The sequence below is a fragment of the Artibeus jamaicensis genome, unplaced genomic scaffold (genome assembly GCF_021234435.1).
Source record: "Artibeus jamaicensis isolate MK-2021 breed Jamaican fruit bat unplaced genomic scaffold, CSHL_Jam_final scaffold_754, whole genome shotgun sequence".
NCBI lineage: Eukaryota > Metazoa > Chordata > Mammalia > Chiroptera > Phyllostomidae > Artibeus > Artibeus jamaicensis.
This window is the reverse complement of record NW_026522054.1, coordinates 77,569-148,820: the sequence shown is the minus strand read 5'-3', so window position 1 is coordinate 148,820 and position 71,252 is coordinate 77,569. Positions and strand designations below refer to the sequence as shown.

The 71,252-nt window shown below is 47.2% G+C and overlaps 1 protein-coding gene and 1 long non-coding RNA gene across 3 annotated transcripts; one reads left to right on the top strand and one right to left on the bottom strand.

Annotated features, from left to right (window-relative positions):
- Positions 1–12,883: 12,883 nt before the first annotated feature.
- On the top strand, positions 12,884–48,409 carry DUSP10 (dual specificity phosphatase 10). 2 transcript variants are annotated; one of them, XM_037128322.2, is made up of 4 exons: positions 12,884–13,003; positions 15,063–15,916; positions 43,605–43,976; positions 47,167–48,408. In XM_037128322.2, exons 1-4 carry the CDS (start codon positions 12,999–13,001, stop codon positions 47,430–47,432), a joined length of 1,497 nt encoding a protein of 498 aa, XP_036984217.2. In that variant the 5' UTR covers positions 12,884–12,998; the 3' UTR covers positions 47,433–48,408. The 2 variants fall into 2 exon arrangements, with proteins under 2 accessions (XP_036984217.2, XP_036984218.2); XM_037128323.2 differs by lacking the exon at positions 12,884–13,003 and adding an exon at positions 13,113–13,213 and having other exon boundaries at positions 47,167–48,409.
- LOC119036514 (uncharacterized) lies at positions 40,824–44,960 on the bottom strand. The gene is made up of 3 exons (XR_005080009.2): positions 44,444–44,960; positions 44,095–44,315; positions 40,824–42,902 (listed from the first exon to the last, which is right to left on the bottom strand). It is a non-coding gene; the product is annotated as an uncharacterized LOC119036514 (long non-coding RNA).
- Positions 48,410–71,252: the final 22,843 nt, after the last annotated feature.

Genomic DNA, 71,252 nt, shown 5'->3' with positions numbered 1-71,252 from the left:
GAGCACCGAACAACTGATTTTATAGATTAGAGACATCACTCACCTGGGAGATTTTTTTTTTTCTTTTCCCCCTGGTCACAAGTTGTCCGAGACCAGGCATGTAAATGCTTCGGGTGCTTTAAGAGCAGCTGCACCTGCATGCAGCCCGTTGGAAAACGAGGTGCTCTGCCTGAGTGAATTCCCAGAACACCCCAGCTTACTTCTGCACTCCTTTGACTGGCATCTGACCGATTTTCCCAGTGTGGTCTGACCCCAGCTCCCTGGGCACATTTAACATGTAACTTCTGTTTTCTCATTCTTCCTTTCCCCCTCCCTCCCTCCCTCCTTCCCTTCCCTTCCTCCCTTCCTTCTTTCCCTCCTTCTTCCTTCCCTCCTTCCTCTCTTTCTTCCCCTGCCATCTACTCTCTCATTGCTTTTTTGTTTCCCACCTGCTTGTCTGTTCTGCACATCACTGCCTAGCCGAGGGCCTGAAAGCTGCCCCACGCTTCCCCCAAACCTGTCACCTGAGCTTTTTAACAGCTCGTTTACCCAGAATGAGCTTTTGGAACTTTCTATCGGGGCAACAGGGCTACAAGGATGATCTTCATGTGACTGGTTGTGTGTGAAAATCTGTATTTAGAAATAGAGAATTAATTCATGAAGTAGATGGTTGTTTGCTTGAATGAAACTCCTATTTGAGATAGGCAGGCTCTGGACACTGTGAGTGAACACTGGACGGAAAATCAGATATTGTCCATCAGGACAGGTTCTTGCTCTATGAAATATGACAGACTACTTCCCTCCCTGAACTTCATGCTTCCTTATCAGCAAAATGAGAATAGGAACATATACTGCACCACAGCTGTGAAGTTCAAATGCAACGAACTTATGAAAGCATTTTGTAAAGGACGATGTAAAACAGAATGGAAACCATTAGTAGGATACAGCATTGCACTATAGTTTCATGGGGGCTTATCTCAACCTCTAACCTACGAGCTATTTTAAGACAGAAAGTTTGCCTTATATCCAAGAGTGATACTCACAATATTTCACAAGTGGCAGGGCATCAGCCAATCAAGTTGGTCTAATCAAAGCAGATGCTGGCTTCTGAATGGCCAGAATGCCACAGCCAGTGCTTAGATGGGCTCTGCCCACACCATGGGATCTTCCAAAGGGACCAATCCAGTGCCCTTAGCTTAAGGGGTGCTCAGTAAATGAATTTAAGACATTACCTGCTTTGGGAAACTTTATTTTACTCACAAAACTTTTGGAGGAAATTTTGATGTAAAAATAAGCTATGTGTCTATTTCCCCAAAATTTCTTACAGTCATGTGATCTGTCCCTGCCCTACTTGACTCCCCAGTAGAATTTTTTTTTTCCAAGCTCAGTACCAGGTACTAATCCCTGAACACCTGAAGCCTCTTTTCCTTTACCTGAGTTACAGATTCATTAACCCAGACTTTTCAGAAACGTTATTATTAGAGCTTTAATCACCCATGTCCTCCTTTTAAGTTCTTTCTAAAATTAATTTCTGGCAATAATAATTATGTCAATCGGGGGGCAGCCAAATATAACTGTGGCCCTTGAGCCAAATCAAGACGGGAGTTTCCAGCTATCATCTATTATTTGTCTCCAAACGATTGTGCTAGATTTCCCCCCCACCTCCTCTCTTCTCTGTCCTACCTGTCATTCTTCTGCCGTAGAGTGACAAGGTAGTAAATGAAGTCCTGAAGACCAAGGTAGATGGACTATTGCTATGCTGGAGTCTGGGGCCAGATTTTACAAGTCATATCTTAAGGGAATGCGAAGGCAAAAAGGGAATGGTAAGTAGATAGGGTCTAAGTCAAGGGCCAAAATGGCAGTGTGGTTGGAGGGAGTTGGGAGAATACTTGGGTTAGAAGAGAAAGAAACAAGGGCAGCCTAGAAATGAAAAGTAGCTGACAGAGTCCCCAGGCGATGGGGTTTTTATTCTGAAAGATGGTCTCGGCCACAACTGCTTCAGCTAGAGCAGCCACCGTGGAAGCGTCCCAGGAATGGCCCCCTGCCTGCCTTCCAGCCCCACAGCCTCCATCTCCCTCTGGGGAGTTCTGTGACTTCATCCACAGGCTCAGCCCGGCCCCGGCACTGAGACTGACATGGCCAGAGGCAGCATTTCATGACCCCTTTCTGCCTAGACTTCATTTATTCATTCAACAACCAGGTAACAGGCGCCTATTATTTCCCAGGCGCTATGCTAGATGTTGGTCTTACACAGAGACTCTTTTCCAAGGGGTAAGGAACTGAGGTGACAGACACATAAACCAAAAATCACTTCTGAAGGGTGTGACATGCATGAATACTCGGAGGCCAAAGGAAGACCAAGTGCCAGTAGTTCAGAATGCCAGGCTGTGAGAAAGGGACCGAAAGCCATTCTGGGGTGTTCACTTGGATGGTGAGGAGCCCCTGAAGGGAGGGATTAGATTTGAGCTTCAGAGAGCTTGCTGAGGCAGCAGTGTGGAGGATGACTTGCTCCTGCCTGTGGCAATAACCAAGCAAGATTGTGGTAGCATAGATGGAACGGTGGTGATAAGGATGAAGAGGAGAGAGTGGCTTTGAGAACTCCGGTCAATGAAGGTGAAGATGTAGAATAAACTCCTCTCCCCAACCGTGTTTCTGGCTTGGAGACCTGGTCATAGAGGAAGATAGTGAAGGAGCAGAAGGAGGTTTAGGAGGGGACAGCATTGAGGTCGAACTGTAGGGGAGAGGATGTGTTACCCAAAAGCACCCGCTCTGTGCATGATGAGAAGGTAAACTCATGTGCTGTTCCTTTCACACAGAGTGAGAAAAGCCAGCTGAACCGGACAGTGTGCTTCATTCTGCAGCAAACTCCTCCCCTGTGTTCAGACCAGGAACAGTCTGTGATTGCCCACAGGTCCGTGAGATGCCCGAGTCTAGGTTAGGTTAGAAGTGTCTGGGCTGAAGTACAGCAAGTCCTCAAATAACGTTTCGTTCAAAGCATTTTGTTATAACATTAATGAGACGCCGTAGGAACTGAACTCTTGCTTAGATCAATTAGACTTATGTAGAATCAGTGTTATTATACATTGTCTTGCTTCAAGTTGCGGAACCTATCAATGACATTGAGGATTTACTGTAATCTGAAATTATTAATGAGATATTTGATCCTGTCTTTCCTACGGGAGCTTCAAAATCTGGTGTGTACTTTGTACTTAGAGTCTTCTCGACTCCCACAGTTTCAGCACTCAATAGCCACACGGGGCTGATGGCTACTATCCTCCACGGTGTGGGTCTAGATCCCCAAAGTGTGCTCCACGCACCAGGCACATCAAAGCCACTGGAAAGCGTGTTAGGAAATGTAGAACCCCCAGTCCTAGCCCTGACCTACTGGACCAGAACCAGCACTCTTCACAAGATGCCCCGGGGTGTGTCCTCAGAGTTGGAGAAGCTCTGGTCTAGATAACAGGCAGGAATCTTCCAGTCTCCTAGGAACCAGGGAGGAAGAAGCCGAGTAGGATATTCACCATCAAGCATGGCACACATTCCTGATAAGAAGCAGAAAAACTGAAAACATTAGACAGCTGCAAAAATAGAGTACATTTTTGCCTCGAATGGGGGTTTACGGACTGTGACCTCTTCATTTTGAGAATTGCACTCCTTAAGCCCTTGGGCTGAGATTGTATAATAACTCAACCATATGTCGATTAACTTGGAAAAGCAAAAGTAGCAAGAAATAAATAATGGCAACGAGATGTCCACATTAATTCTGGGATGTAAAGTGGCTTTCTTAATACACAATAGAAGATTGGGAAGGCAGTCTGTACTTACCATGAAAACCGATGGCCTCAAAATTCAGGATGTTGAGATAAAGAGTAAACGCGCATTTAGAGGAAAGCAAAAATATTCATCTCTTTTCTCCTTCAGGCTGAATGGGCACAAATCAAAGGCTCAGAAACATATCAAAGGCTCATTTTTACCTTTCCAATCTCTAGATTGCTTTGGAATTCCAAAGCCAGGAGGCTCATTTGCAATTTTCTATTTTTTCCTGATAACTTGGAGGTTAGGGGGGATTTTTTCTTTTGTATCAATAATTTTAGGTTAGATTTTAATTAAAAAATTTTGCCATCTTAAATTTATTAAGTATATGCTCATTCCCTTTTCAGAGTAGTGTCTTCAGTGACACAGGACAGGAAGAGACACGTTGATATTTCACGCAATGCTCATCTCCCAGGCTTTTCCCTGCTCTGTCCACAGAAGGCAACAAAGATGTATCATTAGTCTGTGTTCCCCAGAGAAACAGAGCCAATCTGATGTGTGCATATAAGGAGAGAAACTTAGTTTAGGAATTGATGTGATTACGGAGGCTGGCAAGTCCAAAAACCGCAGGGCGGTCAGCAGGCTGGAGAACTGGGAAGAGCCAATGCTACAACAGAAGTCTGAAGGTCAAGTGCCAGTGGGAATCTTTTCTGCTTGGGGGAATTCAGTCTTTGTTCCAGTGAGGCTTTCAACTGATTAGATGAGGCCCACCCATGATATGGAGGGTAATCTGCTTTACTCAAAGTCCATGAACTTCAACATCAATCTTATCCGAAAAACAACCCTCACTGAAATGCCCAGAATAACATTGGACCAACTGTCTGGACATCGTGGCCAAATCACCACAGATGGAAATTACAGTAGTGGAAACGTAGGAAAGGAAAATCTCTGTGTATTCACAGGAGGGAGGCCCATTCTGCTCCTTGTACTATGGGGTCAGAGAAACTTGTCCTTCAGGTTCTCCCAAGTTCAGGTTCACTGAATACAGTGACTCTGGACATGCACACAAACATTCCTACATGTTCTTCCTCTGAGTTTTCTCAGACGAACAGCGACTAGCTTTTTTCATCCTGGAGGCCCCTGGGTCCCCACACAGGAGGGCTTGATTGCTGTCAGTCCTGGTGCAACTCTGTAAGGGGCAGCTGTGATTCAGACATCTCCGGAGTGTGGCCCAGGGACTGCTGGGGACAACCACACTGAGCTTCAGTGCTTTCACATTTTTTGGCTGCAAAGCATTCAACAACCTTTTCCTGTGGCCAGATTCTGTCCCAGTCTACTTTGCTAGTGAAAACAAAAAATTGTCTAGAATTGTCTCCCTTCCCTCTCCTTGTCCACTCTTTGTCCTCTCTCTCTGCCCAAATGTACCCTTCCCAACCTGGAAGTCAAAAATACAAATGAGAGGGAAATAGGGATGGGGGAGGAAAAGGAGGGTGCGGAGGGGGATAAATGGGGATGGAAGGAGACTCGACCTGGGGTGGTGAACGCACAGTGCAGTGTAGTGAAGACGCAGTATAGAACTGTATACTTGGAGCCTATATAATTTTATTAACCAATGTCACCACAGTAAATTCAATAAAAAATTTAAACTGTATAACAAAGAAAACCATGGGCAACAAATTCAATAGGGTTAATACCTTTAAAACATAAAAAAAAAAAACAAGCAAAAATGATAAAGAAAAGCAAAAATTGTAAAGAATTCCCAGCCATCTCTGTCTCCCTTTTGCCTGCTTTTCTTCCCTCTTTTGATTTTCCTTTCTTCCGTGTACACGTAATTTTGGTGACTGGAGGATGGGAAGTGGGGAAGAAGTCTGACCTGTAGAAAGAGCAGTCACAAATGCAGGCTACAAGCCACCAGCGGGAGACTGTGCTGTGGGATCCTGCTGAGTAAAACCCGCGTCTCTAACTTTTCTAGTCTGGAAGACTCCCGTAACAGAAGGCAGAGTCTGTTGCCATTTCTGCTCTCTAAGGCGTGTAGAGAAGACACCTCATTGGCTGGTTGCTGTCATTAGTCCAGTGTAAAGTTCACAGTAGCAGTTTACCAAGTAGCATCAGTGTCCCCGGCACAAGGGTGGCTAGGGATTTCCTGTGAATTATACGTCTTCATGGATTCCTGTAGAAAGGTGACACATGTTCTCAGTCACCCTCTCATGCTATATCCCAGGCTCTGGGCATCGGCAGATGAATGAAATACAGTCCAGCACTTTGGCTGGCCCTTCTCTGATCCAATCTATTTATCTTCGTGAAATTCTAAGTGTTTGTTTATGGAGCCAGTAACATTTTCTCCTTCTACAAGATTCCTACCTGAACTAAAAATGTAGTCATCTGAAGTAGGGGTTTTTCTCTCACCCCGTGAATGACTTGACTTGACCTGGCCTGACTTGAATTCATGTGAGTACCTACTATGTGCTGGGAGGGGTCCTGTGGGCTCAGTACTCAGCACATAGTGGACACTTAATCCCCCTGGAAAAGGACTCAGCTACCCATTTGGACATTCCCGGCCCTTGCAGGCTAAAAGTTGTGGTACATGTATTCACCATGTAAATCAGGGCCAACACCGAACAGTCCCCCCAGCCCTGCCGGGTGGGATGTCTAGGAGGACCTGTGTCACCTTCACAGAACTAGGAATAGGACTTCTCAGGTCGCTGCTGCCCATCCAGCCCAGAATGGGAGGCAGCATTTCCTCTCAGAGCACATCATCAACTCCCAAGAACTTGGACTTGGTGGCTTCCAGGCACAGGTCCTTGATGAAAAGCCTCTTTCAGGGAAAAAAGCAATTTATGGGCCTCAGTCAACATTGTCCCAGCCACCTGTTTGAGGAAATGGATGCCCTGGGTCCTGTCACTGGGAAGGTGCTGGAAGGAAAACGTAAGATACCTTCATCCTACTGAAACTCAGTGAACAAGGAGGGGACACATTTCCTCAGCACCGAAGATGCAACAGGTGCTGAGACCTGCAAAGACACGAGCAGGTGTGGCTCACAAGGAGGAGGGGTGAGTGAGCAAGATGCTGATGTTCCCGCAGAAGCCAGGGAAACAGGGATCAGCAGTAAACTATAAACAAGAGAACACAGTAAAACCAAACAGCCAGAGTTGTGTGTAAACAGTAGGGTTCACCAGAGATGGACACTTGATTCATATCCGCATTTAGAATGCAGACGAGAATTGAATTTAGGGGCTTTGGAGGTCCCTCAACCATTCGCTGTTGCAGATGGCCCAAACCAACAGGTGCAAAGGTGTCGGGTGACCCAGGGTACGCAGCTAGGAGGAGACAATGTAAGGGTACGTTATAAAAATGCTGTCAGTCGATTGATTCATTGAACATGGGTCATTCGATCATTCATTCATTCAATGATTCAGCAGAAACTTACCGAGCTCCCTCTGCATGCCGGCTCCTGTGTCAGGTGCTGGGGGTGGGGTGGCAAGTGAGACAAGATCTGGGTAGAAGATGTGTGATGGGCTCTTCCCCGAATCTGTCGGTCCGGTTGGCAGCAGCCAGTGAAACACTGATGAAGTGGAGACCACTCATTGGGAGGATTCTGGAGACAAAGTAGAGGTGCTAGCACACCCCAAACAGGGGGGATGCAGTAGTGAAGAGTTGAGACCACACGAGGATGTAATGGATTCTAAGATGTTGTAGAAAAAGCAGAGGAAAAACTGCGAATTCTTCTGAAGAGGCGATTAAAAATATCCTGGCAGTCTAAAGGCTGAGGGGGATGGGATAGGGGTTTGTAAAATCCACAGAGAAAATGAATAACATACTGGGTACAATGGATAACATACTGGGTACACTCTGGCATCAGACCGTCTGGGTTCAAAGGTTGCCTATGCCGCTTTCTAGCTGTGTGACCTTGGGCAGATTACTTTAACCTGTCTGTATTTGTTTCCCCATCCTTCAAGGCTAACAAGAGCACCTCCTTATAGCTTTGAGGTGAATATGAAGATTTATGTGAGTTAATGCACGTAGATCACTTATAACAGCACTTGGCACAGAGCAAAACACTCAGTAGTGTTGCATGTTAAAATCTTTCCAAATGCTAGATCTCTAGAATCCCTTCAATGTTTAATTGTAGAGATAAACCAGGAAGATTGCAGCCCACTTGGTGAGCTGAAGGATCTCGTGATTATATCCAGAAGTGGTACCGTGTTCACCTAGGCAAATATGCTGAGAAGGTTCGATGGATTCGGAAGGACCTGAAGGGGGGTTGCCATCCCAGAACATCCTTCTGCAACACAGTCAGACACAGGGGCTGTGGGTGGGATCCCACTTCCTGATGAGAAAATGATTGCTCAGCCTTGGTTGAGTGGGAAAATGTTGTCTTGATGTCGCAACACAATCATCATGGGCCGTCGATCTCAGAGCAAGGCATGCTGGAGACCCACGGCCAGCAGTTAGCTTTTTCTTTGTTATTTTCACGGAGGAAATACGTTGGTGTCAATGATGCATGCACATGGGCCTAGCCAGCCCTCTCTTTTGACAAGGGGCAGCAGGCCTTCGGGGTGAGGAAACATAACTACTTGGAAAGGGAAAGCATTATTAGCTCCAGCTAAAACAGGGGCTTTACCAATCCCCCCAGCTGATCATCGCCTCCTCTTCCGCGTCCAGTAGTGGCCAGGCTGGACTTCCACAGTAGGTCTGAGGTCAAGCCTAGCTTTGCCCATGCCACCTCCATTATGTTGGCCTCACATTGCTGCAATTGCCTCACACTGTAAAGGAAAAAGAAAAAAAAAAAGATTGGCCAGGATGAAAAACGAAACAAAATAGAACAATAAACCAACCAGAATCCTTTCTTCAAGTGTTACTTTGGAGTCTCGGGAATTAAAAAAAAACAAGTGTGCAAGGGTGGGGTGGGAGTGAGGTCTCGAGGCTGCACCAGCTCCTGGCTGCTCCCACACTGGTCACATGGACCAGCGTCCCTACTCCCTCCGGCTCAGCCTAACACAATTTGAAAACCACTGGCCTAGATAAGCTGCAAAGTCCCTTCCAGGCCCATCGTTCTGTGGTTCTGTTGCCTTTGGCACTAGAGTGACCTCAAATCAAAGGAGCAATTATAGGTTCTAGAACAGCCTTGCCAATAAAAACATGTAAACTGTACAAGTCATTTCAAACTGCATACTAGGCATATTCTGAAAAGTAAAAATAAACTGGTAAAATTGGTTTCATGAGCACTTTATTTACACCGGCATATCCAAACAGTTGAACAGGCAACCGACATAAAAAATGATGAAGATCATTTACATTTTCTATGTTTTCAAAATCTAGCATGTATTTTTAAACTTCGAGCGCATCGCAGCTCATCTTTGCCACATTTCAAGTGTTTAATAGTTACATGTGGCAAGGGGCCACCACACTGGAAAACACAGCTATGGAACCTTTAATGGCTCCGAGCCTCTCACTGAGCTACAAGGGCAACCAGCCCATGAATTCAGAGGGCAAGACCTGGGGCCTCCTGTGTCCACACTCACAGACAGCGAGAAAGCAGATGGGCCCACTTCTATTTCCACCCCCCCCCCCCAAACACTGCAGTGGCCACCTCTTGCAGGGGTGAGGCAGGGAGGCTGCTTATCAGTCCTTCTCCAGGCCTGGAAAGTGTCACGGGTTGGCCTCAGTGACCTTGCCACCTGGCTTTCCCCTGGCCCACTTCTTGATGATTTAATATCACCTTTATTCTGGGATGTATTGTTTCTAAGTTTTCTCTAAGCCTCCTTCTGCCTTAATTCTAGAATCTCCAGGAATCCACCTTGACTTTGAAGACTATTTGGCAAACCTAATTCTTACCCAGTCCCTACCTTCAGCCATTCTCCTACACACATAATTCCTGGAGTACAATGCTGTTTAATTAGTAACCTTGTTCAACACTACCCATAGTATATCTCATATGTCAGCCTAAGTTATCTTCATCTTTTGGATTTAACACACAGTACTTTGCACTGAAACAATATTTTTTTATGATGCTTGTTTGTAGGAACAGAGATGGCTGAATATAATGTTAGAACACTAAAATACAGTGGAGATGCTTTGCTGTTTCTTTGGGACTAAAACTGAACATAAAGGCTTTGCTGGTCATTTGTATACAGTTCAGGTTCATAGCCATTGGCCGGCTGATATTACAAATTTTTTTTTTTTAATTTTATTTAGTTACTTTTCAAGTACATTTTTTTTCTCTTCCCCCCCGCCCGGTCTCCCCCTCCCTCCCACCCCCCCCAGTCCTTTGTTCCTCAAAATCCCTCCCCCTTTTTCCCCTTAAGTTCCCTTCCCTCTCCCCTCTGGTCGCTGCCCACAAATCTAAGGGCACTATTTCAAATAGCGTTTTCACGTTTATGACTCAGAACATAGGCACAACACTTCTTTTTGTAGGAAAGAAGCTTAGAGGAGTAGCAGCTGGAAAGATACCCTTTTCTAATCTGATTTTTTTACCACTTTATAATTTGAATATAAACTAGACACCTTGAGATGCCTAATTAAAACAATAATTACATCGTTGTATATGTTAATGACATATTTATTCCATGTTTCAAGTTTGAGAAATGAGAAATTTTGCCATCATTTTTCAATTTTTCAGCCTGGATGACTTACCTTTTTAGTCAACTAAGTTATAATCACTAGTTTGAAACTATTATAAAATCATCAGGTCATTCAATGCGTTACATTTCTTTTTGAAGTTACTTTCCCCTTCTGGGCCTCAGAGAAAAAGCTGCTAAGAACTCTCCTGCAATTGTCTACTTCAACTGGGCTTAGACTTTGAGGTGTTAGCAATGAATTTATAATTTAGAGCTCACAGTACCCTTACACAGAGGCACCCCACTTTCTGAAGCAAGGACAGCGATTTTTTTCTGAATACCTTTTATCAGTAATCCTTTTTTCACCTGAGCACTTGCACCAGAATGTTTTCCTTTTTGCCCTTAATTGGGGTGGTCCCATTTCACAGGTGAAGGAGTGAATGCAGTGATTCTAGATAAATGGACACAACTGATAAGAGTCAAAATCAGGGCTGACACGCAGAGCTCTCCAGCCTCCAAATCAGTGAACTGTTTTCTTCCCCATAATTATCTCTGGTGAGAGACACCTTAGCTATTGAAGCACCAGGGTAGACCCTTGGGGAAGTTTTTTTCTGATTTCTATGGAAAGTGCCCTGAATGCAACTTTCCTGGCCAGGACCTGTTGATCCCCAAGGGTGTGCAGAACCAATCGGTGTGCCCCAGCCATCGTGTGCGTGTGTGTTGGTGTGTCAGTGGAGATGGGGCTACAAGACTCCTTTCCAGTTTAAGATGATCGTATGCATTTACTTCCATTTGAAACGCTGATGTGAAAGCTAGACTGTGGGTATATGCCTATGTATCCCCCGCCGGCCCCGGATACCCAAGGGGATTTCTCTGAACAGTGCACTGAGCAGAGCTGGCCAGCAGGCCATGCTTTGGCATCTTCTGATTTCGGATCTGCACTTAAAGCAATTACATGCATATGTCGCTACCACTTAGCTGACTTATCAGGCCTGGAGCCTGAAGTATGTCTCCAAACACCTTCAAGCTGGTGAGAAAAATCATAGCCAAATATTCTATCATGCTCACAATGTCTTACTGCATCATAATCATTTCACTCGTTCACCTCCGCCTCTCTGAGCCAGGAGAGGGATAAATGAAACAGCTCTACTTCTTCAGGATTCTTTGATGCGGACTCTGCAGTCCATCTCCGCATTTCCGCTCCTGTTCCTACTGCAAGACAATTTTCCCTCAGTTTCCCTGAGATTCTTCAGACGCGTTGCAGGCAAGCCCCACTCCTCCAGGGGCACTCCTCGGCCAGCGACCCCCCGGGGTCGAAACTCTGGTGGTTTATACCGAGTTCAGGCTGCTTTCCGCCAGCCGCGACTGCTGCAGAAGCTCCAGCCTGGCAGTCCTCGGCTTGCCAGGGGCCCTGCGGAGTGGCGGGCAACTGCCCAGGCCCGCTGGGAAGGAGGGTGCAGCGCGGACACCCTACGCGCTAGGCTGGAGAAGGGGTGCAGGCGGTTGGTGTCCGTGCGGAGGGGCTTGGCGGACGCACCGGGAGCCCCAGGACGCCGGGCCTAGGCTCGGGGCGCCAGTGCAACCGCTCGCGGTGCGCCTCCTGTCGCTTCCGGCCTGAGCCTAGGCAGCCGCCTCCGAGCAGCCCTCCGCGCCGCCGCCGTGGTGCTCCGGCTCGAGCCCTGGCAAGTAAACGGGGAGGCAGGGGCACGACTAGGGCTCAGATAACCGCGAGCCAGAGGGCGCCGCGCCACCGCCGCGCGGGGTAGCAGTGGGGAAGCCAGAGGGGCAGCGACATCTGCGGGCAGGCGGCCGACGCTTCCCTGCGGCGCGAGGCCCAGCGGGGTGGCCCCCTGGACGCGGGCCGCGGCGAGCTGGCCTGGCCTCACTGCCCAGGGACGGCCGGCCCGCTGGCCAGCTGCGTCCGAGCCCAAACCCCCAGAACCAATGGCCCGGGACGCGGGCCGGAACAGAAGCGATGCCCCTGGCTGAGCGCTCGCGACCGTCCGCGGATCTTGGGTTAGGGTTTGTCAAGTCACCTCGAGCCAGTCGAGGATCCCAGTTTTCCCACTGGGGACAGTGACAGTTCTCGTTGTCTCTTGCTTTCAGAAAGTTACTCCGACACTTTTGATCATCCGCCCTGAGTAAGAAGGAATAAAAACCAGACAGTGTGGTCTGTCCCGCGTGACGGGGTTCCGTAGGATCCCGTCAAGTGGGCAGAGCCAGCTGGAGTCGGAGCGGTTAGTCCAGCCAATTGACAATTCAGCCCAGGAGAGGGTTAATTGCCTCCTGCTGGTTCGGTTTACATGTAAATAAAGAGCAGCTGCTCCGCGAGGGCCCCGGCCGGCCCTTTTTAAGTTTTTGATTGGTTGCCAATGACATCACCGCCCGTGTTCTAACACCGTGGATCCAGAGCGGCATAGGAGCTACCTTCCTTAAAGAGACGAGGTCACGCCCCTAGCTCCTCCCCCCAGGCCGCCCATTGGCCCAGGGCTGCTGTGAGGTAACGGTCAGTTCTTTCCGGATTCCTATTGGCCCAACGCGCCGTCGCTCGGCACCCGGCCCGCCCCCCCAGAACCTTACATTTACAGTCTAGCAAAAGAGAAAGTAACTATGTTGTTGCTGGAGATCAATGAAGCCAAGTGAATGGGGGCTGAATGTGCGAATCCACACTGAAGCGGAGCGCCAGATGGTGGAGGGCTACACTTATTTATGAAGTAAGTGGAAGTCACCGCGGCTACTCCTAGAGACCAGGAGTGTTAGGCGGCGTGAGTGTGAGTGTGAATGCGTGCGTGTGTGTGTGTGTTGCGACGAGCACGGGGCAACACAGCAGGTGAGGTTAATAGGGTTCCGGCTGTTGGCTCACGCCGCCCCGTGCATTCACTCTCTCTGCAGTCCGTTTGGATTTGGGCGAAGAACAAAATGAGGTTTGTCGGTATGCTTTGCGGCAGTTTTAAATGCCTGGGGCTTGTTAGATGCCTGCGCCGTGTTGCGAAGGGGGGAGTTAGGTGCTCCGGGAGTGGGGAAGGAGCGTTCTCTCGCCACTTAATTTTCTCTCCAGCCTCTCTGGGAGGCTTCCCGGGCGATATATACGCCCGACCCTCTGTCTGCTGCAGGGATGCAGAGCTCGTTATACACCCCGTGCATGTGCGAGCCGCGCTCGCCGTGGGGAGGCGGGGGTCCCAGGCTGTGTCCCCGTGAACACACTCCTGCGTCCCTCTCCGAGGAAGTGGACTGTCGTTTCTGGGACGCGCCTTACTAGGGAACACAATAGCAAAGACTTTCCCCGCTTGCTCCAGCTGGGAAACAGTTATAGCTTCTGGAATAGTACTTGCTCTTCAAAAAATACTACGCAAGGGAGAGGAGAAGGCAGCAAGGGACGGCGGGAGGGGAGACGTTGGATCCTTCGCTCCCATCCAAAGGTGGGTGAGAGAAACCTGAGTCCTAGGGACCTGCAGATGTGAAGGGTGCGTGCCCGTGTGTGTGCGCGCGCGTGTGTGGATTCTGCCTGTGACACTTGGGCTCTGTGTCAGAAAATGGTGACGGCCCGGTGTAGACGGATGATAGATGACATTTTTCCCAGACCTCTCTTAAAGTTCGTTTAGGTGAGTGACTCTTGCATGGGGTTTGGTCTCTTCGCTGTGTGCATGGCTAACAGGAGAGGAGCCAGCAGGGCCCCGTTGTAGGGCGCCCCTGTGCCTACCGTGAGGAAGGAACTGTCCCTTTCTTTACAGGCGCCCTCTCCAGACAGGAGGTGGACCCGGAGGGCAATACTTCGCGGCCTCCTTTAACAGGGACAGGCTAACTGGGAAGGCTTCTTTCTGGAATTCACCCCCTCGGAGAGGAGGATATCTGTGTAGGGTTGAAATATCACGCACAGCACCTGCCTCCTGTTGAGAGAAGCTTTAGGACCACAGCCTGTGCCTGAGGGGAAATGGAGAGGAGAGTCAACGTGGTCCTTCTCTTAAAGGCAGGGGAGGGGGTGGGGGGAGGGGCTGGCAACAGAGGGCGGAGAGGTCCCCCAGGGTTGGGGTTGCCCGACCTGGCTCCTTGGCTTGAAGCTTCATTTCAGGCAATAGCAGTCTGTCGTGAAAGGGGAAATGCAGATTAATTAATAAGAGGCTAAGAGGAAGCATGGGAGGTTTTAATATGACTGTGTGTGCTTTTCAAAGGGCTCGGTCGGATGGAAAGCAAGAATAGCTCCCAGCTAAAGACATGCACTTAGGGGGATGCTTTCATCCTGATGGGCAGAAAGTTGACGTCCGCCCGGATGTATATTTAGCTGCTGTGTATGTCTGCGAGCCCATGCCCCTGCTCTTGGTCGTTCCTCTGCCGTTGCAGTGGGTGAGGAATTACATGGGAAGTATGCAAGGCTGGACTAATGGGTCCTTCTCAGAGAGTGGCCCTTTACTTCTGCCCAGGAGATGAGGCCTAGAATAGTTACCTCTTCCGAGCCTTCCTTTCTGTCTTCAGAGTTTCCAAGTCTTTGTGCTTTTACCGTCCCCAAGGCCGAACTTTGATGTGGGTCCAAGAAAGGTGGTTCATCGCCATGTGTGCAGACTATGTACGTGGTTCACCTTAGACAACAGTGACCGAATAGATGAGGAGCCTCAGGTTGAATCCGTAAAATGAGTTCCAAGTCGTAAGAGCAGCATGAGAAAGGGCAGCAGGACGGCTCTGCCAAGAGGGGTGCAGTGGCCTCTCGTGGGCACTGGACGAGGCTGCATTTTGTGCCACATGACTTTATCCTGTCTCTCCCCCACCCCTTCTTTACAGACTGTCTTCAGTTCTTCTTGAGTTGCCAGCGTTCAGCCTCCTCATGCCTCCGTCTCCTTTAGACGACAGGGTAGTAGTGACACTGTCCAGGCCGGTCCGGCCTCAGGATCTCAACCTCTGCTTAGACTCTAGCTACCTTGGCCCTGCCGCCCCAGGCAGCAACAGCCACCCTCCTGTCCTCGCCACGGCCGTCGTGTCCCTAAAGGCTGCGAATCTGACGTATATGCCCTCATCCAGCGGCTCTGCCCGCTCCCTCAACTGTGGATGCAGCAGCACCAGCTGCTGCACTGTGGCAACCTACGACAAGGACAATCAGGCCCAGACCCAAGCCATTGCTGCTGGCTCCGCCACCACTGCCATTGGAACCTCCAGCACCTGCCCCGCCACCCAGATGGTCAACAGCAATGAGAACGCAGGCTCTCTAAGTCCATCGGGCGGGGTGGGCAGCCCCGTATCGGGGACCCCCAAGCAGCTCGCCAGCATCAAAATCATCTACCCCAATGACTTGGCAAAGAAGATGACCAAGTGCAGCAAGAGTCACCTGCCGAGCCAGGGCCCGGTCATCATTGACTGCAGGCCCTTCATGGAGTACAACAAGAGCCACATCCAAGGAGCTGTCCACATTAACTGTGCCGACAAGATCAGCCGGCGGAGGCTGCAGCAGGGCAAAATCACTGTCTTAGACTTGATTTCCTGTAGGGAAGGCAAGGACTCCTTCAAGAGGATCTTTTCCAAAGAAATTATAGTTTATGATGAGAATACCAATGAGCCGAGCCGAGTGATGCCTTCACAGCCGCTTCACATAGTCCTCGAGTCCCTGAAGAGAGAAGGCAAAGAACCTCTGGTGTTGAAAGGTAATGCCCCCTTCCCCAGCACACTTGCTCGGGGTTTTCTCTTAGAAGTACCGGCGTTCTCCTGACCCCTACCTACAGAAGATGGAATAGACCTTCTTCTTCTTGTCTGTCTTCCCGTGCCCTTCCTTAATTATTTTGGCTCAGAGAAAGAAACCCAGCAGAAGATTTGGGTTCTGGTCTTGCTTCACCTTCTAATTTGCATGGTGCAAGTCATTTCACCTTTCTGAGGCTTTTTTCGTTGTTTGAAAAGGGGGCTTTTATATCACCAGATGGTGTCTGTAGTCATGCCTGGGCTGGTAGCTCTATTTCAATCAATCACTACTTGGAAAGTTATTGTTGCTCAGGCTTAACCCAAGTTGACAGAACTGAGGAAGCAGCCACCGTGTGGGCTACAGGTAAACTTGCAGGTACCCATTCTTGTTGTGGGAGAATTTCCCTCTTTCTCACTTCTCTGGCCAGCTTGGGTGTCATGTGACTTATAAAGTGACGGGTAGAGGGACAGAGATCCTTACTGTAATGCCCCACAGTGTATCTGTTCTTCTGCCACAGCTCTAAGGGGACAGAGTCATTCTTCTGTCATCATCCCCAACACACTGTGGCTGCACCTGACAACTGCTGGCATCATGGCTCCTCCCAAGGTGGGGCAGGGAGTCACTTCCCTTAGGACACTCCATGCAGAGCGACTCTGAGCTCGTGGTTGCGGAGCCCTGGCAGGAGGAATGAATTACCCACTGTTCTCTGCGCCCCTTCCTGCCCTTACCAGCAGGGCAGCCCTTGTCCTGCGTCTATCCCCAGTTTTGCCTCTTTGCCCTCAAATACCAGCCCTTGGGGGCACCATACCCCGTTCTTCCTCTTTGGTGTCTTCTGTCCGGTGGTGGTGGCCCTGAGAGATAGTCATCTTTCTTCTCTTCCATTCGTTTGAGCCAAGGTGCACAACCTGGGCCACATCACCTCCGCTCTCCTGAACAGCGTGGACCAGAGGCTTCCTTTGAGCATCTTACATACTTAAACTGCAACAGGCGTTGAGGTGAGCAAGGGACTTGTTTCGTCTTCGTGAGGACAGCTCTGCCCCTCTCCCTCTGGTCTTCCCAAAGGTGCATCTGCCTTTTGTTAAGTAGCATTCTTGGAAATATGGTTCTGAATTCCTTTGCTCTAAGCCCTCTGCCCCACCCTCCACCACCCTTGAACTTGCTCTCATTGGACCCAGCTACCACAAAGGCACAACTTTCCTTAGGGCTGGTGGGTTCTGATGGGAAGAATGGCCTCAGGGAGGTTGTATCCAGAGAGTTCCAGCAGCTTCTGGTTATGACTTTGTTGCTGTTCCTGGGTTTCCTTTTGTTGACAGGTATGTTCAGATTTCTTCTGTGTAGCTCTGTATTTTACTGCTATTCAGTTGACTTTGCATGATTCCTAGTACGTTTACCCAGCTAGTGTTTTCTTACCATGATCTTGGCTTGGCTTTCTTTGGATGAGAAAGTACAACCTACACATTTCCCGTTGGTGGTAGTTTGTATGGGGGGGCAGACAGAGGAGTAGCCAATGGTCTTAATTGTTATCTCCCTGCTCCCGCAGAGGAGATGCTATTGAGGAAAAGCAGTCCTTTTGTGCCTGTGTGATCTGAGGGTAGGCGTCAAACAATCTACTCCAAGATGACCCTGGACTTGAACACATGGGTGGTTAGGAGGAGCTGTAGATCTTACCTTCGTTTGGCAGCGGGCATTGTTGTGTATGGGGGCGACTTGTCAATCACTGAGAAATGAGTCTCCTGGCTGCTACTGGCAACAGCGGGGTTCCTCCCCACTTTCCTGCGGGGCAGCTGAGACTGCAGGACGCCCGGGCCTGTTCCTCAGCGTCAGGGGGTGAGGTGGACTCAGTGGGGCGGGGCCGGACGTGCTGCTGACCTCACCGCTGGGCGCCCGGGGCAGCCACTGGGAGGGCTCGTCATTTTCGGGTCGGTGAGACACAGCGGCGGTCGGCCTGGAGGACGCCTGGTCGTAGAGGTTGGATTATTTGTAGCTTTGGGGTTTTTTTCTTCAAGTATTTGAGAGTTTGGTTAAAAATATGTATTTTAGAGGCAAAGGGTCTACAGTCTACTTTATTTATTATTATCGTCCTTACAATTTTGGACTCTGGGGGGAATGGCCTAGAACTGGGACCATGATGGGAAAGAAGAGAGAGCAATGCCAGGATGCCCCAGCTACCCTTTCACCTGGGCAAACCCAAGGTCACACCATAGCACCATTGACTGGGGAATGAGGGGGCATCTCTCAGAAGGCACGGCCAGCACTTCTTTTGGGCTCTTGAGTAGGGCAAGTGACCACTCTGGTCTGGCTTCTCTGCTGAGGTCTGTTACTCACCCCAACCCCTATGATGTAAGATTTTATTTGAACAAGAGTGGCAGTGGTACCATCTTGGAATGAGTGATTTTTGTCAGGCGGACATGGTGGTGGGGCTAGTGAGGATCTGCTGAGGCAGAAACTTTGAAGGCCTCATTGATTTATTTTCAGAGATTTCAGTACAATCTTGGGTAATTTATGGCTGGCCCACCTGCTGCCCTCGTGTGTGTTTGTAAACACTGGTTGCTACCCTCCCTGTCCAAGTTTAATGTCCCCTGTTTCAATGCCACGTTCTCCATTTTTGGTGCTGCCTGTCAAGGAGAACGGCTGCTCAGTTGCCGTTTTAGCAATGCTGTGTCAGGTCGGGAAGAGGGTGAGCAGAGGTGCAGGAGCCCCTGAGATTAAGTTACTGCTCTAATGGACAGTCCCCTCCCCTTGGTGACCTGTGTCTGAAGCCATGTGTCAGTCTCAGCTTCCGAGGACAAAAATGGCATCAGACCTGCGCTCCTACCCAACTTGGAGAAATGAATAAATATGCAGGGACTTGCAGAAGCTCTGAAAGCATTAGAATTTGTTTTATCGAAACTCAAATCTTCATAGGATTCCCAACCACACTGAATAAGAAGGCTGGACAATGCTAGGCGTTCCAGAAGGAAAGGTACCTTCTTTGCTATGATGTTTATAAGGCTCCCACGGTTGGGTTCAGGGGAGTAATTTATCACGTACCTGAGTAAGAAAGGATAAGCCACTGTCACCCCCTTCTTAAAGACAGTCTATGCCTTTACAGATTTTATTATAAAAATTTTCAAATATACAGACAAGGAGGAAACAGTATAGTGAGCACCCACATACCTGTTGCCAGATTAAACAATTATCGCTCTTTTCCCTATCTTCCTGTTTTAGTTGAAAAATTCTATAGAGTAGACAATATTTTAATGTGTTTAAATAGGTTTTGTGCTTACACATAATGTTTTAAAATTAATGAAGCTGGGGAGATCTTACAGTACAGTATGGACAATGTCACGTGCCCATGTTTGAGACTTCTGCAGACTTCGAGTTCTGCTGTGACTCACAGGTGGTCAGGTCTGCGGAGAAGCAGCCCTTCCTCCAGGTGGCAGCTGGGGTCCCTAGCCCTTGTTCTGCACAGGTATGTCAGGGCACCTGTGCATGGGCACCTACTTGCTGTGTGCTGTCACCAGACAGAGCCTGACAGTCCTGCTTCTGTACCAGAGGCGTTCGTTTGGAGCAGGGGGAGGAGAAAGAATCCCTTCAGGAGGCTGATACATAGAGAAGGTTGAATAATGTGGGGAGCTAGACTTCAATACCATAAAACTTTCCATTGTAACTCCTGAGAAATGAGCAACGTAGACGGCACATTCTTCCATAGTTAACAAGGATTGGGAAGTAAACACAGGCAGTACTGAGTCTGATCACAAAATGAATGGCTACGCTCAGAAATCAGAGACCCTGTGAAAATATTCTTTCTCTTTCTGCTTTGTCTTGTGGGAGGCACACATTTGCCTCTTGTCCCTCAGGGGTGTTGTGAGTACATGTCTATATTCACAACTTAACTATTGTCATTCTGAACCTCTGCTGAACGTCCAAACATACCAAACATTAGCTCTATAGCAAACAGTGGACTTGGGATTCAGTCTGAGTACTAATTTTGGTTGCCCCCGCTCTCCTTACTTGAGGGACACATTACATAATCCCTCACTTTCTTAGTTCCCTCATTTCTAAAAAGAGGACCTAACAGGAGCTGTCTCGTGGTGTTGGTTTAGGAATACAAAGAACTAATGTGTGCGGAGTAGCTAAACAGTTCTTCATGTGTGGTAATCACTCAGAAATGCAGCTCATCTTGTGATGACTGAGCAGGACTCATGGTGCTGGTTAAAGAGGCAGTTTGGTTGCCTTTTCCAAAGGAGCACAAATAACAAGCTAGGTACAGCTGTGTGTGCGCGTGCACGCGTGCGTGCGTGTTGCCATAGTCTAAAAATAACTCGGTGACCGCTCCGTAATTTAAGTACCATACAGTCAGAGCACCAAGTAATTACAAAAACATGTTGGGTCAAGAGGCCAGAGTCATTTGGGCCTATCCTAGAATTATTCATTTGTAGGGGAATTTGTGAAAATGTGATGATAAATTTATCCAACGAATGTTCCATAACTCAGTAGTGAAAGCATAAAACTATTAAGCTTTGCTTTTCCTGGCCTCTTATCAGGCTGATTTATTTTTGGACCAGGGATTGTCGTCTGACTATAAAAGGGGAGGCGCCAGGAGGGGGCCCGTGCGCTTCGTGTTGAAAAGTTCTCGAAGCTTTGAGTTGGGATGAGATCGTGTATGGAGGGAAAAGGAGGGAAGTCATTGAGAAGCCTGCTGGTTTCTTCCAGCGCGTCCTGAACCTTCTCCCCGAACTAGTGCACAGTCGCCTGCACCCTCTCTGAGCCCTCAGACACACTACCCTCCTCCCTAATTAAAATGTAAGTGAAAAGAGATAAGGGAGCCCTCTCTCCATCTCCCCTTGACTCTGTCTGCCCCTCGGTCACTGTGTGCTCGGCAGAGTGGCGCTGAGTTCATGTATACCTGGCTCCAAATCTAGGCGTTTCCATGTGCAACCGTAGGTGTCCTCAGGCCGCTCAGGTTACCTCTCGGATCCCTGGGTTTTTTCCATTGTAAAATAGGAATAATTTCAACATCGCAGGACAAACTGAGATGAGGTAAATAAAGAGCCTGGCACATAGACAGCTCTCCGTAAGTCAGGCTCCTGGGGCTCTGCTTCCCAACCCCCATGCCCTTTCAAAACCTCTTACATTAGACATTGAGTGTGGGTTTTGGGGGGTTTTTTTTGGCGGCGGCGGGGGAGGGGATGTTGACAACTTGTTCTAAGTACAATACTGTGGGAGCGTGTTAAGGATGATCCATGTGGCCTTACCATGTGGCTTGTCAAGGACAAGTTCAAGAAACTCCTCTGCTGGCAGGGGTAGCTAATGACTGTCAGACTGGATAAAGCAGGGTCAAGGGAGGGAGACTGGACCAAATCACAGGAGCAGAAAAACGTCTTGCCACAGTCTTGTGGCTCACGCACCCAAAGGAGCTAGCTGGGGGCTTTCCGCCAGGAGCCACCCTGCTTCCTAAGACTCAGTGTCACCAGCAGCCAGAGTCCCCCTGTTCCAGCATTGCTGGGGAGTGGACTGGGCATGAAAATGTGTAGATTTGCAGGACATAGGCGGTTTAATTCAAGTGAGCCAATAAGAACACACTATTCACTAAGGGCGGAAAGTCTAATCCCAAGGGGCGTGGGGATCATCTCACCTTTTGCAAACCCAAGAAGCCCAGTTTTGAGAACAGGAAGGATGCTTAGTGGTCCCCTGGTCCACTTGTTTTCCCAGCAGGCTGCTCACTGGGATGAACTGGGACAGTTTAAAACCTTTGGTGCTCAGCTCCCAGCTCCAGAGATTCTGATCAAATTGGAGGGGAGACAGCCTGCGCACCCGGCATTTTAAGACTCTCTGGGCAATTTTAACATGCAGCACAGTCTGAAAGCCATTGATCTAGTCCAGCCTTCTCATTATTCAGTTGCGGAAATGGAGCCTAGAGAAGTTTATCACTTGTTCAAGGTCACATGCATAATTAATTTTAGAGCTTTGGTCCTTACTGCTGAAATAGGTCTGGTAGGTCGACAGACTGATGTGCGTTACTATGACCAAACAATAACAGCATCTAATGTACAGCGGGCAGGTAGCACAGAAGATAATGTATTGAGTCAGTCACTTTGACTATTGATCTTTTTTGTGGAATTTTCAGATTTCAGTCCAGAATGAGAAGGACCTTCAAGCCAGCAATTCACGATCCTACTGTTGACCTGAGTCCTAGAAATATGGGTCAGATATTAACACTGACTTCACCCCATCTTCTAGGGAATTTATTGGTTTCAGGAAGAGCTGGAAAACATGCATCAAAATTCACCCCAGTACCCCCGTGTCTCAGATTTCTGGAAACTTTTGGGTAGATTAGTCTCCATGTGTGTAGGGCCTTCTGAGTAAAAGAGATCCATTCAGCAAGTATCACTAAAGTGGACGTGCCAGGGACCCAGTGGGGAAGGTGGCATTGTCACCCTTGCCATGTACACACTGGAAGGAGAGCATCTGCGTACCAGACTGGTACACCCGTCCTCCCCACTGCAATGGGCACAGACCCCCTGTAGTCCCCTTCGCCTTCTGCCACACCACCCTGCCGAGGGAGCAGTCGCCCTTGGTGTGTGTCATTGTCCCGGGAAGTGCGTGTCTGTGCGGGACGCGGCCTTTTTGTCTTTGCTCGTCCCTTTACAAGATGGAGCCCGGCCTTGTCTGCACACGCTTCCTGGGCCAGCAGAATTCCTTCCCATATTCTTCAAATGAAAAGAAATGACTTATTATTTTTTTTTAATTTTGTTGGTTTTTAACAGGAAAGGGAATATATGTTCTCTCTCTGCCTCAGAAGCTCGGGGCTGACAGGGTCCTCGTCTGGGTATCAGAGTGGAACTTTGTAATTTGGACTTCACTAATTTTGGACACGTTGCTGATAGGAAGGAGGCCGGTGTTTGTTTTTCCTGCATGCCATCTATGAAAAGAGTACATGTTAAGCAAACACGCACTGTAAACGATATTTCAGAAACAAGGTTTTGGCCTACTTAGAAAAAAGACGAGTTTGCAAGTGCAATTAAAAACCACACTCAGGAACGGGCTGTCACAAGCCTGTCATTTAAAGGCTGCGCTGTTTCCCCTAAACCTGTCCCTCTTGGACAATTTTTTATCAGCTGTGCTTCCACATACTGTATGTACTATGTTCATATTGCGTGACCTTGCTAATTCAGAAGAAACTGGAAGAGAAAAGGATGAGTACAGGCCGTGGCCTGAGTTTTACTGTAGAACACTAAAAAATATACCTGTTCAATTCGAGCTGGTATAGTAGTGGCCTTTTGAATTGTGAAGTCTTTGACTCTTCGGAATTTTTTTTGTGTGTGTGAAAAGGAAACAAAATGTTTATTTAATGCTATTTAGGCTTAACGCCTCCACTAAAATATCAAAGTCCTTTAGGGTATACACCTACACCCACACAGCACTCCCTTCTCCCACTGTCCCAACTCCAGGTACCGTAAATCAGGAAAAGAGCACACGTCTGTGTTTGAGGCCACTGGTATCGTCAGCTGTGTCAGGCAGGATCTCGAGTTAATCCAAAGTTCTGTGGTACCTTCTCACGGTCCACTGGCAAGAGTTCTTTGTACCCAGTTCCAGTCAAAGTCTCTCCTGCTTTCCAGCCCACGCGGCCAAAGGGGGGCACCCCAAAGCCGCGTGGGCCTCTTCTACCAGAGCTGCAGGGGTTCGCACTCCACCAAAAGCACGTGGCTTTCTTCTTCACCTGGCTGCAGGGATCTCCATTCTGGCAAAGCCGAGTGATTATCTCTTTCACCTGGGCAGTTCTCGCCTCATGTCCTGGAGCCCATCTTTTCCAAGCTCTCACACAGGCACTTCTCCTGGAAGTTTTTATCCATAAGCCAAGAGGATGATCTTAGCATCACCCCCCCCCACCCCAGCTTATGTCTGTATCATTTGTTATTACTTAAAAGTTTGGGTGGAGGGAATATATATATTCCACTTGCTCACCCAGCAAGACCTCTACTTTATGTACCTTGAAGGCAAAGCAACTGTGAGCCTCTGTTCTGGGATGAGGACATGAGCATGCACCTTGCCCATTTCTAAGGTAAAGGCTGTCCCGAGATGCTGTGTCTGGCAGAGTGAACGGTCACCAACAGGAAGCTCTGGGCTTGCAGCAGATTCATCTAATTATCTGTGTCGCCCTTCAAGTTTTATTTATGGTGAAGGCCTACTCACCGCTTTTTTCACCCCTCCCCCCCGCAAGACTCAAATTTCATGAAAAACAGAACAAAGCCCGACTCTTCCCCGCTGCTTCAACAGAGGGTTTCGTTTTCTTTGTCTCCCTGCTAAGCTGGGACCCCCTGGCAGGCATTCGTCTCCCATTTCTCCCTGAAGTGAGCAGCAGATGAAGTGGTCAGAGCCAGGGGGCCCGGTGGGCCTGGTGCTCCCTTTGAGGAGCAGAAACCTCTCGTGTTATGATGTCAGCTCCAAGGATCTTCTGAGTGCCCCCAGGTGAGGAGGCCATCACGGCTACGTGTCAGAACATCACTGTCTGGTTCCTGTGGAGGAAATAGTCCCACAGTCTTTGAATCATGGCCCCGAGGTCTGCTACCACTGGGCTAACTATTACCAGCTGTTACTACTGGCAAGGGCGAATAAAAACCAAACGGAGCAGGGGGGGGAAGGGCAGGGGACGAGCGAGAACAGGACAGAGTGAGGGCAGAGGGCTCTGTCAGGGTGACTGGGACAGTCTCTTCCTGCTCCTGGACTTGAGGCCCAGGTTTCATCATCACGGAGGGTCTGCTTCTCTCTTAAAACAGAATACTGGTGCAGACTTGTAAGAGGATCTTCCTTGAAGCAACAGGGGACATTTCTTGGGTCTTGTATTTCTAGTTTTATTAAAATGGCTCATTTTGATGATGAGACTTCGTAAGCATGGTCTCATGATTCTCATGCAACGGTATTTTAATCTGACAGCGGGATACCACTTAACCCATGTAACTACTCTGGGTCTGACCGGCCTGTCATCCTTGAAATTAGAAAATTATTATCCAGATCATTTGGAAAAAAAAACGTTAATAGCCCGTGAGTGCTATGTGCTCCGCACAAGGTGGTCATCTACGTGTCTTTTTCAGTTCCCAGCTCAGCTTCTTGAGACGGGTTTCAAACCTCCGGTTATTCAGGTGGGAATCTGAGGAACAGATTCAATATCCCCCCCCCCCCCCATGTTATTAACCAGTGTGTTGGAGGCAAAGAATTGAAACCCGGTTTTCACAGTCTCAAGGCCCAAGTTCTCTCTGGGCTGGCCACATGCTATTGATTGATTCAGGTGACTTACAGATCCCGTTCCTGACACTTCCTCTCCCTGTACTTGACCCCCCGAGGTGCCCTAAATTGTAATACTTTCTCCCTTTTCTGCTATTGCCTCAACTGAAAATTCAGTGCCAGGAAGAGTGGCCTACTCTGTGTCCTCAGAGCAGAGGTGACTTTTCAGTGACCTCACCCTGATTCACATCCCAGCTTCTGAAACCTTCACATTTTGGTTATGGTAGAGGCTGCTAAGGAGTAACCAATTGACCAAAGAAACACGTGAAAGCGGCAATAATGATCTCTAACACTCACAAAACGCTTATTATACACCAGACCCTGTGCTCGGAGCAGTTTATCTTGTGGTAGCACTCCCGTTTTCATATGAGTGACAGAGGCCCAGGCACCTGTCCAAGGTCACTCGGCTGCTGCCTGGCGGAGCCCGGGCCCAGCGCAGGCATGCTTTGGCTCCCTGCATCAGCAATGCAGAGAACAGGAGAATGCATTCCCTGGGAGCCTGTGGATATCAGGGTGCTACTTCCCCCTTCTGCACATATCAATGTTCTCCCTCACTTTCTAGAATGGAAGTGGAGGAACAAGGAGAAAGACAGACACACGGTTAGATGTGGTGGGTAGGACAGAGGGGATGACGATTGTGTATGACTGTGTCCCGCAGACTCAAAAACCCAAAGGTCGCTTGTGTTTTATATTCATTATTCATGCCATCAATGTGGATAATAATATTAACTATAGATTTTTTTGACCCTCAAGGGTGTCAAGGAAGCATCTCTAGGTAGGTTATCATTCCCCCTTGGGAAAGTTAATTCTCTGAGATAAGTGCGTGGGGATCTTATCGAACTCTTTGCTCTCATTGTTGTTCTCTTTGGCTTTTCTTCCCCTTCCTTATCTTTCTCCTTCCCTTCTACAGTCTGGGCCAAATACAGCTCAGGTAACCTGGGAGTGTGGCGGGGCCAGGCCCTGGAAAGCGTCTAGTACACACCCTTGAAGGATAGCAGGCCAGATCCTGGGAAGCCTGCGCCAGGGGCCGCATCCCATTCAGGCCCGTTACTGAGCATCTGTCCCATTTCACAGACGTGTAACTGATGACTCACCCAACAGCAAGTAAGGAGCTGGTAGCAGAGCTGGCATGGAATCCATGTTTCCTAACTTCCAGTTCAATCACTTTGTAAAAATCCCAGTGGGAGTATAATCCTTCGGTTAGCATCTGATTTGTTATTAAATCAGAGATTCCAGTGGGGCCACGGGTTGGGCCGGGTCACTCCATGTTTTCTTTTCCTTTCCCTTTGTAATGAGCTCAGTAAGTGGCTTCTCAATGAATCAGCCTGCTGTTCCGTATTTGTCCTCAGCCTCCCTGCTAGGCATGCATGTCTTTCCTAGAAGAGGGAGCAGAGTATGGATGTCAATGGCCCAGGTTCAACAGCCAGGCTGCTGAGCTTGAATTCTGACGTTGCCACTTATTCGAAGCGCGAACTTGAGCAAATGAAATGGGGTGTGCCTCCATTTTATCATCTATAAAATGGGAGGGTAATGAATGACACTTTTCTCGTGGGATTGATTGCTGATTACGTTAGATAATTTATGTACAAGTGCTTTGAACAATGCCAGACACTTAAAAGCTAACCTTTATTTAAAAATGTACCACCATTATGCTATCAGATACCTATAATAGTAACTTACCTGTATCTACTTATATCCCAAGGATATATGGCTGATGTAATTCAGTCCAATGATTTCACACGGCCATTGGTGGAGTATAAGCAGGACCTCTTTGTTGCTCCGTAAATCATTTGCTTCAAAGGTTTGGAAAAACCCAGTGTTTCTAAGGGAGGGGGTGGATGGATAACTAAATCAGAACTTTTTCTGAATCAGTGCCATGCTGGAAAATTCTGTACTATTTCTCGGTGAGGAAATCTTATCAAATTAAGTCTTTGCCAAGACTCAATTATATACCCACGGTTGGAATATTAAGAAAGTTTGAGAAAGAAAAAAACCAGATGATACATGAATCCCCCTGACCAGCCTAGTTTCATTTTCGCATGTTCTCCTCATTCTTTACCCATATATGTGCATATTTTGCAGAGCTTCTCATATAGAAACTGAAATTCATTTTCACTTGGTCGTGCCTGTACATTTGCTTCCCATATGATCATCACAGATATTCTTTCTGTGTTATAATGTCTTATTTTATGGGTGTAGCACATCAGTAACTTCCCTTACTTTTTGATGCCTGCTTTTCTCTTCAGAATACAAGAGACAACAGCCTATGAATGTTACTGGTTTTTTAAGGGAAGTCTGGGTCCTTGACTGCAGGGCTTAGCACAACTTCCCACTGTGTGCACAGCACCTGGGCCCTCATAAGGAGAGTGTTGTCCGTCCCGGGCTTCTCCTCTGGTGGGCAGAGTGAGGAAGTGTGGAGGGCCCACTCAGCACTCTCCAAAAGCAGAAGCTCTTGTGAAAGTGAATGGTACAGCCCGTCCGACCCCATGTTATGTCGTAAATGGGAGTCACCCCGAGTTTGCGCTGTTGACGAGACACTCTGACACTGTGAAAGGGACACCATTGCACTCACAGCAGGAGACAGTGAGATGCTGTGTAATTTGTGTGTGTGTGTCTTTCAGTCCCCCCTCCCCCTGCCCCATTTTTTTTTAAACATGGGGCTTTCAAGAAAAGGCCGAAGTCTTCAGAGTGCTTAAGCAAATGCAGTTGGAAAAGTGTCTCAGAATGGAGAGACAATTCCCATTAGTTCTATTTGCTAAATTGAGGTAAAACGCCCTTTAAATAGGTGCTAATTCTCCAACAGATAATTAGCTTGTCTTCCTTGATAAAGTGTGTGAGTTGGATTGAATTCATTATAATGAATCTTACACATTATGTAAAAATGCGGTCGTCTGCCCTTATTAGGTGAACCTCTTTTTTCCTGTCTCGAGGGCGGCTTGGGAAGCCCACCCGAACCCCACTGAGAATGAATGAACTGAATGAATGATAGGGCGACAGGCAGCTCCCTCTTACAAAAGTTGGGGGAAGCTGAATGTGGGACACACCCTTTACAGACACAGAGCTTTTGTATTAATACCGGCATCAGTTTAGAAACCTTGAGGATGCTTTGGGGACTGAGAGTCGGATGCCACAAAGCTGCCTAAATAACTACCTTGAAATCAATCTCCTACTAGGGACTTGACATTTTTCTGGATTTACAATGCGAAGCTTTTCCCAGGGAGCAAGTGAAGACCACGGTCCTTGGCTCGGTAGCCTTAGCTGGTGGCTGAGCTGTGACTCTGGGTGGGGGCCCGAAAGGGCCAGGACACGCTGCTTCCCACACTTTTCCTTCCTCCCCCATCCCCAGCCACTCAGACCTCGCTGAGGCTTCCCCCTCCCACAGTGCTCGAAGGGCGTCTTTTCCCACTGGGAGCTTCTGCGCACGGCCCCTGCACTTTGCCCCTGTTCAAATGTGTGTTCGGACAGTGTGGGGGTTCGGGAACGAGAGAGCACACTCTGGACAGTCCGTCCGAGAACTTCTGCTCCCAGTGGAGTGTTTCTTTCCCGAGAGGAGAGCGGCTATTTGAGGTTTAGTGGGAGCTGACCGACACCGGGTGTCAGTCCCTTGCTGCCCCTTAGATGGTAGGCGTTGGTCACTGCTGGCACATGTGTGACACACGCATGCACAGACGCCTTAGTTCCCACTTGTAAAATGGGGAGGAAAGGGGCACTGTGTGCTAACTCATTGAGTGGGGATAACAACAATCTCTGTCGCAGTCTCTGTCTGCACTGTCCACGATGATGTCCACTGTAGAAGCCGAGTCACAGTTGCTACTGAGCGCGTGCAATGGGACTAGTTCACATGGAAATGTGCTTCGCGGGTAAAGTGCCTACTGGAGCTCAAAGACTTTGTATGAAAACATGTGAGATATGTCATTAATAATGATTTGACTCTTGATTCCTTGTTGAAATGATACTCTTTTGGACATGTTAAGTAAAATATATTATTAATATTAACTCTACCCATTTCATTTTACTTTTTAAAGTGCAGCCACCGGAAAACAATTTGTCACGTGGTAGCTAGTGTTACATTTCTACCGAGTAGTGCTGATCTCTGTGTGGTCACAGCAACTACTATTGATCCTACGTTTCAGATGAGGAAACTGAGGCTGAGAGAGGTTAGGTAAACTGCCCGGAGGCACACAGCAAAAAGCCACACCGGGAACTGCCCGATTCTGGAGAATATGTCCACCACCATCACAGAATTGTTGTAAAATAGAGAATTTGTCTGGCTTTTGTCCTTGGGCCCTGGGAGGTAACCTTCCATCACACCTCAGCTCAAGCTCATGAGAGGATTCAGAATAGGGGTGGGTGGGTGGTCAGAAAGACCAACAATGTGGTTAGAAGTTGGGGGCTTGTGTTAGCCTGAACTCTGCCTGGGAGGAAGGGGGGAGAGATTGAGTTCAGCCACGTGACCAATGGTCCAATCAATTTCGCCTGTACAGTGAAACCCCGGGAAAATCTCTGGACTCCCAAGCTCAGTTGAGCTTCCTGATTACTAAGTCTGTGGACATGCTGGGAGGGTGATGGGTACCGAGGGTTTCTCGACCCTCCCAGACCTCCTACTACGTGTGTCTTCCTTTGGCTCGTCCTGATTTGTATCCCTGGTAATAAAGCCCTGATAGTAAGTGTAGTGCTTTCCTGAGTTCTCTGAGTTCTTCTAGTGAAGTATCCAAATGGGGAGGGAGTGGAATCCCAGAGCTTTTAGCCCAATGGTCGAAATTGTGGGTAGCCTGGGAACCTCTGAAGTTGGGTAAGCTCACTGGGGACTGTGCTCTTCACTTGTGGAGTCCGTGTGACTGTCGCAGGGGTCAGACTTGCTCTGCAGCCGACTTCCTTTTGTCTGGGCATGGTGATGGGGAAGACTAAGCATCGTAGCTCAACTTGCTTGTTTCTCGAACCCCATGTCCTGGGTGACCATGGTCAGTCAGACTCTAGACTTGTAAAGTGACTCAGTCTTCTCGCAACTGCTTTTGACTACTAGCCTCAGCCTGGAGATGGGGGGGCCTCTGACACCCCCACACCCAGTCCCTGCCAGCCTGCAACACTGGTGGTCCCCTCCCCAGACAGTACCACGTGAGTGGCAGTGACATCCAAGTGTACTGACACCTCTTTGCTACCAGATTCTTAATTATTGATGTTAGGATTGAGTTCCTTGTAGGAAACTACTGGAGGGTGATCATGTGATTACGGAGTGTTTGTGGTGTTTTAGTTTTTGAATAGTTTGCACAGACTAGAATTATACTTTTGAAGCATGTGTCCTGTTACATTTCATCAGCACTGTGTTCAAATCAATTGTCTTTTCTTGGGGCGCTTTTGTTTTGATTTTTAAACTATGATTGCATGTGTTGTATTTTTTTTTGGTTTGGTTGCTCCTTCCCTCCTTAAAACAGACCCTGTCTCTTGCCTGTGGTCGTGTTTAACCATGACCCTTCTGCTTGTGCTCAGTCCTGGTCCTTGTCTGGCAAAGGTCTCTCATGTCACTATCTCCTAGAAAGTGGACTTCACAAGAGCATTTTGGGGCCACTCTGGAAGGCAGAACATATCTTCAGAGAATACATACTTTTTTTTTTAATCCCCCAAGTCCCTGGCATTATGCTAAACAGCACATAGTAGGTGCTTTACAACTAACTGGACTTTCTCATCTCATTTTACCTAGAAATATTTAATGAGCAGCTACTGCACAAATCATGCACAGCAGGTCCTTGAATAACGTCCTTTTGTTTGACATCATTTTGTCATAACATTGGTGAGATACTGTAGGAACAGAAGTCTTGTTTATATCAATTAGCTTATGGTGAAATTGGTTTTGTAATATGTCATTTTGCTGAAAGTCGCAGAACCTATCAAGAATGTTAAGTGAGGGCTCACTGTATTACTGCAGGTGCTAACCAGTGAAAACTTTCCATTTCCATTAATAACTACCAGTATTAGCCTGTCGAGTTTGCACAATAACTCTGTTGTTGCCTCTTGGAACCATTATTAGCTCCATTTTGCAAATGAGGAAACGGGGGTACAAAAAGGCTAAGCAGTTGGCAAAGATCACCCTGCTGTCATGTGGGGGCAGCCTGACCCCCTCTTCTGTGAACTGTTATGATCAGTTTCCTCTAAGGCAAACAACAGCTCAGCATTCTTGGGGTCTGCATTTTCATAACAAAAAACAATAAACAGGCAAAGAAATGAACAAGTAATTTCAGAGTGTGCTAAGTGCTTTGAAGGTTATAAGACTTCAAAACTTCATGATATAATAAAATAGAGCTATGGAAGGGCGGCTGTGAATTGGCTGTTAGGGGAGACCTTTATGAGGAAATCATACTTGACCTGCGGGCAGAATTACCCATGTGATAAATAAGGGGAAGAGAGTTCCAGGAAGAGGGAACAGCAAGTACAGAGGCCCTGCGGTAAGTAGCAGATCACCCAGGCCTCACCACCCTAAAACACTGGGCTCATTCTCGCCATTGTTTATCAATATCAGGTTATGAGAGCCATGTTGACATCACAGAATGCTAGAACTGGGAGAAACTTACAGATTATCCAAATTCCTCATTTTAGAGAAGTGGCAACGGAGGTCATAGAGCTGGAACCCAGTGTCACTTCAGTGTGGAAAGAGGGCTGCGTTCTGAGTCCTTGTGGACAGGACTTCTGTCACCTTGAGCGGCGTTAGGCGGGGCTGCAAAGGGATGTGGTTGAGCAAGCTGATGGTGTCAGATGTGGGGGCCATCCCAGGTCATCTCTCCATTGCACATGTCCCAGATTGAACTGACCGTTATTTGGCTGGCCCTCTGCTAAACCTCAAGTTCATGTTGACAGTATAGAATCGTAGCCCATCTACCTCCTTAGAGATGCACCGGCCTTTTGATTTTTTTCCTCCTTAACCTCAGAAGGCAGTCTCTTAGGTAGGGACACACTAGCTTCTGATACGATGCAACCTTGAGATTCTCCCGGTGCACGGAGGCCTCACCTGGCTTCAGGCTGACCTTTCCAAGATCAGCCCTTGTGGGGTGGCGTGATTGCTGGGCATGGCCAGCGGGGCGAGTCCTTGTCCAAGGAGCGCTCATGCCTGCTCTTTCTGGCAGTCGATCGGTAATCTTAGTATTCTTGTCAAATATAGAGTTCAACTCAGTGACTTGAGGAAGTTGTCCCTCTGCGTTTTGTGAACTGAAAACACTGGTCCAGTAAAAACAGCTCACATTTTGAGGATGACACTCGGTCCCTTCCCCTACCACTTTCTGAATTCCCTAAGCCACAACCCTTTGACCTCCAGGTCAGACTAAAACACATCACTGTGAAAGCTGTCATTTTGGACTTGGGGGTTTTGTCCAAAGCGAGCTGAGATGGACAGAGCATCATTGGCCATACGCTTTCATGCACAGCCGAGCGATGGAACCACCAGGCTTCACTGGTGTACCCTCCCCTTGCTTCCTGCCTTTCCCTCTTTCCCCTTGTCATGGATGTTTCTAGATGACCGTCTGTGAATGTAATTTCCACTGGGAATGTTTCACAGTAGAACTATGCTCTCCCTTGAGGCGTGCTCTTGATATTTCCAGAGATTTATTTAATTGGACTCTACTTACATTCCATTGGGAAACATAGTTTTGCTATGAAGCTGTGATGTGTTTAATTTGGGGTCTAAGATAAATGTCGGTCCTCTGGGGAGGTGGGTGGTTAAGCAACAGTCTTCCCTGTGTGCAGTGGGTCTGTTTAATGAATAGCTTTTCTGGGCTTTCCTCTGTTTGTTTGTTTAGTAATGCTTCATTATTTAAAATTCTGCACTGAAAAGCAAAGAATGTTTTCCCTCTCTTCAGAGAATTAAACAATGTTGGAGAGTGGTTGAGCTCTTGGGAAAAATACAGTTTTGTGTTTTATAGCGCTCTCCTGTTAACATTCTTCCCCTGCAGCCTTCCAGTATGAGCTCATGGATTCCCCGCCCCCCTTAATCCAGCTTGATGGATTAACCAGTATTGAGCTTTTTAGTGAACAGGAAAGGTATAAAGTCGCCTCCCAAATACACAGAAAGCCTCCAGCTAAAATATTCTTTGGCCCCGATAGATGCTGCAGGGAGGGCAGGGGCCGGTACTGATTCATAAGGAAGGTATAACTACAGTGGAGATGAGGGTCTTTGGGAAAGGAGTGGGCTTCTCTGCTTGCAGCTGGCTAGTAGCACTAAGGTTCTGGAAGGCTCTGTGGTCTTGTCTCTTACGAGCATGTGGCTCCTTTAGCTTGCAGTCCCATCCCGACCTGGGATCAGTCCTGGCTTGACTTTAAGATGTGATACCAACTTGGGTTGGCTTCCAGGGGCCAGGTTCTCAGCCAGTCCACAGGTTTTGGTGTGGTTCTTTGAAAGTCAGAATTATAATGGATATTTTAACAAGTAAGCTATCCTGCGAATCAAAACTAAAAGTGGTACCCTGTTAGGTCTGGAGGTTGGAAGGCCAGGATCAGGCTGCCTGCGTGGTTAGGTCTGATGAGGTCTCGCTTCCTGGCTTGCAGATGGCCACCTTCTCTGTGCCCTTCAGTGGTGGAGGGAGGGAGGGAGGGAGGGAGAGAGACGGCAAACTTTCGGGGATCTCTTCTTATAAGGGCACTGATCTCATCATAAGGGCCCAACCCTCATGACTTTGCTGTAACCTAATTATGTCTCAAAGGCCCCATCTCCAAATGCCATCACATTGGGGGTTAGGACTTCACGTACGAACGGGAGGCTGCATAAATGAGCCCATCGCAGGTATGAAAAATGCCTTCAGAGAAAGAAAGTGTATGAATCTGCCCAGGTGCTGGAGTGTAGGCGCATTGCACCATCTGATAAATTAACACCCTTTTCTCTCCCTCCTCCTCCCTTTTCCTTCCAAACGTGTGTCGATCATCTTTTATGGACTTCTGAACCTTCAGGAGCTCCCGCTGAATTTAGGGTAAACCCCAAATGCAAACAAAATGTGCTTAAGAGGCCCTCTGTAGGCTCTGGGACCTCCCCTGGTCCCTGTCTCCCCGCCCACTCATTGTGCCTGGCAGGTCACATTAGGCCACTTTGAATCACCCCAGGCCTCGCGAGTGTCCTGCCTTCACCACAGTGTGGTTCTCTGGGCCTCAGCTGTTCTCCCAGATTCCCTCCCCTCGGCCCCTTCCACAGCCAGTCAGTCCAATCTAAGTTCCCGGCCACACACCCAGGAACTGGAGAGTACCTCATGGCTCTTAAAATTAATTATTACCTTTTTCTTTGTAGGCTTATATGTTTATCATCCGTCTCCTCCCATTGGACCCTGACCAGTGGGGAGAGAGTGAGGAGGGGAGGGAGAAGGGGCAGCTTGTCACTCAAGCCCAAAAATGTTTGAGGCCTTGCTCTTAGATAAAAGAGATTCTAGACGTAAAAAAAAAATGTTACTACAACTGGTGTGTCTGTTAAGAAAATCCAGAGGCTTGAGCTGAGTGTTTATGGAGGGCCGTTCTCCCTGGGAACCGGTTGGTGTGTGCTAACACAGGTTACGTTTCCGCACGGAGGCTTAGGGAAAGCAGAAGGAACATGAACTTGCATGTTTTCAGGGACGGGGCCTGAACTTGGCTGTGCGTGCCGCCCTCTTCCCACCACACACCCAGCTGGTATTTTGATGTGCATGTCCCTTAGCGGGAAGCCGCTCCCCTGATGACTCCCCGAGCCCTGTCGGGTATATAAAACCTTTCCACTTTCTTTCACGGGCATTTTTGTTAGTGAGAATGAAGCTCAGTGTAGAGGCAGACGAACTCCCAGTGACAAAGGCATGCGTAGGCTGACCTTCCAACAGGAACGGGGGCGGGGGGTGCAGTGGACCACTGGGCCTATCAGAAAGTGCTCTGGCCAGTCCAGGCACGGGGGAGGGCGGGGAGAAGTCAGTTATGCCAGCCCCCCACCTTCGGGGGGCTCTTGGTGAAACCTTTCTGAGCCTGGACGATGGGGCAGGTGGGTGTGCAGATGGGGTTCTGGGCACTAACAGGCCCATCCCTGTGGTTGGGGGAGGGGCTTGACCACTCTTCCTAAACCACCTTGACCCTTTAAAAATGGGTTTAAAAGATGGTCTGTGGGTTCATTGGAAGTTCAAGCATCAACTATATTCTGGGTAGAACCCCTGCCACCTCCCCGCACCAGGAGCTTGTTCTCATTTTCTTATGCTCCTGAGGGGTTTAGGAGACTGGACAGGGAGGGGGATATTGTAAAGGAGGGACACAAGCTGACCCTGGAGAAGAGGGGACAAAAGGGGTTCCTCCTTAAAGTCGCAGCGACTTCTGCACGACCTGGGGGAGTTCCTCACTGTGGGAACTCACAGATCCTCCCCTTTGAGTCCCGCTCACAGGAAAGTCATCTGTTCGTTAAAATGACACAACGCTTTTTGATTGTTGTCCTTGTGGAAAATTACATGACTGTCATCAGCTGTTGCTTCTGGCAGGGCTTTCTGTTCTAATGTAAATAAATGAGGTAACAGATTTAAAGAAACAGGCTGTATTTACATACTGGCAGAGCAGCCTCTCCAACAATCTGCCTGTGTTAGCCAAATACACACAGATTAAACTTGTGGTGTCCCCAACACTGGGTGCTCATTAAAGCTTTAAGGAGGGAAGCACAGGAAGGGGCCATGGGGGTGCGACTCCCTTCCCCGGGGTCGGGACTCGAAGCTGCCTTCTTTGTGCGGCTGAGCGACTGCAGCAGGCTGACCTTGCATCCCCAGCCCTCTTCTGCGCCAGCTCGGCAGTGGGGCCCTTCTGTGTACCCAAGGAACCTTCTGAGCCGGGAGGGTGGGTGGGGCGCAGTGGGCACCCGGAGAGTCTTGTACACTGGATAAAAACAAGCAGGGTCAGCTTTTACTGGAAGGCATACAATGAAAGCTTCACTGTGGTCTATCACCATTTCTAAATCATGGCATCTTTCTGACTCAGTTCACCTTTTTTGAGAGAAGTATTTAGACAGGATTTTTTTTTAAATTACTTGTATGGAGTACATTACAAAGATTTTACCTGTCAAAGAAGGAAGCAATCTATTTAAAAACACAACAAATAAGAGCACCTCCCCAAAACAAGTTAGTGATGAAAAAAAGTTGTGGAAGTATACAGAACCAAAAATGTAGCTGAAACCATATTGCAAACTAGATGAAAATTAGGATGGAGCAAGGTTACTGTTTTTAGTGTTCGGCATATATTATAGTGGAGTATTAGCTTATTCCTTGAATGCTAGATCCTTGTAATCTACCAAATTGTTGGGGCGGCTGGGAGGAGAGCCAGTCTGAGGGAAGCAAAAACAAGGTAACCTGAGTTACAGTGACAATGCAAGCGGTGTGTACGTCTTTCTGAAAGTTCTAGGCATTTCTAGAACACTTGCTAGGGATGCATCTATGGCTACTTGATAAGCCTACATGTCTTTCTTTCTCTTCAATTCTACGGAAACCTTAGGACACAAACAATAAGTATAATGAGGTTTCCAGGGAGAAGCACCAGGCGCAGACCGAAGCCCGTTCTGTGTGCCAATCCCTGCTGCATTGTCCAGTCTCCCCTGGGACCCACCGACACTGAATAAGACCTTTACAGGGGCAGCGCTGCAGGTGGGGTGCCCTGGGGTCATCGCTCTGGCATCTTTTCCCTTGCTGGGGACTGGCTCTGGCAGATGGCCTCCTTTTCCCCAGTTCTCTGAACCAACCGGACAGTCCTACAAGGCTATTGCAAAACCTACTTTGACCAGGAGGCCTCAGGGACTCCTCTTGCCTCTGACCACTGGGAGCTCTTGTTATCTCTGCCACTCCATGGCCCACTGTTACCCAAAGAGCCACCAGGTTTGCTTGCCTTCTTACAGGTGCCAGGGAGGGTATTTCATACCCAATCTCATTGGATCATTACAGCGCATCATTGCAGCACACCTGATAGTTAGGATGTCAGGTCCTCAAATAAGTGTTGTCATTTAGTTCAAGTCATTTCACTATAACTTTGGTGGGGTGCCTGATGAGCTGAACTCTTGTTTCTATCGGTTAGCCTGTATAAAATTGCCAGTGTTGTCCTTAAAGTCTCAGGAACTATTTATGATGTTCAGTGACTACTTACTGTGTGCCCACATTGTAGTTAAGGAAAGCGAGTTCTGAAAGACCCAATAGCTTTCACAAAGTCGCGCCGTTGGCACGTGGCATCGTTCTAAATTCAGGGCAACACTCTTTCCCTGCTGCCTCCTGTTTCATGGACTGCCTTCTAAAGTTGCTTTTTAAAATAAATCTATAAATAATCATATCTTCTACCAGAGAGATCCGACATGAGAAGCGAGGCGAGGGACTGATGTGCAGAGAAAATCTTCCTGGAACCCTAATGGTATTTGCCTAAAGAATCAACCTGTGCTCAGTTGGATTCCAGATAATGAGTGTTTGTTTCGTTGAAGTTTTAAGCGTTAGCTTCCCTGCTTGTTTATGTCTTTTCAAATATTGGTCATTGTACTTGGAAGCAATGAAATGAGATGATCAGAGGGCTAGTCCTTTCTCACTCACGGTCCCCACCATCAAAGCTGCCTAGGTGAAAGCCTCTCAGTTTCCCTTCCCCGGGTTCTTTATCCCTTTGTTCCTTACCTGACACCTAGTGACACGCACCGTCACTGGAATTACTCTCTTTTTTTCAGTATAGGCTCTCTTTGTTCTCCTTAGGAAAGAAATACAGTCTCGTGGGGACAAAAATCATGAAACAGTTTAGATGATACCATCTGGTAATGAACTTGAATTGTAAAAGGCTCCATCCTTCCATTGACTATAGAGACAGTTTGGTGGAAAACAAAAAGCAGAAGGAATCTTTGTGGGTCTTGCTGGCATCCCCAATATTTCTCCAGTTAAAGAGGGCAATTTTCTGCCCCCCAAAAGTGTGAGGTGACTCTGACTTTCTCTCTGAGTTTCAGTTCTGAAAGCCTGACATCGGCTTCACTTTATCCAAACCTTCGTTTCCTCCACAAGGGTCTGTGTGCAGACAAAGTTGGGGCTGCCTGCTTGGGGTACTGGAGGACCCATGGGGGGGGTCCATTAGGGCTCCATTTTATACCAATATCCTCCCCATGTATGGTGGTTACATCTGACTCATGGAGCAGTTTGTCCGTAGTCAGAGCCTCATAGAGTTCGATACCGCTGCTATCTCCATGTTACAGCTATGGCAACTGAGGTGCAGAGATGGTAAATAACTTGCCCGGGGAAACACAGCTAGTTAGTGATAGGGGCCCGGATTTTCAGCTCAAGCAAGCTGGCTCCCATGTGTGTGTTCTTGACCACTCCATCCGAGTCCCGTTTTACTTTAAAAGACTAGTCACCCAGTAAGGAAAATCTAGTCACCAGAAAGGGGCGATCAATACGCTGGCAGCAAGCTTGGAGCAGAGTTTCATTGAGTCCCCCTTCACGTGTCTCGGGGGTTAATTCCATTTGCTGACCTTCACCGAGTGTTTTCGTTAACATTCTGGAGAGCACTCCCTTCCCAGCCTAGCATGAAACCAAAATGCTCATGTGCAAAAGCGCTGTCCGTCTCTAGAATATGGAAATGTCTCACTTATGGATTCTGCATTTGGCTGTGGCTTCTTTAATTTGCCACGCAGAGCACTGCTCCTGAATCACGCCGCACAGGCTGCTCTGCTTCCAGGACCGCAGTAGCCAAAACAGCAACACGGGCTGAAAAGCATGGACCAGGGGAAGCTTCCCACCCAAAGGGGAACCCCGGGCTTCCCTGGGGCTATCTCACTGACCTCCTGGGCGAGCTCCCGGGTCTCCGTATTTTTCTTTAAGGGTGTGGCTCAGCCTCCACGGGCCAACCAGTCTCATTCTGGCAGAGAACCTAATTTGGGGATAAGGGTTGAACATGCGTTGCCTTTATTATTGTCACTCGGGCCTGGGAAATGCTTGTGTTGATAACTACAAGCAGTTGTGCCTCAGAAGATCACTCGAGCGAGGGCAGGGGCAGGTGTGGGGGCGACTTGAAAGACAGGGGAGGGGAGCACTTTGATTCAATCAGTCAATTTTATATGATTATCTAACCACTATGCTGTAGCCTGAAACTAAGACTAAATAACATTGAGTGTAAAGGGTAAGTGAAAAATAAAAAAGGTTAAAAAGTTAAACACTCAGTACCCCACTGGGAAAAAAAACGGGAATCCAAACACATGCAGCCTTGTTTGGGGAAGTTTTGATTAAAAAAAAACCATGAAGTTTGATGTATTCATTCAGGGAGGACAGGAAGCTGTTGCTTTATGAGTATTTTATTTAAACTTTAAAACTGCTCATGTACTTTGGTTCCTACTTCTTTTTAAATAGGATTTTAAGGGGAAGAACTCAAGTACATTTGCTTACTTACCATTAGAGTCTTTATGTGGAGCAGAATCTTTAGATTTTTAAAAGGGCAGTTTCCCAAAGTATTAAAACATGTGCTTTAATATGTGTTAGACAGTGTTTCGAAGGCCTTTATTTTTATTAACCAGTTCAATCCCTGCTTTATATATGGGGAAATTCAGGAACCAAAAGGTAAGAAACTTGTGCAGAGTCAGGGCATAGCTCGCTGGCGTTTGGGGTACAGCCCCGAGCAGTCTGGACTCAGAGTCACCGTCCTGGGGACAACTGCCGTGTGACTGGATAAGCTGGAGGTGGGATGACTGGGGGTGACATCAGGGTAATAAGACCTTATTTATCAAGCATCTGGTCACACATCAACGTGTTTCCATAGGTTTCCTAAACACTAGGGGTAGGTGATGTTATGTCCACTGTACAGATCAGTAAACTGAGGCTTAATGAAGGAAAGCAATTTGCGCCAGGTCTGTGTCTGCCTGCCTCTAGCCCCTACCCCTAACCAGCATGCCACACTGCCTCTGCTTCAGGTGCTGGTTATCATATTGTTACACTCTTCAGTACTAATAACAAACATGAAGTCATTCTAGCTTTGCACTGAATCAGGATCGTCACAGCTCCTCAACCAGGGAACAGTTAGTTCAGCCCCTAGTGGAATAAGATGGGGTCAGATGGGGGAGAGAACATGGAAGAAAAAACCTTATCCGCCCCCCTCCTGTCCCTGCCCCCCTTCCTAGCTTCCAGTTCCACCCTGCCGGAGGAGAAAGCACTTCTCCCTGCAGACATGACTCTGAAAACCACCACCGTGCACAGGACGTGCCTAGCCCTTCTTGAGGGCTCTTGCTGGAGCTAATCATCAGACTAGCACTCGAACGGGAGACTGTTTCTTCACACCCTTCACGGAGAATTTTCTTGCCCAGCTATTTCCTTCTTTACCCTTCTCTACCCACTCCATCTCTCAATATTCTCCAAGCTGAGCTCCCACATGGCTTAAATGCACAATATACCCGGAGTTTTGCACATGAGCACCCCCCGGGATTCAGATCTTTCCATGTGTGTGTCTGTCTCAAATTCTCCCCCACCCCCTGTGGTTTTTTCCCCATTAGGCAAATGGAAGGGCCGTGCCACCTGTTAGCATATTACATCACTGCCTCCCCAGAACACAGTTGCACCAAAGGCCTTAAACAAAGTACTTCTTCTTGTATTGTTTGCACTCAAAGAGCTGATATCATGCCAACTGATGTCATTGTGTGTCTTTGTATAACTGCTATGGCAACTGGGCAGGTGGGGAGCCTCCAGCTGATGTCATTGGGTGAGGAGGTGTAGAGACAGAATTTTAAAAAGCTGGATGCTGCTTGTTTCTGTGCGGGGGGTTTTACTGGCGTGCATTTGAAAAAAAAAAAAGCTAGCTGTTTTTAAGACAAATTACAGCTTGTGCACCCTAAATAAGAACAGAGAGAAGTTCTTTTTTTTTTTTCCTCTTCCCACCCCCTTAGAAAGTCCTTTGGAGCTCATTTTGTTGTTCTTTCCTCTCGTCTTATATAGAGAAGTATGCAACAACTGCCTTTTTCTTTGGGAAAAGAGTGAATTAGGGTTCCCATCCCAGGATCAGCGTGGCACTGTTTGCTTGGACTCGACATAGAGGCCATGCTGGGCAGATTTCAAAATAACCCTTTAGTCTCTTTGGTGGAACTTGTGACGGGGACAGTGAGTAATTTCAATTTATTTAAACGTTTTCCCTAGTGAAGTTTTTCAGGTTTTCCATTTCTCCCATCTACTTTAAAAATGATCTCTTTAGCCCAAAGTTTTTTTTCTTTTGCCATTATTTCATAGCAGAATAAAGTGATAATATTTAAGGGCAAAGTTTAATCCTAGACATCAATTAAAATGAATTTATAGTTTTTGTTTTTCTTTTCAAAAGGAAGTAGGCCCTGACCGGGTGGTTCAGTGGGTTAAAGTGTCAACCCATGGGACAAAAGGTCACAGGTTCAATTCCCGGTCAGGGCCCATAATCAGGTTGCAGGTTCCACCCCAGGTCAGGTTGTACAGGTGGCAGCCAACCAATGTTTCTCTCTCTCTAAAATCAGTAAACATATCTTCGGGTAAAGGTTAAAGAAAGAGAAAAACGGTAGGTTTCGACACTTACAGATGAGTGATACAATCCTAATATCACTCCTCGGAACAATCTTGGGGTTAGAGCCGGACCTGGAACTATGACTTGCCGGGCTTACACGACCTGCTCTGTGTGTGCTGGCCGTGAACAGCCTGGACCGAGGTCCAGGTTGCAGTCTGGAGCTTCCTGCCAAGGTTGCTGCAGATGAGACTTGAAGGACACGTGTTAAGTTCAGAAGCTCGGGGACAGAGAGACTTCCTGTCCTTGTTTCAACACAGCCACATCCTGTTCACGCTTTCGTTTCCTGCCTCACCTCCTGAAACCGTTGAGAAGCGATGGAAGGCATCTCTCTAGGGGCGTGAATGTTGTGTTCTGGGAGCTTTCAGCTTTTCAGCTTCCTCCTCTTTTCAGAGGAGCAGCCAGAGTGTGTCTATTTCTGTTTGATTTGAATTAGAGCTAATTGGATGGCATAATGTCTGATTGCATAGCCCTTACTTGTATATTGAATAATTTGACCCTCGTAATAACCCTTCAGGCTTACCCGTGTGGGTGGTGCATCTCACAAATATTAAAGCAAAAATTTAAGCAAACTATGCTCCATAAATTTCCTAACTTACACAAATTGTTCTTTTTGTGTGTAGTCTTTCAACTTTTGATCATATGGATGATGGATATTTTTGAATTGGCTTTTTTTTCATTGAATATTGAACAGAAACATTCTCTTTGCTTTCATATTTTTTCACAAACTTGAACAGGTACATAACGCTCCGTTGAATGACTATATTAACTTTCCCCCTCAATTTTTTTTAAACGTGTCCTTTGCTATAAAACAGATAATGCTGTAGTGAATGTCTTAGGTAACCAGCTGATTTCCTTAAGATATATAATTCCCTACCCCCGTTGAAGGGGAGCTCTGCATTTTTTTAAATGGTGCAGTTTTCAGCCTTTTCTACTAGCCCATCACATTTAGGAGGCAGGGCGGAGCCCTGAGCTAGCTCAGCGGTGTGTGTTCACCAATCGTTAGCGGTTTCCTGATGGGTGTGTGGCCGCGCACGGCTCGGAAAGGCGCAGGGCGAGGGTCCGGGCTGCGGTCCCGTGGAGTACTGTTGGAAATCAGGGTGGAAAACTGTCGGCTAACTACATGAGCAATATCAGAAAGGAGGTCATAAGGCAAACTCACCTCACAGATCCTTTCGTGTTTTCATCTTCTCCAAGCATTTCTCTGCTGCTTGAACCTGTCGGCCGTCATATACATATTACGTATAAATATTAAGTATAAAACGAGTGAACGCCCGCTGAGCGACACGCGTGCCAGGCAATGTGCGGTGCTACTTTAGCGTATTCGTTCATCCCAGACCCCAATCACACTAAAGGGTAGATGCCAGGACCCTCATTTTACAGGCAGGGGAACTGAGGAACAGAGAAATTAACGTCCACCCGACAGAGCCAGGAAGGAGGGGAACTGGGGTCCCAGCCACGGTGCACGGGCTCTTCCAAGGTCCCCGCTCGTGACCACTCTGCTCTGTTAGCAGCAACGCTGTCGGTCCGGGTGAGGTGGGCGCAGGAAGGGTTCAAGCCTCCTACCTGCAGGGCCCAGGTGCTGGCCCACGTTCCCTGGCCGGTCACCCTGCCTCGCTCCGCTCGCTCCCCGGGGCCCGGTTCTGTACAGGCCGCTGAGCCGTGGCCCTTTGAGGCAGATCGAATTCGGAAGTCGGGCTGCGGAAACTGTCCGAGGCCACACGGGCTCTTTCCAGGGACCCACGGCCCAGCGTGCACGCAGAACCATCGCCCAAGTTCAGGTGCAGTGAAGTCCTCCGAAGCCCCTCCCGAGCCCCGAGACGGACTTTCATTTCACTTTATCGGCTGCATCAGCAACAGCGCGCGCTCCTTCCCACAGGGTGAGCCGGGTCGTCACGCTCGCTGTGTTTGTGTTCCAGGCGGACTCAGCAGTTTCAAGCAGAACCATGAGAACCTCTGCGACAACTCCCTGCAGCTCCAGGAGTGCCGGGAGGCGGGCGGCGGCGCCTCCGCGGCCCCCAGCGCGCTACCTCAGCCCGTGCCCGCCACCCCCGACATCGAGAACGCCGAGCTGACGCCCATCCTGCCCTTCCTCTTCCTGGGCAACGAGCAGGACGCGCAGGACCTGGATGCCATGCAGCGGCTCAACATCGGCTACGTCATCAATGTCACCACGCACCTGCCCCTCTACCACTATGAGAAAGGCCTGTTCAACTACAAGCGGCTGCCGGCCACCGACAGCAACAAGCAGAACCTCCGGCAGTACTTCGAAGAGGCTTTCGAGTTCATCGGTAACTATCTCCCACTGGGGCATTCACCTCCTCCGCCCTCCTTTCCCCTCTGGCTTTTGCTTTGAGGTCAAGTTCAAGGTTTAATGTCTGGGTTTCCAGTAAAAAAAAAAAAGCTCACCTGAGTGGTTTTTCTGGTGGCTCTGCTGCCCGGTGCAGCCTAAGTCTTCTAAGTTGTAGCCCATCAAGTGCATTGGGCCCATCAGGATGAGTATAAAAGAACAGGGATTCCATTTGGTTGGGATCTGTTCGACAAGAAATCCTCATTCCCTCAAGTTCTCAATGACAAAGTGGTAGTGGTTTAGCAGGGATGTGTTCCACAACGTCATTTCTGTAAAATAACTGATAGGAAATAAGAAATTAGAGACCAGAGCTTAGACTGTGGCTTTCTGGTCTACCTCAGCCCCATGCAGGAAATAAAATATAGTGAGTATATTTTCCCTACCTCCAAACACACCATACCCCCTTACCTTGAGTTCAGTGAACTTGCAGCTGGGACAGCCTCTGTACATGAGGTTGAGGCAAACGCAGCCTTGCTGAAGGGTTGCTTCTGAAGAATCTACGTCAGTCAAGCAAAACACTGTAAACCTCATTCCCCGACCCATCAGTGCAGAGGAGAGACAGGACTGGAGGTAGGGAGGGAAATGAGCTGTTTTCCCTTCTACCTGCTTCTTAAACACTGGGTAGGAAAGGGCATGAATGTGGACACCAGCGAGATGGTACTGGATTTCCTGAGACCGTTTACCCAGACTCACTGAACTAGGAGACATCAGGTGGTGTAGCCCGAGTCGTTCCCAAGGAGGATCATTCTAACAGCAGCAGGCTTTAATCTCCAGAAGGAACCTTAATCCTAACTTTAATTTTTGTTGCTTCTGTAGCCTCAGACTGTGGTAAGGCACAAAGGATCACCTGGGGAACAGCTGGCATCTGGCAGATACCTGACAGTTTTTTTTTAAGCGACTCCACCTTTGTTATCACCAAGGCGTGGCCCAGTACTCTTCCTCAGCGTGGCAGCACCTTTCACTGGCCTGTGTCCTGGGGAGACTGCACTCACGTTGGGTGCCCCTCTGTTGGAAAAGAGCCTTGGGCGTAATAGCCATTGGCTCTGGTGGATTTGCTGTTGAACTGACAGCTCCAGCCACCTCGTCCTGCTGTTGTGCTTGCTAATTGTGCCTTCAGTGCAGGACCGTGAAGTATTAGTCCAGAAGGAAGTTGTGAGTGGTCACCAAACTCAGAAAAGGAAAAGTGACTTCCCCAAGGTCATAGGAGTTCTAGTGTCAGAGACAGGACCAGAACTCAGAGCCCTTGGCTCCAAGGCCAGGGCCCTTCCGTGGTAAGCTGGGGCCAGGTTGACGATGCCCCATTCATTCCTGACTGGCAATAAACGTGAGTGCAAAGGTCACTTACATTCTTTTAACATCTGAAGCAAACCTTGAGCCCCAAGGAAGAAGTGTTTGTTGTCATCACGTAGATGAGGAACTCCCTGGTTGGTACACGATGTTATGGATGCAATTCTTCTGACCTAATTCCAGTTGAGGGAAGTTAGGAAATTGTTTCTCTTGAGTGAGTAGCATGAGATGTGCTCCCTCTAAGAGGAGCCCCTGCAAAGCACCCTCATTCCTTGGGGTATCCAGGCTTAGCTGCTTTTTCAGACGGAGAACAACCAGTACCAAATGGCATTTAACCTGAAAGACAAATCTGGCTGGCAGCCTGCCCAGGCTCAATTTTATTGTCATTGTTACGTCATTGAGTAAACTGGAATCTTCTAGTTGCTCTGAAACCTGCCCAGTTGCTTTTGGACAAACACGCACATTTTATGAACATAATCATTCACCCCAAGCCTAAGGAGCCTGACTGCACAGGGCCTAGGTTCAGGGTTTAACTATGCCGTTTATTTCTTAGTTGGGTGATATCATTCCCATGATCTCTGAGACTGGCGAGTTGGTATTATTCCCATTAGGCAGACAGAAGGTTTGAGGCTCGGTGGAGCCAGGTGACTCCCACAGGCCCACTCACCTAGCGTGTAGTGGGAACAGTGGTCCAACCCAGCACTCGGTAGCCCCTCTCCATAACCACCATGCCTTCCAGTCTCAGTGTGGCGCTAGGTACGTAGTGTGTGCCAAACAGAAGACATGGAAAGAGGGGCCTACTTTCTCGAAGTACTTTTTCTATGAGAAGTAAGCCCGATCTACAGATTTTTAAGATGAAAATTTGCACAGCAAAATGAAGGTTTTTTTCCATTTTTTGATGCTTTAAGTTAAATCACGACTCCCCTTACCCTGCTGTTCTTTCCAGCTCTGCACCTGACTGGTACCAACCGCTTCAGGGACACTTTCTTGGAGATGCCTTTTAGTCTAGAAGCATCACTAGGAATCTATTCAGGCAGTGCCCACAAGCTATTCTCCTGAGCTGTTAGTATTGAGTATATCTGAAAGGTAGGAAGTCTGACCCTTTCCAGTTGCTCTGGGTTCCGATCCATCGCTGAAACGCCTCCAGCTTTTAAGTCATAGCCGTGTACCAGAGGCTCCCATGGGTGAGGGGTTAACAGTTCAGATGTAGGTGGCCCCTGTGCCTGGGGACCGCAGTCCTCAGCTGCCCTTACAGCACGGTTTTCCTGTAAGAAGCTGAACACAGTAACTTTCTGTTGACTTTTGTTCCTGTAACCTCGGTCTTAGTTTAGCAAGACCAAACTTCTCATTTATTCTCTATCAGTTCCTGTACAGAGCCATTATATAGCAGAAGGAAAGAACTGGTTTGTTTTTTTTATCTATCACAGGTGGGAGAGTTGTTGTTAGTAACTCTAGTTTTGATAAGTCCCACAGTTTGGCAGTTGGAATAAAGATCCTTAATCAGAAGGATCTACTGAGTAGCTTGTTTAACATGGCAATTAATTGTTATTGTGGCTTGTGCTATCACCTGTGAAGTAAACTGGTACTGAATAATTCCTTCGCCTCCTTTTCTCTTTAAATGTAGAAATGCAGCATCTGATTTATGCCAAGATTGCTTTTAGCCAGTTCTGGAGGTTGTGACATAAACATACACAATGAACCATCAAATTATGCTTGAGCCGAAAACCATTTTAATATATTCTATCTCTACAAACTGTGGCATGGCCAAGGCCAGATGAGAGTTAACTCACTCTTCCCATCACTGTCTCCCTCCCTTCACCTCTCACCTCTCTCCCTTTTTCCAGAGGAAGCTCATCAGTGCGGGAAGGGGCTTCTCATCCACTGCCAGGCCGGGGTGTCCCGCTCTGCCACCATCGTCATCGCTTACTTGATGAAGCACACTCGCATGACCATGACTGATGCTTATAAATTTGTCAAAGGCAAACGACCAATTATCTCCCCGAATCTCAACTTCATGGGGCAGTTGCTGGAGTTTGAGGAAGACCTGAACAACGGGGTCACGCCGCGGATCCTCACTCCAAAGCTGATGGGCGTGGAGACGGTCGTGTGACACCAGCCGCCTGGACAGGAGGGGCTCCTGTTCCCCATCAGGAGATGCGATGAAGAGGAAGGAGAATGGAGCCTTTCTTTGCTTTTTCTTCTTCTTTTTTTTTTTTTAAGATGGGGATACAGTTTGTGAATGGAGACAAACTGGTTTAAAAACTTATTTTTAACAAGTGTGAGAAGAATTTAATTTTTGACGCCCATTGAGATTTCCCTCCCAAGAACTGACAAAGGAGGGAAGCTAATGAAGTCCTTTTTTTAAGCCAACAATAAACATATAATAAAACTCGTTTCTTCCCCTTTTCATTTGAAGCTCTTTGTAGCATTTATGATTATATAGTCTGTGCAGGTTCATAGACCGAATATACTACCCTTTCAACCAATGTAAAAGAACCAAAAGTAAGTAGAAAAGACATTGAATCACAAAGACCCAGGATCTCCGTGGGCCATTCATGCAGAAAACAGAAACCCAACCAAACCGAGCCCGGTGTTGCTCACCCACACTGTGCACAACCGGGGCAGCTTGTGCGGTCGAAGAAACCTCCACGTTCTGGAAAGAGACAAAGGATACTGTTGATTTTGTGTGTTTCATACTCTGAATTATTATATTTTTCCCTTTCTGGGTTTAAGAGATTTTTCTTTTTGAAATAGCAAGGGACTGACCATTGTACCATATGCCTTCACTTTGCAATACAAGGGTGTTTTGAGTGGACAAGTTACGGCTGGCGGCCAAATGATAGGCAAATAGTGCGGATGTGCCAGCTTGGAGATAGAAAGGAATTAAAACTGATTACTTTCCTCCCCACCTTTTCCCTTTGTTTAATTTTTTTTTTTGGATTTGATTCTGGTTACAGTGCCATAACCCTTGTTACATATGTATATCAGAATGTAAAAAAAAAAAGACAAAAATTTATTTAAAAATATTTTTTGCAAAAAAAAAAAAAAACACTGGGTGTGTTTCTGTTGATTGTGTAAAAATTTATTTTCATTATATAAATGAAACTCATCTTGGGACGTGTCTTGTTTCCGCCTCTTTTCCTCCATGTGGGGTCAAGCATGTCTGACTTCTGGTCATTTGTTCATGTCACATAACTGGGAAGGAACACACATTTTTCTAGGGAAATAGAGATGAGGAGGCAAAAATGTTCTCTGCCCTCAGTGCGATACAGAGAGAAGGAATCAGGAGGCAGGGTAGCTCCGGTGGCCCACCTCTATCCCCACAGCTCCACATTTGAAATTCCTCTGAGGCCGGGAAGTGTCGACTAAGTCACATTGAGGAATGAGGGGTTTCTATACCCTCCGAGCTTGGCTCATCAATCAGGTCACTGACTGATGGATTGGGTAGAATCCCATGCTCTCCCCAGAGTCTCTTTGATAACTATTTGTGACAATCTGCCATTTGGGATTCCTTAAGGTCGCCCCCCCATCCCTCTCTTGCCATTTACTCACTTGACATTTTTAGTGACATTAACGATGGAGTGTGCACTACAGCAAATATCCGTTTCCTACGCTTTTTGCCAGCAAACTGAAGTCAGCTTCAGCAGGTACAGCTTCCCGACCTCACTGGGTCAATACGTAGCTTGCATTCCATGGGCCTCCAGCCCATGGACGAGTGGGGGTGGGCATGGGGGAGGCATACAGTCCAGGCGTTTCTACATCTTATGACAATAGCTGTCCAGGGGACCTTGACCTCCGGGATGATTCACAGCAGACTGAAACTTGCGGAAGGTAACACAGTTAAGGGTTCGGGTCCGTCTGATTCTATATCAATACATTTGGCATAGTTTTGTGGCCATTTGCTTACAAATGTTATAATGAAATATTTTTGACGTTTACTTTTTAAAAAAATACCTTTTCTACTAGAAGTGACTTGACTGTTTCCCTTATTAGAAAAGTGGAGCTGGAAGTTAACAGGCATTAACCTAGGGCTGTTCTGAATTATTTGCATTTACCACAGTGTTAGTGAAAAGTAAATCTCTCATACGGTTATTTTATATTCTTCAGACTAATAACTGGTGGCAGGGCATGTTTAAGGAGTTGGGTGGGTCTGTAGTTAGTGATTTAAAATATCTAGACATTTCCTTTAAAATTTACTACACATTTCTTTTTGTGGATTCTAAATCCAAATATTCAATTTCTGATAGAATGTAAGACGTATCCCCTTTTTTCCTTTTTCTTTTCAAACACACAAGGAAAATGAATACAATTTCTCTTCTTTAAATATGTGAACATGATTTATGTTTTTTGAACTTTCTGACTTTGAGAGAGAGGCAGTCCTAGGGGCAGGAATCTTGCCAGCCAGCATACCAAGAATTCTGAGAGAGACTCAGGTCTTTTTTGCTAATCTGTTGTGAGTCACTTAGCCTCCATTTCTTCATGAGGAATGTTAACCATTTCATGAAAATAATAATGGATTAACCAAGACATCGCCCTAGAAACCAGACCCCGCCCCCGCCCCGGCTTCTGGGTCTTGCTGGGTATCTGGGAGCTTTTGAGTTGAGCTGGGAAATAATTTGAGTATCTTCTTCCCGAGAAAGCAGAGTCTCTGGCCAGTGAGGGCCTCATTCTCAGAGTCTACCCAGCAAGGCTTGTTTCATGCGGAATGACTTTAATGGCTTCACAGAATGAATTTATAACATATCTAACTGGAATAAAAACAGACACAGAAGACACTGTCACCGTAAGTTCAACAGCATAGCAGCTCTGGCTTCTGTATGTAACTTTATGTCAACGGTTAATACCTTTGCGACGGAGGCAGGTTAATGAGGATGTAGAGTTCACATTTCACAGGAGAGCGTGTGCTACTTTTGGGTGAGGACAGGGAGGGCGGGGGTAGAGCAGGGGACGAGACGTGCCTACGGGGTGCCATGTATATAGCCCAGCAATCACGTTTTTCTGCTGACAGAAAAATGCGGAACGGCGAACTTCTGAAAGGGCCACAAATCATGGGAATAGGAGAAAGTGGGATTTGATAGTAAAACACAAAGAATTATATCCGAGCGGAGACCTGAATCACACTTCACCAGTTGACGATGACGGAACGCTATTGCCCTGACTCCGTCTTCTGGAGGCCGAGACAGCATAGGTATCGAGCAACGTGAACAGACTCTGGTAAATAAGCCACAATACGTTACGTTTCGGTGCTATTCCCTGAACACGGAGCAGCTAATCTCAGGAAAGGTGGGCTGGTGTTTGCTTTCAAGCTCTAATTGGAGACCGTTGTTACTCAGGGGTGAGTGTGGAAGGGAGGGCCAAAAATGACTATTAAGGATGGGCAATGATACAGTATTCAGAAAAACTGTTTAAAATTAAATGTCTGTAGAAGATGTCCTGCCTTTCTGGAGGTGATAGCCCACGAATGCCAATGCTTTTTGTGGCCCCTGGTTTCCTCTGCTGTGACAACCTTGCTCAGTGGTACACAATACACGTGTCAGGGTTTGACCAGAAGGAGAAACACAGAGAAGCAGAATGGGGGGTTCATTCTAGGCATCTGGAGGAGAAGTCCATGAAGTGTGTTGCCTCTGTGTCTGATGATGGGCTGGTCTCTGGGGGTCAGCAAGGCTAACAGGGAGAAAAGCTAGGCGCGAAGCAGAGGAGAGCGAAAAAGAATGGAATTAGGAGGGAAAGCAAGAATCCACTCTTGCCTTTTACTGACCTCCACAATGTGGGTGACTTTGGAGAAGGATCTCGTGCCCTTTGCCACGGAGCTGAACATGGACCTGGTGCAGGACTTGCAAAATCGAGGGAGGAGTTCCGGAGGGAGCCCTAAGAGCTGCAGTCACTGCTGTAGCCCTAAGTCAAGGTCAACCGCCAGGTCGGTGCACAGGTCCACTAGTGCCTAGTGCCCAGTCCGGAGTATAATGGCTGCTGCTTTCTGTATACCTTCCCCATCTCACACACGTTTCTCCTCAGGCCTACCTTAATGCAGTGTGAAACAGGAAAGGGAATTCTGCAAAATGCACTCTCTGATTTAGCTAAGTCAATGCTGTACCAGACACCACAGTCCACCTGTGCCAATTTGGCATCTAGCTACACTCCTTGGAGCCGTACATAACTTCCAAACGGACATTAGAAAATGATGTTTGCACCTAATAAGATGCAACTATCACTTCTCTGGTTGAAACACACGAACACTCTCTCCAAAAGGAGCTTTGCAGCCCCGGGTGCGACATTGTCCATTCTTGGGTGGTTTCATTCCCCTTTTGTTTGAGACCCAGTCTCCCTTCAATGTCCCATAATTGAAGTACATGAAATATGAGGACATTATACACGGCATTGTGTTTGCCAAAGAAGATGTTTTTGAAATTTTATGCCCCAGCCCTTGTACATGTGATCGTATTTGAAAACAGGATTTTTTGCAGATACAGTAAGGTTTTAAAGAGCTCATCCTGGAGTAGGACAGGCCCTTAGCCAATCACTGGCTTTCTCAAAGAAGATGGAAAAACTGGACACACAAAGAAATGAAGGCCACGGGCTGAGGGAGACAGAGAGCAGAGGGGTGCAGCCCCAAGCCAAGGACAGCAAAGGTTGCTGGCTATCTCCAGACGCTAGGAGAGAGGCACGGAGCAGGTTCTCCCTTGGAGCCTCCAAAAGTAAGACTGACACTTTGGTTTGGGATTTGTCACCTCCACACTGTAGGGGAATCAATTCTGTTGTTTTAACCCATCTGCTTGGATGAAAACCCTCCACATGAAAGTGGAAGAGGTGTCCTTTGTTCTGACATACTTCTGTCTCCTCCGAGGGTAACGGTAATGGAATTCCCCCTTGGGAGCAACATCATCCCAGCCAGTGCATCACCCCATGCTTTGCCTGTTGGTCCTTGTTTCTTTTTTAATCCTACCCGAGGATATATTTTAATTGGTTTAGGAGAGAGAGGAAGGGGGAGAGGAAGAGAGAGAGAGAGAGAGAGAGAGAGATCTATTTGTTGTTCCATCATTCATGTACTCATTTGTCAACTCTTGAGTATGCCCCGACTGGGGATAGAACCCACAACGTTGGCCCATCTGGACAATGCTCTAATCAGCTGAGCCGCCTGGCCAGGGCGGCTTACTCTTGGCCAGGCGAATGAATAAGTGAATAAGCTTACTCTTATTCACTCCCCGGCCAGACGCAAGGCCAGCAGCCTCCCGGAGGGCACTTTTCAGATTTGAATGTTCATCCAGACATCCCAGGGACCTTGTTCAAAGGCAGGTTCTGGTTCAGAACATCAGAGGCCCCAGATCCACTTTCCTACCACACTGGCGGGGGGCAAAGCTGGTGCCCTGAGCACCACAATGGGAGCAGCAAGCCTCAGAAGCCGCGTTTCACACAGAGGTGATCACCAAGGAGATGAGCGGCCACAGTTGCTCAGGATGGCTCTTTCTGGGACCTACTGCGGGCTCTGCCCTGGGGTCCCTTGTTACTCTCCAGCCAATGCTTAGAAAGTAGAGATGACAATAAAATCTGTGGAATGGAAAAAATACCCGTTTTTTTTTTTCCCCTCAACCACTCAGCAATATCATGGAAAAAAACTTAATTTTTTAAAAGTTGTTCTTGTCAAATGTAAAGTTCAGACTCATGGCACTGCCTCCATCCTAAGCTGAACTGTCCTTTTCAATGGGCTGGTGATAAGCCTGTGGCTTCGAAGCCAGGCTCATAAATGTCAGAGAGCTTCCCAGGGGCTGATGTGGTTTTTCACCCTGCTGTTGGATCTGCTCGCCTGTGTGGGGCTAAAAGGCTGGGGTATTTATTTAACTTTAGCGAAGCAACACCCAAATCCTCCAGATGGAAGCTAAATCCCCCTTTTACTGCTCTTCAGCTGTGTATGCTCAGCCCGGCACAGATGTGGCGGTACTGGGCCACTTCTCCTATATTTAACATGGCCCCTATTCCCCCCAGGTCTCTGAGCGAGGAGGGCTGGGAGCGGTTCAAGTTCCCCACATAGAAATAGCCCCAGAATAGTCCCAGTGTTGTTTCTAATTGCCATGGATGAGCCGACTGTATCATTAATCCTCCCCTATCAGCGTGCACAGTGGCTGCCCCAGAATAGCCCTGAACTCAGACAGCTTTGGGGCTACTGGGATTGGACATATTTGGCATGGGAAGGATCTCTTCCCCAGGGGTGGGCATGTGTGTTTGGGTGTGAGGAGCAGTGTATGGACTCAGGAATCTTGAGTTGACGTGGAAACAGGATGTGGAAGAGTAAACAACACATTGGGTCTGGGTAAGATTAGTTTCCAAAAGCTATGGAGTAACTGAAATGTGTCCTTCATACCTCTCCAGTATGTTCTTTCACCCTTTTACCTCTCTGTGTGAATATTTTACTGTGTCTAATTCTCCTTGCTGTCCTTTCTGTCTCTACTCAGTGCAGAATCTGATATCAGTCATGTACACTTTAGTATAAATGTGCCACTGATAGGTTTTCATGTGTTTAAAGCTTTCCCATTTACAAAGGTTATTTTCCTTTACAATCTATTCTATTAGACCCTCCCATCAATCTTGGGGGGTTAGCAATGGCAGGCATTATCCCAAGAGGAAATGGAGGCTCAGCACCCCAGGGTCACAGGGTCAGCAAATGATAGATCTGAGACAAAAAAACAAACAAACAAGCAAAAGCAAATCTTTTCTCTGATAGTTCTGGAAGATACTTGTTCCCTTATTAGAAAAGTATAACCTCTTAATTATAGGCAGGATGATACCATGAAAAGAGAAGACTCTGGAATCAGACTAATTGGTATTTTGATCTCTGTGACTTCAGGCATGTGGTGTGGATTAAGTAAGACCATGCACTTAAAGAACCACTAGTCAGCAGAGTGCCCATAAGAAGAAAAGAGACAACCCTAATTTCACAATGTGAAGTTCATTTGTCCTTTCCCTTGGGGAGAATGAGATCAACCTTCGAGAGCCTGGGGTTCATAGAGTAATCCCTGGACCAGATTCCCTTCCTTCTCCTCCCTCCCTCCCTCCTTCTTCCTCCTTTCACACCCCATCCATTCAGGAAACCCCTCATACGTGCTAGTCATTTGGAAGTCAAGTTGCCCTTAAATTCCAGAACACTAAACCCAGTCAGCTGTCTTTTATGTCCGACTACCTCCGCAATGCAGAAGCAAAGGAGGAAGACTTGCACAGAGAAGAGGAGGGTAATAAGTAAGATTTGTTGCGCAACTATGAGGTTCCAGGCACTGCTGGATGTTTATGTACAAATAATATTGTATATTCATATTGTATCACATATTAATATATGGGATCCATAGCTGTATATGCAAACTTTTATTTAATTTTCACAGAATACCCACAAGGTATTCTTTGCATTACAGAGGAAAGGACAAGTTTGGAAGATTGAGCTACCTTGTGGATTCTGTACAGGGAACATCCTGAAGCGAGCAGAGCCCATATTGTTCCTGAATCTACTCTTCCATTTACAGGCAAAAGGTGGAGTTGAAGGACTTCCGCCAAGATGGAGGCATAGGTGGATGTGCCGGGCCTTCTCACACAACCAAGTTTAGAGACAACTAAATATTAGCAACAGAAAACACAGCCAGAACACAGAAAATTGAACTTTTCGGAAGTCCGTTAACAATAAATTCCTCAGCCTGACCGGTAAGGGGTGAAACCAGCGGCTGGTGAAACGGGGTTGCACAGGAAAACTTGGTCGGACGGACTCAAGCACGCGGAATCCAAGCGCAGGGTTGGACCTAGTGAGCGACCGAGCGACCTACCAGGCGAGCGACCGTGGGGGAGACAGCGGGGAGCGATGTTGCGTGTTGACTGTGGTTGCACATTTGTGCGCGGGTGGATAGGCAAGGGAGTGGGCGGTTGGACCTGGGCCTGGCGGGTCCCCGCGGCAAGCGGCAGTGGAGGGCACCGCCATTTCCCTGCTCTGACCCCACCTCCACATACAGCGTCATAACCCAGCGACTCTGAGTGGCCCGGCCCAGGTGAACCACCAAAGATGCTAATCCTCACCCAGCTGTGAGAAACAGCAGAGGGGGTCGCCATTTCCCCGCTCTGGCCACGCCCCACATACAGCGTCACAACCCAGCGACCTGGCAGTCCAAGGCACTGCTTCTCACACTTAAAGGGCCAGAACAGACCAAAAATGTCCCAAGAATATCTCAAAGCCCCAGAGCCCATAGATCTAAGCCATGAAGAAATAGCAAAACTCTCAGACACACAGTTTAAAACACTGGTGATCAGGATCCTCACAGAACTGGTTGATTATAGCCACAAATTAGACAAATATATGAAGGTGAAACTAATTGAAATGAATGGAATTGCACAGGACACCAATAGTAACGAAAAGGAAACTGGGACTCAAATCAATGGAGTGGACCAGAAGAAAGCAAATAATGGCCAAACAGAAAAGAGCCAAGAAGCAAGAATTCAAAGAAATGAGGAGAGTCTTAGGAACCTCCAGGACATCTTTAAACGCTCCAACATCCAAATTATAGGGGTACCAGAAGGGGGAAAGGAACAGCCACCAGTGGAAAACTTATTTGAACAAATAATAAAGGAGAATTTCCCCAATCTGGCAAAGGAAATAAGACTTCCAGGAAATCCAGGAAGCTCAGAGAGTCCCAAAGAAGTTGGACCCAAGAAGGAACACACCAAGGCACATCATCATTACATTAGCCAAAATTAAAATGAAGGAGAGAATCGTAGAAGCAGCAAGAGCTAAGGGGACAGTCACCTACAAAGGAGTCCCCATCAGGCTGTCAGCAGATTTCTCAAAAGAGACCTTCCAGGCAAGAAGGGGCTGGAAAGAGGTATTCCAAGTCATGAAATCCAAAGACCTACAACCAAGATTGCTCTATCCAGCAAAACTTTCATTTAGAATGGAAGGACAGATAAGGTGCTTCTCAGATAAGATCAAATTCAAGGAGTTCATCATCACCAAGCCCTTATTATATGAAATGTTAGAGGGACTTATCTAAGAAAAAGAAGTTAAAGAAACATGAACAGTGAAAGGACAGCAAACTCACAGTTATTAACAACCACACCTAAAACGAAAGCAAACTAAAAGGACAGCTAGATCGGGAGTGGAAACACAAAAATGAAGATCTCAAGGAGGGTTAGCAACAGGGGAGTGGGAAGAGGAGAAGGGGGGAGAAGGTACAGAAAATAAGTTGCATAGACAGTAGATAGAAAATAGATGGGGGGCAAAAATAGCATGGGAAATATAGAAACTAAAGGACTTGAGACACATGATCATAAACTAAAGGGGGGGTAATGGTGAGGATGGGGGGTAGGGTGGAGGGGAATGAAAGGGGGAATAGAACTGTAACAGCATAATCAATAAAAAAATTTAAAAAAAAAAGGTGGAGTTGATAAAGCCATCACCAAGGAATATACACAGTTGCCTCTGTCCCTGGAGAGGTATCTGGTTGAATCATTCATGACATCAAATTAGATCTTGGGTTTGTCTTACATTTCTTAACTGTTGTTTTTTATGAGAGAGGAGAAAAAAATGTCACTGTCCCTTCTGTCCTCCGTCTCCTATCAAACCTCCTTCCCCACCCTGAGCATGCCTCAGCCCTAAGAGATAACGCTAAACTCATCTTATCGAGAAAGTTCAAGGGTTATTGTCGATTATCTTATCACTGGGGTCCCACACTTATCTTGCTAACAACTCTCCTAATAACACAGGACAACAGAAACAAGTATCTATTCCTTGCAAGTCAACCCAGCTTTTTTCTACACAGGTGGCAGTGGACAGGCCCTGTTGTTCCAACCTTGAACTCCCAGTGGTGGTCTGGGAGCAGGCTGCAGAGTGAGGCTGGCAGGGAGTAAACAGCATCTCCCAGCTGTTCCCAACAGGAAGTGAGGGACACTGCTCCAGACACCTGTTGGGACCCCGGACGAGGATACCACAGTGCCAATGTATTTGAAGACAAAACACCCTTTGCCAAAAGACCTCGAGCCATTTGGGAGAGAGATGTCAAAAGCTGTTTGGCCTTCCCAAGGAACACAGCCCCATTTTATTTTCCCTTCAGGTTGAACTCTTTGGTGTTTGTGTAACAAAGATGGGATCTGTTGGCTAGATAGAGACAGAGTGAAACATGGGAGATTAAGGAAGGGAAAGGACAAATGATCCTCTGTCCCTCCTGGCCAATAACTGTCCAGAGTACTATAATTAATCAGCAGTCACCTATGACTTGATTGACAAGGGGTTCTTCCAGGTAAAAGAGAAAAAAAAGTGCTATAGAAAATGTGGGTATGGAACTTCCGCCAAGATGGAGGCATAGGTGGATGTGCCGGGCCTTCTCACACAACCCAGTTTAGAGACAACTAAATATTAGCAACAGAAAACACAGCCAGAACACGGAAAATTGAACTTTTCGGAAGTCCGTTAACAACAAATTCTTCAGCCTGACTGGTAAGGGGCGAAACCAGCGGCTGGTGAACCGGGGTTGCACAGGAAAACTTGGTCAGACGGACTCAGGCGGGCGGAATCCAGATGCGCAGAATCCAGACGCAGGGTTGGACCTAGTGAGCGACCGAGCGAGCCACCAGGCCAGCGAGCCACCAGGCGAGCGACTGCGGGGGAGACAGCGGAGGAGCGGTGCTGCGTGTTGACTGCGGTTGCGTGTTTGTGCGCGCGGGCGGACAGGCGAGGGAGTGGGCGGTTAGACCAGGCCCGGCGGGTCCCCGCGGCAAGCGGCAGTGGAGGGCACCGCCATTTCCCTGCTCTGACCCCACCTCCACATACAGCGTCACAACCCAGAGACCTGGGAGTCCAAGGCGCCACTTCTCACACTTAAAAGGCGCGAACAGACCAAAAATGGCACAAGAAGATCTCAAAGCCCCAGAGCCCATAGATCTAAGCCATGAAGAAATAGCAAAACTCTCAGACGCACAGTTTAAAACACTGGTGATCAGGATCCTCACAGAACTGGTTGATTATAGCCACAAATTAGACAAACATATGAAGGCAAAACTAATTGAAATGAATGGAATTGCACAGGACACCAATAGCAATGAAAAGGAAACTGGGACTCAAATCAATGGAGTGGACCAGAAGAAAGCAAATAATGGCCAAACAGAAAAGAGTCAAGAAGCAAGAATTCAAAGAAATGAGGAGAGTCTTAGGAAGCTCCAGGACATCTTTAAACGCTCCAACATCCGAATTATAGGGGTACCAGAAGGGGGAAAGGCACAGCCACCAGTGGAAAACTTATTTGAACAAATAATAAAGGAGAATTTCCCCAATCTGGCAAAGGAAATAGACTTCCAGGAAATCCAGGAAGCTCAGAGAGTCCCAAAGAAGTTGGACCCAAGAAGGAACACACCAAGGCACATCATCATTACATTAGCCAAAATTAAAATGAAGGAGAGAATCGTAGAAGCAGCAAGAGCTAAGGGGACAGTCACCTACAAAGGAGTCCCCATCAGACTGTCAGCAGATTTCTCAAAAGAGACCTTACAGGCAAGAAGGGGCTGGAAAGAGGTATTCCAAGTCATGAAATCTAAAGACCTACAACCAAGATTGCTCTATCCAGCAAAACTTTCATTTAGAATGGAAGGACAGATAAGGTGCTTCTCAGATAAGATCAAGTTCAAGGAGTTCATCATCACCAAGCCCTTATTATATGAAATGTTAAAGGGACTTATCGAAGAAAAAGAAGTTAAAGAAACATGAACAGTGAAAGGACAACAAACTCACAGTTATTAACAACCACACCTAAAACGAAAGCAAACTAAAAGGACAGCTAGATCAGGAGTGGAAACACAGAAATGAAGATCTCAAGGAGGGTTAGCAACAGGGGAGTGGGAGGAGGAGAAGGGGGGAGAAGGTACAGAAAATAAGTTGCATAGACAGTAGACAGAAAATAGATGGGGGGCAAGAATAGTATGGGAAATATAGAATCTAAAGGACTTGAGACACATGGTCATAAACTAAAGGGGGGGTAATGGTGGGGATGGGGGGTAGGGTGGAGGGGAATGAAAGGGAGAATAGAACAACTGTAACAGCATAATCAATAAAAAAATTTAAAAAAAAATGTGGGTATGGTCCACGCGAGAATGGGCATGAAATGATTACAGGATAAATCACCAGGCTACTCTGATGCAAAAGGAATGTGCCATAGAAAGATACAGAACATTTCTAAATATTCATGTTTCTGCACAGTGGTGGGGGTGGGGAGATTTTAACAATCTGAGAGTTTCTCTTCCCATTAGAGCAGGGCTGTCCAAACTTTTGGCATCTCTGGGCCACACTGGAAGAAGAGTTGTCTTGGGCCACACATGAAATACATTGCAACATGTAATGAGAAAAAAAATCGCATATTTTAAGTGAATTTATGATTTAATGTTGGGCCACATTCATGACCATCCTGAGCTGTGTACAGCCCACAGGCTGCAGGTTGGACGCCCCTGCATTAGAAGGGGCATACTAAAATATCTCTACAAACACTAGAGTTTCAAAAGATTGAGGCAACCGGATAGAAATAATAGAAATAATTGAATATTCACAATGAAAGGAGAGACAGAGAGCTACAGCTTTTTCAGAAAGACCCGGCCACCTGTGGTTCGCCACGTTCGTGGAAACCAACCCCAGCCTTCCTGACTGCACTTTGGTGGAGTTTCTCTTTGTGTGTTTGCTCAAAGGTAACTTTGAGTTTGCAGCCTGAGCGTGAGGATTGTATTCAGGTGTGAAAATATTTTGCATGGAGGTACAGAGGAAAAGGTACCAAGAAAGGGTTAAGGAAAACTTAGAAGCTGCAACATCTAAATGAGAGCAGGAAAGGATTTCTTCGTGGAACTTGCTGAAGATCTTCCCAGGGTCCTTAGCAACATGCAATTGGGAAATAATATCAAAGTGATATTTATAGTGTTATTGGGTGAATGCAATTATACTAGAGTCACTTGTACACAGAGGTAGCTCTATAAATTAAATATAGGATGACATAGTGTTGGCGATCTAAATGAGGGTGGGTAGCTGGGACCTTTACTTGAACCTGCATTTGCATACTAAGCATTGAGCTTTTACTTAACTTGTTTAATGCTTCTTATCTTTTGGGGATGGCTTGAGCAGGGCCTGAAGGCTGTTATTGGGTTGTCTCTATAGAGTCTCCAAATGAGTTTTTGTTCTACCCACTGTTGCATCCGCCATCACGAGAAACAGAGGTTCGGAGACTTTCAGAATTTTCAAGATGTTACTTTATTGGCCAAGTTTTACCTGCGCAGGGGCGAGCTCTCAGTGTCCGAGGACACCATGCTCAGGAGAGCTGCAGATGAGAGCCACGCCCCGGGCGCTTACAGCTATGTCCTTATGTAGGACAAGCAAAGCTTTAATCAGAAACAGATGTGGCTGTTAGCTAGTGGCTAGCTCTAAACAGCTGATTGCCATTGGCTTATTAGGGAAATTCAAAAGGCTAGTAAGAATTTCCCTGCTCCTGGTCAGCCCAACTTTAGTTCCTGGTCAGCCTAACTTTATCCCGGGATCGTTCAGGATTGTCCCTTTTCAGCATCTGTTTTGGACCTCAACATTCCCCCATTTCTTTTGGTCGTGGATCAAACCCTTGATTCCTCGTCTATGGGTAGGATTGTATAAGGTTGGGACAAAACCATTAGCTTTAATAAATGCAAGGAGTTTGTTAAGAAGTAAGGGTCCTAGAGTTAGTACTCCTATTCTCCCCCTCAAATCCTTCTATCTTCTGAAGTTTCTTCCTAATGTCTGAAGCTGCCTGAGTCACAAAGGCGATGTTAACAAGTCTCCTATTTTCCTCCGCTTCAGGGTCTAAAGGGGTATATATCCTATAGGCCTCCATTAGCCTCTCGAGGAAAGCCGCTGGGGATTCTTCCCTCCCCCGAACGACCTAACTTTACTAAAATTAGTTGGCTTCCTCGCCGCTGCCTTCAGCCCCCTAAGTAGAGCCCGGCGATACTGGACTAGCGCATCCCTTCCCCTTGCAGTGCTGAGGTCCCAGGCTGGGGGTTGTGAGGGAAGGATGTCTTCCATTTCTCTCCCCCCCCCATTACGGCTTTTGCCACCTCTCGATTAATTCTCTCCTTTTCTTCTGATGTGAAAAGGGTCTGCAAAATCTGTTGACAATCATCCCAGGTGGGTTGATGGGTCCGAAAGACGGTCTCCAGGAAGGAGATTAAACCCTGGGGTTTTTCAGAGAAGGGTGGATTCTGATGTTTCCAATTATATATCAACCGGGGTGGTGCCCGGGGCGGCGCATCGGGCCCTGATTGCACTTCCCGGAGGGGCAAGATGGCGGCACCTTCCTGCGGAGGTAAAATGGCGCCGTTCCTCCTCCCCCGCCGTACTGTGCTCCCCCTCGTGTGTGTGGGGGACTGTTGGGCCCACTACTGTCCTGCCTCGTCGAGTCTGGCTTCTCCCTGCGATGATATGGCGGAGGCGCATTAACTGGGTCTAAGGGGTCGTCGGGCAGCCCGGGCAGGACTGGGTAAAGTCGAGGTCTGGCCGGCGGCTGTTTTGTGGCCGGATCTTGACAAGGCCCTCGGTTCCCTCCTCGCTGGCCGTTTCCTGCAGCCAGGCAGACGGCTCTCCTCCCCCTCCGATTTCCCTGTATACATTGTCTAATATAACCTGGGCGCTCCGTGGCGACATCTACCCAGACATCAATATACACAAATTGATCAGGGTGGGGACTCGGGAGACAGTGGCTCGAACAGCGAAGAGGATGGCAAATCAAAAGTGCCCTCGGTCGGCCAACCGACATCAAAGGTCGGCCATTCAAGTTCGCTCAGGGTCCGGAGGGACTCGGGGTCTGGCGGTGGCCCACCGTATCCCCTCGCTCGTCTCTGAAAGTTCGAGAAGTCGTTCAGCAAGCAATCTAGCGGACAGCCAGGCACGGATTCTCGCTGACCCATTTGTGCACGCCGAAAAACCTCAGGGAGCTCGGAAACGAGAATGGTAACAAGGGTAGACACAAAGGCAACAACAACACATACAATACACAGTCTCTCGACATAAAGCCTAACTCTGGTTCGCGGCGCAGCGGGAAACAAAACCTTATGTGACTGGTCACTTTCGGAACTGAAACCAGATCCCGAGCGCGGCGTCCCGACCCTGGGATTCCTGGGTGGACTACCCGCGCGCGTCCGCCTACCACTTCAGGCTGCCTTGCTCCGGAGCTCAGAAACCGAAAGAGGATCCTCGCATTTACTTACTCAGCTCGAGCCGTCCTACTCAGCCGTCCTACTCATCTCCGACCCGAAACTCCCCGACGGAGATCTCGCTGGGGCCTCCAAAATGTTGCATCTGCCGTCACGAGAAACCAAGGTTCGGAGACTTTCAGAATTTTCAAGATGTTACTTTATTGGCCAAGTTTTACCTGCGCAGGGGCGAGCTCTCTGAGTGTCCGAGGACACCACGCTCAAGAGAGCTGCAGATGAGAGCCACGCCCCGGCGCTTACAGCTATGTCCTTATATAGGGGTATGCAAGCGACCTTTGAACAGAAGCAGACGTGGCTGTTAGCTATTGGCTAGCTCTAAACAGCTGATTGCCATTGGCTTATTAGTTGTAGTATGGCTAGCTTACAGTGTTGATTTATTAGGGAAATTCAAAAGGCTAGTAAAAATTTCCCGGCTCCTGGTCAGCCTAACTTTAGTTCCTGGTCAGCCTAACTTTATCCGGGGCTCGTTCGGGATTGTCCCTTTTCAACATCTGTTTTGGACCTCAACACCCACTATTCTCATTTTATAGTGTTTGTAGTTATTTCTATCATATACTTCCATTACCTGTGTAAAGCTCTGAACAGCAAAAACATTTGAGGGGTGCCGACACAGATAGATAACTGATCCATGAGGATCCCCTGGCAACTGCAATTCAGATTATGGCAGCCAGTGAGGGCACATCAGAGAAGGACTCTCTGATCCAGCACTGCGTTAACAAGGTTTAGTTTGTACATAACACTGGGAAGAGCTCTGTGTAATGTACCAACAGTAACTCCTCTTTGAAAGCCCCGTGGTCTCTCACTGGGTTGGTTTGGCCATCTCGGTGCCTCGCTACACATGCACCCCTTTCTGGGGGGCTGCCTCTTTCCCCAAAACCCCTGGTGAGAGCCCGATGAGCCCAAGAGCCGTCTGGTACTTGCAGTTATGCTTCAGGTCACTGGTCACTGCATGGGGGATGGGGAATTGAGCAAAATGGGCCATGTTGAGTCACATCTCCAGGAATTTAGAATTAGGCAAGAGAAGAGAAACTGGTTTCTCTCTGAGTAGGTGGACACACCCTCTGTCAGTTTAGGAGACGATGGTGCCTGTGACGTGGGCAACAAAAACAATGAAAGTAGATGTTCTGAAAGAAAGGAGCCAGACAGGTGGAGATAACTGCCTGGGTGTCTTACAACTCCCTGACTCTCATTTCTTTCTTCAGGGATGGCTTATTGTTTCGGGGCTTCTCTGAGCTATAGCAATGTAATCCTTACATTACTATTTTTCTCTCGTATTGTTTAAACTCGGGCCCAGTGGTCTGTGTTATTTACACCTTCAAAGGTTATCACTTGGAAAGCGGCTCAAAAATGTTTGTAATCCCAAGAAATTTGAACATCAGACATCTGAGAAGCAGATTCACCACTGTCCCATGTCTTAATAATGATCACTTGCTTCTCTATAGGGCTGGGCCACTGGTTGTCTCTGTTTAAGTCTCTGTGGACTTTGTTAGTAATCATTCTTAACACTTAAGTCCTCATTTTAGAGCATAGAGGTTGAAGGAGAATTAAGTACACTCTACTCATAATTACTGATGATTAAACTTTACACCACGACAATGTATGTGTTCAAAGTTACTGCAGGCCACAGGAGAACAAAAGGGTCAAGGGTAATCAAACACGTATTACGAATGGCCAGAAATGAGTTCTCAGTCTTTAGTTCTCTGTCATCTGTGTCAACTTACTCATCCCAGTCTCTCTGACAGTCCCCTAGAGAGGGTGTTACATGTATGTAACCAACTCCACATGCACAGACAACAAGACCTAGAGAGCTATGTGCTTTTGAGAGAAGAATACATGAGTAACCCATTCTCTTGAGAAACCAGTGCTCACTCAGTTTTAATTATGCACATACTATATGCTCATTAACATGATTTTGAAAATAGAAAAATTCAGAAAATGACCTTTTATTTCCAGTAGAAGTACTAAGTTTTTTTCCTAACACAGGTTTTCTCAGCATTTCTTACATAGTTGTCCTCATGCTACCCAAGCAATTACGTAATCACTCTTGTCACTTAATGTGGTATCAAAGGTGTAGCTTAAGTTATTAGTTTTACTGATCATGTTTAATAATTATACCATATTGTGTCTTGTGAGTATATGTTATGTTTATTGAAATATGGTGCATTTTAGATATTAGGGATGTTTCTGGTTTTTTTCCCCACAATTATGGACATCCCTAAGCACTATCTGTGGAGTTAAAACACAGTATGTCTACAATTCCCTCCAAGGCCGCTCTTTCCTTGGACTGATTACCTGCCAGGCTGCATTAAGACAGGTAGGGGCGATACAGCTCCGGTTCATCATTGTCTCTGTGAACCAGAATTTGGCCCGCTATTCAGAAAGCATTTGTTTCTGTTTTATTATTTTCTTTTTCCATTACAGTATCATTAGCATCCTAATGAGAGAACGATCACTCGACTAGTTGATAAGTTAGTCCAGCTGGTTATTCCTTTGGGGCAAATAGCTGGACAGGTCTGTGTCCCTATTAAAGTAACTGACGTTTTTAGGCCATTGGTTTATGTAGCCCACACATTCTATGCTCGCTTGACCTGGGCTTGGTGTCTTCACCATGTGTTGGGGTTACTGGAGAACATTGAAGTTGTAGAGTTTTAGCATTAAATTCAGTAGTTACTTGAACCCACTAGCATCAAAAATTGGAAGTCAAGGAAAATAGAGAAACAATAATTGAGGATGGTGATACAGCATCTCTTCCCTGGCTCCCACACATAGAGGAAACTCCTATAGAACAAGATAATAGCGTTGTTCCCATTAATTGAGTGACAACCACATGTCGAGTGTGTTTTCTGTGTCATCTTGCTTGATGTCCCATCATCTCTATGAAGCAAGTGTTGGATTCCATGTCTGGGAAGTCCCTGCTCTGAGAGTGACAAGGCCAGTGTCTTGCTCAAGGTCTCACAGCTGGTAATTAGCTGAGTTGGGTTTCACATCTATGTGTCTTCCTCTGAGGTTCTTCCTTATGCTAATCTGCCTGTCCTTGGTGATAACAATAATTCAACCTTTAAAGAGAAAAATATCCATAAATAATTTTAAAATCACCAAGTCCAGAGCTACAAAAAATACTGTTTTATTCAAGAATAATGCCAAGCAGAGTTAATTATTGTTGCTCTTTCATAGCATTATAAGATTAATGCCTTTACACCCAATGGAGAGAGAGGAAAATGCAGGGCTCTCGTCCAGCGGGGTGGACCAGGGTGGAGGCCACTGAGAGAGTCCTCCGCCTTCCCATCCAGGCAGCGAGTTTGGAATCCATTTCCAACCCACTCCCACCACAGACACAGGCAGGAAAGGACCAAGTGAAATGAGATCATCAAATCCAACCCATAGCCAACAAAGAGGCCATTTAAAATGCAAGAATAAATAAAATAAAGACCTCTGGCAGAGCTCAGAGCAAAAAGACTGCCATTCAAAGGGGACCGACATCACTTTTACTACACCTTGGTGAAGCTGCCGAGAAACCTCAGTCTCTCTCCTCTCCATGTTATTTATTGATTGGGCCTGTGTCCTCGCTGAGTTGTGAATGCTTTACAGAATTACACACGCTTCAGGCTGCAGAATGCAGCCCGGGAAGGAGATGCCTTGGCTCCAGAGCTATTCCTTCTCCAGCTATGTGATTCTGAGGCTTTTGCTCATGCTCCAATGTCCTTTTATGGGGAACCAGTTGATGCCTGCAGGTATTTATCACCTCTCTCAGAACGATTGTCTAGATGGCTATTGTGCAGCAATAAAAGTTCCCATTTCTCAGATTTAATTATGAATCCCTCCAAACAGCACTTGCTTCAGTATTTTTTATTTGTACTTCCTAAGTCAATGAACCTGCAGAAAGAAGCCCTAAGCATTCTTGAAGTTGATTGCAGCCCAGGCTGTGATGGTGGGAGCATCTCAGTTGCCTCTGATGGCCACCACTTGGTCCGTAAGCTTGATCAGAGCAGTTACATAATGTCAGAAGTTGGGCTCTTCACCGGCGTTGTTGCCAGCTGTTTGTAAAGTCTGAAATGAGGCAGTTATTTATTTATTTTCCTCATCTTTAAAATGTGGGGATTGGACTAGATACCTTTATAATGTCCCTGCCAACTCTCACAGTCTATATTATAGTAATGAAATTTATGACATTGCTTCTCTTTTAGGAAGCAAAAAAAAGTTGGCTGGAAAGACACAGAAGAAAAATCATGTCTTCCTTTCACTCCATTAAGAACAGCCCCTGTTGCCAAATTAGTGACATGCTAAATTGGGGTCACAATATTCAGTGTCTCTCCTTACCTGGCGCAAGCTGGTAATCGATTCTCACTCTGTGAAATAGAGCATTCTCTTAAAACAAAGGCACCACCAATGATCTCGATAGTCATATAAATCCAGAAAGATAGAAAAATTTTTTGGCGTACACTTGCTGTTAAATAAGTAAAATTTCTTCTTGAAATGAAAGCAGGAATATGTTTTTATGAAGTGGCCATTGTCTGTTTGTAGGCCCACCTGTCTGTCTGTCTGTCTGACTCCATCCCATCTCTCTCACATCTAGTCATGGACCTTTAATTCTTGTCTTTGATAGACTGAAAATTCCCAACTCAAAAAATCAATCATCCACTCTCGGATACTTGTCATGCGCGTCTCAAATGTTTTCTTCCTATTAATGTAAAAGCTTCAACTGAATCCCCGAGCCAAAGACTGAGCTGTGTTTTGTTTATTTCTTTTCATTTATCTGATGGTGATGGGGAGAAGGGATAACTTCCTTGGCTTTTGCCCATCGTGAGGAGACCTAATATAGGGTCCCACCAAATGACAATATGGTTTCATTTTATATAGATGAAATATAAGATTATGTCTTCCCCCAAACTGAGTTGAGCCGATTCCCAAAGAGCCATTGCTTTGAGGAACTGTTATATCACATTTGGCAAGACTGCTGTAACAATTCATGGTTGCACAGATTTGGGTGCAATGGCAAGGAACAGGGACAAGCAGTGGTCAAGGCAACATGGACTGTGGAGGAAGGCATAGCACTATAAAGGGAGCATATCTCTGTGGTTGGGAAAGCAAGTAATATGAAGAAGAAAGAAACATAGTACAGATGCTGTTTGGCAGGGAGTCATGCCAACTAAGCTCAGGAACATTTTTGGCCAATAAGGCCACCACTCAATAGATGTAACAAGGCTCGTCAGTGCTCAGCATTCAGCAGGACAACACTAAAGCTGCAAAAATTGTATTTTCAACTCAAAAACAGTTGATCGATGTCCAATAAGCGGTGTGGTAGGCACAGGGGAGAACGAGAGAAATAAACTGGAAGGAGGCAGAACCTCAAACAGCGTGATTTAAGCAGGGCTCCACCACCAAGATTTCTCTGTGATGTACAACAACTCAGCCAAGCAGACTCACCCCTGACCGTGTCGAAGCTCCTTTCCAAACTGAAGCTTTCTCCAAGTGAGTTGACGTTCTTCCTCATCTTTGTTGTGTGTGCGCTTCCCCTTTGTAACAACTCCTCCTGTTTCACCCTCCTGGGAAACTCCCACGGACCCTTGAGGACTCACCAGCGTATCTTTCCCAGATGGCATTTAGCCAGTTCTCCATCCGCTCACCCCACTGGGTTCCCCCACTTTTCTCTGCAAATTGCCCAACAATGTCTTTGAGGACCATCTCCTTCTTGGGTATGGTTTTGCAGTTCGTAACTACAAATAGCACAGCAACCTTCCACCAATCGGAGTGATGCAGAGCATCCTAATGCAATGATGGATGCTTTTGGAGCCTGTGTTGAGGGTCTCACTATCCTTACCATCTTCAGCCTTCTCGGGACACGTCAGAGCCATGACAAAGCAGGGTGCTGCTTTCTCAGTATTTCTTATTTGATCACAGTTTTGATTTTTTTCTCTCAATGGAATCTGCATAACTAGAATGGAAGCAGTTTCAGTTCAAAATCAGCAGGAAATCTCGGTCGAATTGGTAGGTGAGGCTTTGGCAACGGGCCTGTATTGTGCGTGTATGAGACACAGCACCTCTCAATGCTGTGAAATTTCTTCTATCTGTTCCAAGGGATTTGGCCACTTTTCCTTGCTTCAGTTGATTTGCTTAGTGCCTGATAGGCAATCCTTTCTCATGCACCTTAGGAACAAAATGTACAATAGCACAGCCTCATCTACTTGGAGATGTATTTTTTCCTTAGGGCTAGTAAAATATTTAGTAGCTGCATTGTAAAAAAAAAATACAGAACTGTAATTTGTCTCGTATCAAAATGTATGTCCTGCTGATGTTTCCACGTATTTCTGCATGCAGAATAACTTTCTTTTACTGCCAAATTATAGGGGAAATTTTGAAGACATTTTACATGGCATTGACCAACAAAGCTCTCCTCTCAAGCGAAGTGGTACAAATACTACACGTGTGGTCAAGTTCAGGCAGTGACAACCACGCCACAGTTGTTCCCTGACCACTATGATGGTAAAATGCCATGGAGGATGAATTCCTCAGAGACATTACAAGGTCAGGGGAGAAGTGTGTGTTAGAACTGACTAGATGTGCGAAGCCCTTACAGATAACATCTAGAGCTTTTCTCATAGGAAATTCAGAGCTCAAACACTCACATTATCAAATAATAAAGGAGCAAGCAAAGTGATCCATTTAAGAAGTCTGAAAAAGAGAAAAAGTTAAATCTAAGGTAGCCCAAAGGAAGAGATGGATAAAGCTGTATAAAGAAATCAACTAATCAGAAAACCCAAAGCAATAGTATCTTTTTGAAGAAACCATTTTTGTATTTTCTGTTTTTATTTTGTTGTGTTTCCTGGGCCTAGAATAAGATCATCTGCAGAAAGTATTCTTTCTCTTCTCAATATCCGTGATTTGTTTAGCTCCTTCTTGGCCCTGGCTAGCGTGCCCGGGCTGTTGGTTGGAGATGTGGACCTATAATTATGGCAGTTTTCTAGGAGGTTCTTTTAAAACCTGGAGTAGATGTGGCACTAAATCGAATGCCCTTTGCTTTCATCATTCACTGAAACGATCCCGTGGATCATCCCTTTGATCTAGATACAGAGCAATGTTATTAATGTCCAACTACACAACGTCCTTGAATCCGTGGGCCTTGGTGGGCTTGTGATTGCTCGTCAGTTTAACAAAACACACCCGGTCATGTTATGTTGTATTATGTTATTATATCCATATGTAAATGTCCAGTTTTAATAGAATAGATCTGAACATGCTCAGCCTGCTGTGCCTCAGATGGTTGTTGTCCTGGGGTTTTGAGTTTTTGCATTTTCTTAACACTAACACCAGTCCTCTGGGGCAGAGGCAGTCATTCTGCTTAGTAGTAACACATGTTGTAAAGCCACCATGATGTAGACAATAGGCACAGGCGGAAGACTAGACAGCCAGAGAACAGTCTAGAAATAGAACCAAGTAAATAGGAGAAAGTATACAATGCTCAAAACCAGAGGACTGTGAACCTCAAATAAAAATCCAGGCTGTCCATTTGGTCTTTGAGGCCCCAGCCGCTCTTTCCTGACCTCCTTCATCCTCGAGTTGGTGCTGACCGAGGGCTTCCTCATTTCTCCTTCCAGACGTCCCAGGAAGGCAGGCCCTGGGAGGAGGCGGGGTGTCCGGGTTAGGCTGGTGGGTCTGGACAAGTAGAATCCTGTAGACTCGCTCTCCGGTGCCTTCTCCGCCCGGCCACTGGTTCTTGTCTAAACAAACACGTAACCTGAGTGTCCGACTGGTGTCTCAACATTGCTATCGGGTCCTTGGGTAAACATCTCTTCTGAACAATTATAAACAAATGACTTCATGTATTACACGCAGAACCTCTGTGATCTGGAGTTACATCATTTCTCTTTCTCTTCCTCCCTCCCTCTCTCTCTCTCTCTCTCTTGCGCGCGCACGTGCACACACACACACACACACACACACACACACTTTCTAAATGCTCAAATAACATGTTTTTTCTATCTAAACTACAATAGTTTAGAAAGAACTTTCACCTGAGTATAAAGCTTGAGTGCCTAGTTGGACTGTGGCTGAATTTTGAATATGGGAATCTTAGTTTCCTGAAAGACATGTAGGATTGTAAAACTCAAAAGTCACCAGAACACCTGTAAGATAATTCCTGATTCCCAGGAGCCAGGATTGTTGAGACGGAATCGATCAAATGCTATGAAACAAGCTGTCAGGGTGGAAGGGCGCTTAACCTGTCCCCTCCCCCTGTCCCCACCCCATTCAGGGTACCCTGTACCTGTTGAATCACCACTGGACCCGTCTCCCCCGCACCCCACCCTCGTCTCCTCATGCCTCATTCCCTACTTCATTCAGGTCTCTGCTCACCTGCCAGCTCCTGCCTCAGCTGAAACAAGAATTCTGCTGAGTCAGTTTAGCCTAAGTCCCCATCCTTGGTATCTGATCAAGTCCCTGGTCCCCACCCTGGAAATCTTATTACCCAGATCTGCGTTCAGCAAGAGTCCTATTCAGTCCGTCTAGCAAGAATGCCCCTGGCCTTGAGGTTTCCGTAGTAATTTTCTACGGTCCCCTGACGTTCACCCCGCTCCTTGGCTGGAAACCCCCAGGTGCCCTTGTTCTGTCTGGAGTCGAGCCCAGTCTCTCCACCCTGCTGCACAGCCCAGCACAGCGGGGCCTCCTGGATAAAGTCTTCCTCGCCATTTGTGTGAAGTGTCCTCAC

Bases quoted from the DNA above. Each gene is read 5' to 3' on its own strand.
- DUSP10 (XM_037128323.2), top strand. The intron at 15,917-43,604 runs GTAATGCCCCCT...TTTGTGTTCCAG, and splicing joins AGAACCTCTGGTGTTGAAAG to GCGGACTCAGCAGTTTCAAG. The intron at 43,977-47,166 runs GTAACTATCTCC...CCCTTTTTCCAG, and splicing joins AGAGGCTTTCGAGTTCATCG to AGGAAGCTCATCAGTGCGGG.